This window comes from Puma concolor, chromosome E3 (assembly GCF_028749965.1).
Source record: "Puma concolor isolate L17-30 chromosome E3, mPumCon1.1.hap2, whole genome shotgun sequence".
Taxonomy (NCBI): domain Eukaryota; kingdom Metazoa; phylum Chordata; class Mammalia; order Carnivora; family Felidae; genus Puma; species Puma concolor.
In genome coordinates, this window is record NC_141682.1 from 10496811 (window position 1) to 10564000 (window position 67190).

The following is a 67190-nucleotide window of genomic DNA, read 5'->3' on the forward strand; positions in this document are numbered from 1 at the left end:
TTGTTCGTTTGCAACCAAAAGGAGAAAAGGAGCTAAGATTGGGCATGCCTGAATCCTCCTCCAATATTGTGAATTGGGGAGAAGCCTCTAGAAGGCACAGGCTAATGTCCGCAGCCTAGTAGCTCAGCCTCCCCTCCCCAGGGCTGGTAAGTAGAAACAGGAATGACCCAAGGGAGGATCTGAGAGGGGAAGAGTGTTAACAAGGGAACTAGATGATGTCTTTCAAAAGTCTTACACACCCCTTACCTCCCTCAGAGGGTTCAAACTCAGTTTTAGAAGGGGTACGGAACGAGGTTCTTTGGTGTTCAGCTCCAGCATAAAAGACTTGAGGCAGGTGGGTACGGATACTGACAGAGTAAAGTGGGCTCAGTTCTGGGCCATGGTAAAGTCTTGGATGGTAGAGTTGGAGGGTTAATTAAACTTCATTAAGCCCCCTGCTTGAAAGTACATGGAATGTTCTGGAAGGCTCTGGAAGGTTCCAGGTGGTCTGTGCACTCTCTGCTGCCAGACAACTTTTGGAACTTCCTGTTGTGGGGTTCCCGGCACCCAGGGAATGTTCCTGGCTGCTGCACTCCTCTTTGAGAGAGTACGAACTTGAGAATCTAAATCAAGGGGCCCATGAGAAAGGTCTCAGCTATTACAGACCACCAGTGCTTTCACAAACCAAAAAGAAAAAATTGTCTAAAGAACAAAACTTTTATCTCTTTTTGATAAAAACAGTTTCCAGGGGTACCTGGGTGGCTCAGTCGGTTAAGTGTCTGATACTTGACTTTGGCTCAGGTCATGATCTGATGGTTCATGAATTCAAGCCCTGTGCGGAACTTGCTTGGAGTTTTCTCTCTTCTCTCAAAATAAACTTAAACACACACACACACACACACACACACACACACACACACACACACACACAACACAAGAGTTCCCACCATTTAAGAAAGCCTGTTATGTGCATACCCTTGTTTGGGAATCACTAGCTTTTGAGTATTTTCCTAAGCTTCCCTCCTTCTCAAATATAAAACATAATACCATTTTTTGAGCCAATCAAGGCTTACTGAACTGAGCAGGCCTGAACCAGAGTGGGCTCAAATCTTTACCACTGAATTGTGGTGTGGTCACTGCAAAGCCACAGCTGAGAACTTGCCCCTGACCTCTAAGTCTAGAGAGAATCAAATGGTTTTTAAGAGACCAAGTTGGACTCGCTGCTGGTTTATCCCAACTTACATACAAGGATTTTATACAAAAGATTGAGTGCGAGTGCAGGAATTGATGTTACTGTACCAAAGGACCTCTGGCTTTGTCTAGGACCTTGGCCATTGCTGTAGACTTCTCAAAAGATCCTTCTTGTCCCACAGTGAAAATATGGTTTACACTCTGCCTCCCCACTTAAATGTGAGCTCTCAAAACAACATATGATGTAGCCCAGGGATCTGCAAACTCAAATGTCTGCCAGGGCTAGGAAGGTCACAGAGGTGCAAAGCAGTCCATTTCCACAAAGAAATACAGCCTCCCTCATTTTTTTTTGGAAATGCATGGTTCTTTTTTTTTTTCTCCATCTCGACAGACATGGAATATAGACACTTCTCTATTATGAGCAAAATGTCCAAGTGTGTAGATCAAGGCCTTTTACAATTTCCTGTCTGCTGGTGGGAACACAGTGAAATGGGGGGCTCTGTCCTGTCTCAAAGGCAAATGTTACAGTTTCTCCCACGTGGTGGTACACTCGGGTATGTGTGTGAGGGCAATGGCAGCACGTTTTCTCATTTTTTTGAGACAAGTCAGAATTCTAGATTTTTATACAGTCTCCCAAGATTTGAAAGTTGGCTAAAGTTTTTTTAAGACACTGTGCCAACCACAGCCAAACACTGTGTGCAGGTTGGCTATGTGGCCTGTGACCCACAAATCTCAGCCTCTCCTTGGTCCTCCTGAAACAGGCTTTCTTTTGTTTAGTAGCAGCCCCCTCCCAGGACTGAGGGTGTGAACGCTGAAGGGGCCAAAGCAGGATGGAAAGGCAAACACACCTCAAGTCTGGTTAGAGGACCCCAGGTTTGGACAGGCTTAAGAGATGGTGGTGAGATGGCTAGATCGTGAGTGACGCTATGACCTCATAGCAAATGGTGAAGATGAGTTCTCTGCACCTGCTTCTTGGGCACAACAGCACCGAGTATTCTCAGTATTTGCAAGTTCAGAGGACCAGACTCAGGTCACTCTAATCCTCAGAGGGACCCTCAACTGCTTTGCACAAACCCTATGGCCACCGAGGCCACAAGCTGGGCCTGAGAACCAAGGCACTGAGCACAGGTAAGGCGGGCCTTCTCCTATGATCCTGATCATAGGCAGGTGACAGTGTGTGACCTTGTCACCAGCTGAGGAACTGAGAGGAGGCAAAGACCAGGATAGAGCGCACTTATCTAGTGCACTGAATTCGAGACAGTGGACTGAAGTAACACCACCACTTACCAGCTGTCCTGTTTCAGCCTTTCTTCCTGGGATCTGGTGACCTTCCAGGAAGGTCCGAGATACACACCCCTTCCCCCATCCCCACCGTCATTTGCCCAAAAGGGAGTATGATGGCCGCTCACTTGGGTTCCATCCTTGGCACCTCAGCTGTTGGCTGTGAGGACTATATACTCGTGTATAAAAATGACCAGAGAGGCCACACACCGGCCTAAGGTAGGCTCTTCTTCCTCATCTTGGCTCACGCTGGGATCACTATGGAAGGCAAGGTGTGCCGAGTGAACGAAATGCCAGAACTTCAGAGGGGAAGCAAGGAATCCTGCTCCCTCAGCACTGGGATCTGTAACAGATCATTTCACCCAGCAATAAACAAAATGCGACAAAGGGAAAAGTTTGGCTCAGGAGAAACGAAGTCCTGATCCAGTCCAAAGACGGTACAGAACATACAGTTGCCTCCACAACCTGACTCCTGGCTTGTCGGCCGGGTCTCCCCATTTAGGCCTTGTGTGTGCTGCTCACTCAGCCTGATACTGTACTCGCAACCCCATCCCCACCCCAGGGAACACAGCCCAAGGCAGGCTGGGCTGCTCTGGTCCACCTCCCGTCCTAGGTCCAAACCTTCAAGGGAGTTTTGTTTTAGTTTGTGATCAAAAGGAGAAAAGGGACTCAAGTTGAGCGTGTCTGAGCCTTCTTCCATTATTAGGAATTGGGGAGCAGTCCCTAGAAGGCAGGGGATAATGTCCACGGCCTGGTTCAGTCTCTCCTCTCCAGAGCAGGTAAAAAACTGAGAAAAGAACGACCTATGACGATCCTCGGGCGTGGGGGATAGGTGGGAAGGGGTCTGAGGGTCCTTCAAAAATCCTCCTACACATCTCCCCTTCCATAAAGAGCCCAAACTCCATTTTAGGGAGAGTACAGAGTAGGAACTTAAGAGTTCAGCTTGGGGCTAAGAAAAACCTGAGGTAGGCAAGAAGGCACTGTTAAATATAGTGTGAGCCTGGTCCTACGCCTAAGGAGAGGCTTACAGTTGGATGATTAACAAACTTTATTGACTACCCTGCTCAGAGTTGCATGGAATGTTCCAGAAGTTCCACAGGTCTGCCCCTTCCTCCAGTCTTCTGTAACTTTCTATGCTTCTCCATGTTCTGGAGCCCCAGGGAATGTTCACCGAGAGAAAACAAACTTGAGGTCTACGTTAAGGAGCCCATGAGAAAGGGCCCAGCAATTTACAGACCACGAGTGCTTTTATAAACCAACCCAAAAGAACCCCAATCCTTTTTGATAGAAACTTTGATAGAACCTTGCCCCAAATAATGCCAACAGCTTGGCTGAGAATCACTAGTTTCTGTGCATTTTGCTAAGCTTAACACTACTTGTTGTTTGGATTTCGAAAAGAACTTGTTTTCCAAATATGAAACATAATAACATTAAATGTTCTTTTCAAAAGTACATACACCCCTCCCCCCAAACCAAGGCTAGCTGAGCTCACCAAGCCTGAATCCAAGCAGGCTCAAATCCTTACCACTGAATCGTACAGTCACTGCAGCCCCTGACCTCCAAGGCTGGAGGGAATCAAATGGTTTCCAAGACACCAGTTTGAACTAGCTGTGGGCTTATCCTAATTACAAGGATTTCACATGAAAGACTGAATGCACGATTTCTTACTCATATACCCAAGCACCTCTGGCTTTGTTTAGAACTTACGCTCACTTCTGTCCTCACCCCTGTGGTAGATCTCTCTTGTAAAGGCTTCCCCAGCTCGCAGCTTTACACTTAGGCCCCATGCATTAATGCTTAAGCACCTAAAATCTTACAGCCAATACATGTACCACGCGCAGGGACTCAGAGTTGACAGCCTGACTTCTACAGCTCTTGCCAAGCGATGACCAACTGCTTAGAAAGAGAGAGAGGAGCGCCTGGGTGGCTCAGTGGGTTAACCGTCCGACTCCTGACTTTGGCTAAGATCATGATTTCACAGTCCTGGGATGGAGCCCCACATTGGGCTCCGGGCTGAACATGGAGCCTGCTTAAGATTTTCTCTCCCTCTCTCTCTGCCCCTCTCCCCGGCTCACACATGTGCTCTTAAAATAAATATTAAAAAAAAAAAAAAAAAAAAAAAACAGAGAGAGAGAGAAAGCCTCAGCCAGCTCTGAATAAAGAAATTTGTTTCCACCACAAGCCTCTTGTCCCTTGTACTACCGTATACCCTAAACTCAAGCAGCCAGGTTTCAAGGACTTGGCTTGTGGGGCTAAACAAGAGGACAGGCCACATTCAAGCGACTCAGCGTCCCAGCTGGCCGCTCTATCTCTGGGAGGGGATGGGCTGCACAGTTAGCAATGGGGCTGGCTGGCAAAGGAATGACCAAGAGACAGGCATACTGACTGTCCCAAGGATAAACCTAACTCTATCACATCATGTTTTAATCAATGAGCCCATTAGAACTGTAGATAATAAAGTGTGACAGGCCTCAAGAGAGCAAATGATTTGTTCCTCTGCTGTCATGCCCACAGAGTAATTTCTCCAAGGTCATACACATTAGATAAGTGTGGGCACAGGAACACTCAATTCCTTATGCTCCATGACCTTGCTCTCCCACTCCCACATGCCATCAACAGAAAAGGGAGTGAGGTCTGGGGCTGATCATACAAGAATGGCAAGGTTTCCAAAGATCACAGTCTTACGTCAGGTCTCACCTGTGGCTGGGGAACTCACAGAAAGACAAGGTTCGTACAACCCCACAATTTTTCTTTTGGCAGCCAACAATTGGTCACATTGCACGGTTCAAGGTTACACAGGAGCCCCACGGTACAAGCGCGGGACAGGAGCAGACAATTGTTGCTCAGAGCTTTACAATAAAGCCCGAGCAAGTGTTCTAGAAGCTGACATCAGGAAGGCAACCTCTGGAAGCAGGCACCCAAGGGACTCCAGAAAACCCTTCACTCTCGGGCTTTTGGGACTCTTCTTCTTGGGGCCTCTTTCTTGGGCATCGAGAAGCCTTCTTTTCTGGACCGTAGGGGAGGGAAGCGTACGTGGACGGCTAAGCTGGGCGGGCGGGGAACAGGAGGGGGAGAGCAGTTTCTCCGGACCCCCGCAGAGGTAGACTATGGAAGGCAAAGGGTTCAAGAACACCGGAAAGGCCATTTTCTCGGGGCTGGCGGGGGGGCTGCTCCCTTTCTTCCTCTCTCCTTTTAAAAACGAAAGCCCATGATGATGAAGACCGTGAGGAGAAGGAAGACAAAGGTCGCGTCTCGGGTATCGTCCCAGTGGAAGCCCTTCTTGGCCCGGTCCTCCTGCTGTTTGCGTAGGGCCTCTCGCCGGGCCCTGAGGCGCCGTTCACGCTCCAGCTGTTCTCCGTAGTGAGCTTGGTAGAAGGCGTCAAAGTCGAACATGGTGCGGTTGCCGCCCGCGGTGGCCTGACCGCGGCCGTGGGCCTGAGACGCAGGGGGCGGGGGGCGGGGCGAGCCGGTGTCGCGGACCGGCGCCTTGGGGGGCCGCACGCCAGGTCCGCGCAGGTCCTCGTCGCTGAGCAGGCCGCGGTCATACTTGCGACGCAGGGTGGCACTGCCCAGCACCACGTAGGCCTGGGAGATGCGCGTGAAGCGCTCGGCAGCCTCGGCGCTCCCCGAGTTGCGGTCCGGGTGGTAGAGGAAGCTCTGCCGGTAGTAGGCCGCCTTGATTTGCGCCTGCGTGGCTGTGGTGGGCACGCCGAGCAGTTCATAGAGCGCCGTGCGCGAGTATGGGCCGTCGCCCTGGGAATAAGTCCTCCCTTCTAGGCTCAGGCCGGAACCCGGGCTCTGTGGAGCGCCCCGGGCCAGCCACAACCCCCACAGCAACGGCCGTGGCCACCTCAGATCGCGCTTGGTTGCCATCTTGAACGGGCCATGCGGGCGGTGCGAGACTAACTGGCCAATGGGAAGCGCGCGTTGTTCGCAGCGCGTCGGCCCTCTAGCCAATCGAGTAAAAAGGGAGGCGGGGAGAAAGGTGGAGCATGCGTATTTTTGGGCGGGAGCGGGGCCGAAGACATAAAAGGCGGGTTCCCGGAACACTAGAGTGAGTCTCGCGGCTGAGGCGTGAGGATGGCGTTCCGTGGGAAGAGACCGGAGCACGGCGGGCCCCCGGAGCTGGTGAGGCTTGCGGCTCGCGCGCGTCCTTCTCTCCTCCATTTAAGGCCCTCGCGTCTTGATTCCTTCTATACTACTCTTCTCTTTTTCTTTCCCGCAGTTTTATGACAAGAATGAAGCCCGGAAATACGTGCGCAAGTAAGGGGAGCCTAGATGTTGCGCGGCGTCGGGGTTCGGGGGCCGGCAAGTTACCCTGATAGCTAGCGCTACTTGGAAAGCACGCAAGAGTTTGGGGTGTTGGGGAAGGAAGGGACCCGGATTGATCCTATTTTTTACGGTGGGAAAGTCAACTTCTGAGTGAATCTCGGAACCCTCTGGGCCTCGGTGAACTTAGCATTAAAATGGAGGTGAATCATGCGTACTTTCTCTAGGGGGTTCTCAAGGTTTCATGTGACAGCTTGTTTGAAGCATGCGGTAAAATCGGCAGGGGCGGTGGATACGTGTAGGGGGGTCAGTGCTGTTGAGGGGGAGGAATTAGTATTCCCAGAATGCTGTGTGCCCCTGTTTGCATTATCATTAAGGTCTTATGACAAGTGGTGTAGAATCTGAATTTCGGGGGGGGGGGGGGAGTTAACTTGTGTTAACCATAGTCATTTAACAGGTGAAGGCTAGAACAGGGACTTCCAAGCCTGCTCTCTCTGATACCACTACTCTAGAGATAACTGTTCTCCACTTTTCCATTCAAATTAGAGTCCAAGACCAAGGCCAGCAGAAATCTCTGATCCCGTTGCCGTTATGTAGCAACATAAGCTTTTTTCCCAGCTGCAGAATTCAGTGTGATTCTTCCTCTTGATCTTGGGAAAGGCAGAGAACACCAAAGATCCGTTTTGTTAAGAGGCAGTATTCTCTTGAAGTAATGTTTGGTCGGAATGACTTACTGTGAAGAAAATGTTAACATTTTACCTATTGAATGTTGATGACGTGTTGAAATGCTCTTTGGAGCATATCGGGTTAAGATATATTACCAGGATTATTGGGTTGGGTAAACTATTACAGTTAATTTTAGTATTTCATTTTAATCATGGCACTAAGAGAGTCCCACGTGGCTTGCATTATATTTCTCACGGGTAGCAACTGCTATGGATTTTTGTTGTACCTTGTTGAGCTTTATACAGGAGAGTAACTATGGTGGGTAATTTTTCCAGAAAACGTGTTTTTAAGTAATAAACATATCAGAACCACATGGAGTTGAAAATAGGCAATAGTTAGTCATTAGCTAAGCGATTTATTCCCTTCACATCAGTTTTGCAGCTGGCAAAGTTGTAATTTGTGTCGCAAAATAACTTGTTGCTGTATTACATGGACTTTGGGGGTCGCTCTTAAATAGGTGTAGTTGGGTATGGTGACTGGGACGGTACCTCAGGGTGATTGTGCCTTGTTCTCTTTCTCTTCTTTTGCTCTGAGCAATGTTTTAGCCCAGAACTCCTTTATCACTTGTGTTTTCTGCCTTCCCAGCTCACGGATGATTGATGTCCAGACCAAGATGGCTGGGCGCGCATTGGAGCTCCTTTGTCTGCCTGAGGGTCAGCCCTGTTACCTGTTGGATATTGGGTGAGATCCTGGGGCCTAGTTCAGCTTGTCCAGGTGGAGGAGTGTCTTTCCTGCTCACACTATTGAGTTCCTGTTTTTATTGTGTCTTCCAGATGTGGTTCTGGGCTGAGTGGAGATTATCTCTCGGATGAGGGGCACTATTGGGTGGGCATCGACATCAGCCCTGCCATGCTGGGTAAGTATGTGCTACTTAGCATTGGAGCAGACTACACTTCATGAGTACGGAGCAGCTACGCGTCGTCTGTTTTCCTGACGTATTATCGTCCAATGTAGATGCGGCCTTGGACCGAGACACTGAGGGAGACTTGCTTCTGGGGGACATGGGCCAGGGCATTCCCTTCAAACCAGGCACCTTTGATGGTTGTATCAGGTAAGAGTCTTCAGTTCCTGCTTTTAGTCCTGCAGGTCAGTGCTTCCTAAACTGGTTGTGCAGAGTTACACAGGAGACTTAGAAATACACATCCCTGGTTAGAGCGGTGTCCCCAATTACGCATTTTTTGTATTTTGAAACTGTCTACTCCTTTGATCATCTTGCGCTGCCAGGTTCAGGTACCACTGGTATAGATTATAGATTCTCTGTGCTTTGTTGGAGGGTGGTGGAGAGGTGGCTTCTTACACCTCTAGGAGCCATCTTGTGGGCCCCAGCAGCCATCTTGTTTCCTTCTTTTTGACTAACTGTAATGGAGAGTGGTCCGGGATTTGCCAGTTTCTTCAGTGGTTTAGTCCTTTTTGGACTTTGTCTGGGTTAAGTTTTGAGCCTTTACGTAGTACTTCGATAACAGATCTTAGAACGTTGAAGTGACTGTTAGAAACATGAAGTTGTTCTTTGTGTCCTGTGGTAAATTGTTGATTATTTGGTGTATTCTCTGTTCTCTTTGTTGATGGGGTGGAGGGTAGGGGATAGGGGAAGAAGTCAGCTTTAATCCTGTGATTGTGGGTTGAGCATTACGGATCTGGGTCAGCAGTAAAAATGTAGATTTGAAGATTTTCTTCTAGGGTAAGGGATTAGTTTACATCTGGGAACAAGAGTGGGGGAAATCATTTCAAGGAAAGCAATTGCTTTTTAGTAACGGTTGAGTGAGATTGTTCTAAGCTGCAGCAAACCAAAGGCCGGTGATATGGTCTGTATGTTTTAGGAGTAAGTAGTCACTTTTTATTTGTTTTTGAGAGGAGAGAGAGTATGGCAAACTTATTTTTTATTTTTTATTTTTTTTTAGCATTTGTTATATGTAAGACATGGTACAAGGTGCTGCGAGGTTTGTGGAAATACAATACAGTCCTTTCTTTTAATTTAAAAAAATTTTTTTTTAATGTTTATTTATTTTTGAGACAGAGTACAAGTGGGGGAGGGGCAGAAAGAGAGGGAGACACAGAATCCGAAACAGGCTCCAGGCTCTGAGCTGTCAGCACAGAGCCCGATGCGGGGCTTGAACCCACGAACCGTGAGATCATGACCTGAGCCGAAGTCGGATGCTCAACCGACTGAGCCACCCAGGCGCCCCCCTTTCTTTTAATTTTTAACTCTTCGTGGTGTGTCAGGTGCTATAAGACATGGGCCATACAGCTAAACATGAAGTTGAGTGTGGGCTGTGACCAGAGTTGTGGGACCCACCAGAGCGGTGAAGAAAAGCTAGAGAGCACGGGGAAGCCTTGAGGAGGAGGAGGGGCTGGGTTGTGCCTTGAAGGCTCAGAGGAACTTGGATAGTCCTGGGACTGGGGATGGGGCTCTGAGGGAAGGAACAGTGTGAACAAAGGCACAGAAGTGCCCAGGGAAAGGAACCTGATAGATTGTGGGAAAGACCAGAGGTGTTTTTTTAAGTTTGTTTATTGAGAGAGAGAGCATGCATGCAGGTGCATGCAAGGAAAGGAGGGACAGAGGGAGAGAGAGAATCCCACGTAGGCTCCTCCAAGCTGTCAGCACAGAGCCCGACTCAGGGGCCGATCTCAAGAGTTGGACACTTAACCTATTGAGCCACCCAGGCACCTCAAGAATGAGAGCTTTTTAAATTCCATGCTGAGAAGTTTGAGCTTTATTCAGTAATTGATGGGAAGCTAGGGAGTAACCAGATCAGAGCTGTATTTTGGGAAGATTATTGAGAGGAGAGGAGAGGGGCATCTGGGTGGCTTGGTTGGTTGAGGGGCCGACTCTTGGTTTCGGCTTAGGTCGTGATACCATGGTTGTGGGGCTAACCCCCGTGTCGGGCTCTGTGCTGAGCATTGAGCCTACTTAAGATTCATTCTCTCTCTCTCTCTCTGTCTGTCGCTCTCTCTGCCCCTATTCCCCTGCTAGCTTGCATGTGCTCCCCCACTCCTTCAAATTAAAAAAAAAAAGGAAAAGAAAGGAGAGATTAGTTAGGTTGTTGAAGCAACCTGGAGGTGGTGATGAGTGCTGACCAGGAGAGTGGTAGAGGAAGGTAGAACCTGGGAGAGGCAGTTGGACAGACAAGTGGGGTTTGGGCTTCCATTCATGTGTGTACACAGCAGTGAAGGGGGAAGCACCTGAGTGGAGTACATAGTAGTTGCTTGAGGGTTTTAAATCTGGGGATGGTGAAGACACAGGTACAGTTGAAGGAACCGATTGAAGAGGAGAATAAGTGAATGAGTGCCTTTGTGTACATACTATAAAGGGGTTTTTCCTTGATTAGAGGAAGGGAATGAAGGGGTAGGTGGCAGAGAGCCTTGACACACTGAGTAATTTTAAATTTGAGATGCATGGAGAAACAAGGTTGAGAAAATACTGGTTTAGATTGGCTACAAGGAGGCTGATGCCAACCTTCTCTCTACTCTCCTCCATCCGGTATTCTAGAATGGTGACCTGGAGTGGATCTGCACAGGCCCAGAAAGAGAGTTCTAGGCAGGAGGGTTTCACCTGGGGCTCAAGGATTGTGTGTGGTGTTAGAGTCTTGAAGAGGCTGGAGAGAGCAGTGCATGTTGGTACTTGTCCTGACTGGGGTCCTTTCCTTTCTCAGCATTTCTGCTGTCCAGTGGCTCTGTAATGCAAATAAGAAGTCTGACATCCCTGCCAAGCGCCTATACTGCTTTTTTTCTTCTCTTTACTCTGTGCTGGTGAGTATGAGATCGTCTCCCAATCTGGGCTGGCCGCTTCTCCCTTCTACAGGCAGTAACGGAGTAGGAAGTTTCCCAGGGGAAAGGCATTCAAATGGTACTGCATGGGGTGGCAGGACCTTATCATGGTTCTCCTGTCTTGGCCTAAAGAGAGAGCTTGGTGGTCTGACACTCCCTAATGAAATGGCAGAAGATGGTGGTGTCTGAGACTGATCACAGTTCCTGTGTCTGGCTGCACTAAATTTTAATCGGAAGTTGGTGTGGGGGCACGGACTCCACGGAGTGAGGACAGAGACCTCATGTCCAGGGCATGCAGAGTGCTTACATCCTGTGACTCCCACCCTCCCTCTCTCCTACTGCTGATGCTCAGATGGGGTGCAGGAGGGTTATTTATCACAGACAGAGCCTTCAATAGCTTTTTATTTTTGTAACTGATGGTGTTGATTTCAGTTGTTTAATAGGATCAATTGATAGTTTGAGATTTTAAGTCCTAAAAATGAGTTATTTTCCTTTTTGGAACAGGCCAGGTATATCTGGGTTCTTCTTAATCACCTCGCTTCATCCCTGGTTTTCCTAGAATGGGTTGTTTCTTGTGGATGGCTGGCTGTCCTTGTGTGTTATGTGGTTTCTGTTGCACACACACACACTGGGGTTAATCTGAGGTTCTAACGGCCTTTGTGTTTGCCTTTCTGTGGAAATGGTTTTCCCTTCTATGTTCAGCCAGCTCCCCGTTACAGTCAGGATTCTGCCCAAGTGTTCCTCAGAGAGAGGCCTTCCTTGAGCCAAAAGTAAACCCAATAGTCTCCTGTCACTTACCATTCCTTTGTCCTGATTTGGTTTTCTTCTTGGCACTAAGTCACCACCATGTATTAGCTGCCTTTCTCACTGCAACGGCCCTTCAAGAGTTCAGGCGCTCTCTTTGTTCACGGCTACATCCCCAGCCCTGAGAACAGGGTCACGTGCACGGTGGGATTTCAGATATTTAGTGAACGAGGAAGACAGAAGTGTTGGGCCCTGAGCCCATGGTATGTTTGTAGGAGAGTGATGTTTCTGTTGCTTATAGGTCCGTGGAGCCCGGGCTGTCCTGCAGCTGTATCCTGAGAACTCTGAGCAGGTGAGCGCCTTGGCTACTGGAGGTGCAGGGGAGGGGGAGAGACCCAGAACAGGTAAGCTGTCCTGTGCCTCCCTCACCTGCCCTCTTGCTGTTGGGAGGTGACGAAACAAGGAAATTGTTGCTGACTGGTGGGAAAAGTAGGGAGTGAGTACCTGAGGGAGAGGTTTCTGCGGGGTAGGATAGGACCTGTGTGTTCTCTCGGCTGATCTGTGGTATTACAATTATGAGGATGTGTCTGATTTCTGTAACCAAATGAATGGCAGTGGGGGGAGGATTTGATAGGATGGCAACAGCTGTCTGTTCTATGGCGGGTTCACGCCATAGATGAGGAGATATAGGTGCAGACCCTGATAGACCAGTGGTGAGCAGTCCCCGGCCCCTAACTTGAAGGAGTTTGTTTCCTGAATGGTGGCCTTTCATTCCTGAGATGGGAGCAGGGAGACGGGTCCCTGGGCTAGAAAAGTGAGAACCAGGGGAGTTGCTGTTCCAGCCTGCACTTTCCTGTGTATACGGCTTTTGGGGACTCAGAATTGGGAAGTCTGATGAAGACCTTTAGCTCTCCTGGGTAGGGTCCACCCTGGGGGGCAGACTGACTTCTCGAAAGGAGTGGAGCGGAAGCTGTCTGCTCCCCCAGTCTCCCTGCCTGACTCGCTGCCGTTTTCTTCTCAGTTGGAGCTGATCACGATCCAGGCCACCAAGGCTGGCTTCACTGGTGGCGTGGTGGTGGATTTCCCCAACAGCGCCAAGGCAAAGAAGTGAGTGCTGGGGGCTAGTGTATTGTCCGCGTTGAGCGGAGAGGGTGTTGGGGTGATGAGTGGGCCAGAGGAGTGCTCGGCTGGGTCACCGGGGCTTACACATTCTGCACCTGTTCCTGGGAAGGAGTGTGTAACTCCTGGGAAGGAGACTTGTAACTGTGCGTGGCTTTATGAGCCCAGCCCTCACTCTGTACTTTTCTGGTTTCAGGTTCTACCTCTGTTTGTTTTCTGGGCCTTCGACCTTTCTGCCAAAGGTGAGGGATCCAGAGTTTGCAGGCTTGTGTCCTTTAGATTCCCTTCTTGTGGGGCTGGGCCTGGTACCTGTTGGAAGGACTCAGGCCTGGGTGGCCTGACCTTCTGGGTTGGGGCAGGTGGGTTGAGAGATCTCCAGGTTGATCTAAGAGCACGCTGGTCCCCGCAGGCCCTGACCGAAACTACTGATGAAGAGGAGGCCACGGAGTCTGCGTTCACGAGTGAGAGGTAAGCAGTTGTCACCCCTGCCTGGAGTGCGGGGGCTTGCTTCTGCCGGGGTCGTCCTACGTGGCTCTCTGCTTGCACCAGGTCTCTTAGGTTCAAGTGTGGCAGTGACACCAGGGTGGTAACAGTGGGGAACCCTGTAGGCCTGTGCCCGCTCCTCCCTCAGGCTGGGCAGCAGGGGCCCTTCTGGATGTCTGTGGACAGCCACGCAACCATCTTTCATTCCTCTCTCTGCCTTCCCTATTGCCAGGACTGCCGGGTTGTCTCCTCCCTCCCTGAGGCTGCCTCCGCCACCTGCATCCTGGCCTCTGTCCCCTCTTGGCTCTCCCTCCTGCTCCTGTGTCCTCATGTTTACTCTCCTGGGTCATTCCCTCAGTTTGCAGAGACCCTGTTTCTTCTGTTTCTTCTGTCTTCTCCCTAAGTGCCCTAACTCCCCCCGCTGCGCCCCCTCGTGCACGGGCTTCCCTCTGGGTCACATCTCACATGTGCCGCTTGCTCCACCACACCATTCTCTCACTCCTCTCTGCTCCCACCTCCGTCTCCTCATGGATTGCTTTTCTCCAGGCCACGCCAGCCTCTGTCTTGCCAAATCTGTGGCTGCTTCTCAGTCCGCTTTCTCTCTTCTCCTCCTCTTAACCTGCCTGTTCCTCGGGCACTGACGACAGCCAGCCACTCCCTCGATGCTTTTCCCAGTTCGGCCTCCTGCCTGCCATCCTGGTTTTGTCCTCAGCTTGCTGGCTGTTCTTTCTCCGAGCACTCTGGGGCCCAGCCCGGACCCTTTCTCTCTCTGCTGCCTTAATCACCAACTCCAGGTTTGTTGCTTTGGGTTTATGCCTATGGTCTCAACCTCACCTCCATTTTCCTAACTGCCTCCTAAGTATCCATACCTAGGCTTCCCACAAGTATTGGGAACAAAACCCAGCTCTTGTTTTTCACACCAAGACTGCCTTCCTCTGTCCTTCCCCACACAGTCATTCTTGTCTTTCTTACCTCACATCTGGCCAGTCCTCTGTGTCTGTCCGGGTGACAGCCAGTCCCCTCCCCTGGTCTGAACCCCCACCGACCTTGCCTGGAGTGTGGAAGTTGCGGCACTGGCCTCCTTCCACTTTGCCTCTTTGAATTGATTTTCTGCACAGCAGCAAGGTGAATTCTTTCTTTTTCCTTTAATTTTTGAGAAAGGGAAATCACACGTTGCCATTTATCTGTTCCAGTATCCTTGGTGAGTTCTCCTTACCCTTTATTTTCCTTACCACCTTTCACTGTTCTGAATCCTGTGTGTTTGTTTGCTTGCTGGCTCCCCAGCCAGAAGGAGGACTTGGGCTCTGCTGGTGTGTCCCTGATCCCAGAGTAGGGTCTTACTGTTAGTGAAAGGTTTCCGGTGTTTGCTGACTGGATAATTGATGGTAAGGCAGTGAAGGAGGTTATTTCTTAGTTGTGGTTGATGTGAGTGAGGAGCCTGAAGACTTTTAAGACGTTTAAGGGGAAAAATGCGCAGAGAATAGGTCAGGAAGGCCACGGGTGGTGAAGATCACAAGTGTGTTCCTTGTGTCCACTACAGAGTGGAGCCCCCTGACCTCCCCACGGTCATCTCTATTAGCTTCCTCAGCCCGTGTTCCCCGTGGGGATTTGCGGGCCGGTGGGGGGGCAGGGGGGGGGGCTCTCCTAGATGTTTTCTGCTCTAAGGCGCCTACCACTTGCTCCCAGCGAGTGGCGCCCTCTCCCACCTCACAGAGGATGTGCATGTGGTTCAGCCCCCTCCACCCACCATAGAATCCCTCTTGTCCTCACACTGGGGTCTACAGACGACATGTGCTAACTGTAAACTTAGGTAAGTGTCTGTTTCTCGGCTGTTCAGCGAGGGGATAATGCCAGCACCCGGGCAGCGTGTGGAGGAGCAGAACGCGTGTGTGTGGGCAGACCCGGCACAGTGCCCGGCACGGGCCTGTCTCCCTGGCTCTGTGGGCACTCGCTCTGTGGGTCCTCGGCTTGGAGGGTGGGGGGGCAGGGGGCTGTGGTCCTTTGGGAGGATGATCTGGCCTTCTCGTGTTCTTGTCCTTTTGTCTAATCATTCTTGTCAGTCTCTCTGACTCTCTCTGATGACTCAGTCCACCTGTGGCATTTGCCACTACTGCCCAACTTCCTTCTTGGCACCTTTGGTCTGGGGTCCTCGCTCACTGCCCCCCCCCTGCTGCTCTTATCTGCCCCCATGACTCTTTCCCATCATTACTTCTATGGCTCCCAGCTTGCCACCCAGCTTGTCCTTCCTTACAGACCCTTGATCATTAGTCCTGTATTTCCAGCCCCCTGTTGGCAGCTGCCTCCTGCTTTGCACTTGGTGCCTCAGACTCCTGCCCCCTGGTTGTGGGCATTCTTAATGTTTCTTTCATGCACCACTGCCTGTACGTGCTGAAGTGTCTAGATCACATTGTCTCACTTCTTTGTTGTGAAACCTCATTGGCCGCCCACTGCTTACTGAAGGGAGAGCACACTCCTTGCCTGTATTCACACCTCCGTGAACTGGCCCAGCCAAGTGAGATTCTGAGATTTTTTTCTTTTTAAAATTTTTTCATGTGTTTTTGCTCAGTTTTGATGGAAAGCATGAACAGTGGAGGGGCACAGAGAGAGGGGGACAAAGGATCCAAAGTAGGCTCTGCACTGACAGCAGCCAGCCTAATGTGGGGCTCAAACTCACAAACCGCAAGATGATGACCTGAGCTGAAGTCAGACACTGAAGCGACTGAGCCACCCAGGCGCCCTTACCTTTCTATTTTAGAGGAAGGGAGAGAGCGTGTGAGCAGGGGAGAGGGGCAGAGGGGAGAGAGAGATTCTTAAGCAGGATTCATGCTGAGTTCAGAGCCTGACACGGAGCTTGATCCCACGAACCACGAGATCATGACTTGAACCAAAATCAAGTCAGATGCTCAACTGACCGAGCCCCTGAGTTTTTTTCGTTTTTAATGATTCTGACTTTTATTCTTAGGTCAGAACAGATGAGAAGTAGCTGCAAACATGGTCTGTGCTGGAATCCGGCCTGCACTGGCCCTCATGCAAGGAGGGAACTTGTGCTTTGGACCCTCAGGATCTCACTTGGACCCCTCCCCTTCTCTCGCCTGGCACACGGGACTCTTGTTCCCTAACTCTCCCTCGGTCCTTTCAGTGCCGCACCCTTGCGTGGTTCTTCTGGTCTTGCTGCCACCCCACCTTCGGCCTGCAGAAATGCCCGCTTATCTCAGCAGCCTTCTTGTTTTTCGCAGACTCTGCTTTTCCTTTCCGTGTCATTCCCTCAGTAGCTGCTGGGTCTCTGCACTCGCTTTGCCTGGTGTGGCTGGTCCCTGCCCTGGCCCAGTCGTGGGCTCTTCAAGGGCAAGCCTGGTTCGTATCTGCCGTAGGACATCCATGGGTCCGGTGCTCAGGTGCTCAGGAAATGGTTGTTACTCAAATGGCGAGCGGCCCTCCGTGGCAGGAATTATGGTGGAAATCGTTTGAGCCCAGCTGCCAGGTGGGGATGTGGTTTAGGGACAAAAGGTTTCTCCTTGTTCCCAGGGCCTCTCTCCCATGGGGCTGTGAGGGGTCCCTTTTCTCCTCAGCCAGGGCTGGAGGCCAACATCAGCGCTTGAGGATCCTTGTCGCGGCTGCCGTGAGCTGACAGCCTTGTTTTCCTGCCTCAGACATCTGTCGTTGCTGGGAACCCCCACTTGGTCTATGCCAGGCACGCCGACCCCGCAGCCGGACTAGGGTCCGAAGTCGGCAGCACTGGGCATCGGGCCTCTGGCTGTCCTTGGCAGTGCCAGGCTCTCAAGGGCTGACCCCGGCCCATGTTGCCCTAAAAGTAGCTCGGCCCCCTGCCTGCCCGACAGGCAGCACCTAACAAGGGAACACACCTAAACAGGTGGTCACTGCCACAAAGATGCCCGTGAGGGAGTGGGGCCTCTCACCTCCCGCTCTTCTACCAGACAACTGCTTTGGCCCCAGGGGATATCACTGGGGGAGGAGAGGTGTCCAGAAGCAGGGACTTCTGTGGCAGGGGCATCGGAGGCCGCCTGCCTCGGGGAGGACCACTATTTTTCCCTGCGTGGACTAGCTTGAGTGCCACGTGGGTTCCACCCGTGCCCTCAGAGCTGTGTTTCCCGCATAGGATCCAGCGCAGGATGGCGAGGCGCGGGGTGGTGAGGAAGAGCCGTGAGTGGGTGCTGGAGAAGAAGGAGCGCCGTAGGCGGCAGGGCAAGTGAGTACCTGGGCTGGGGACAGGCTGGGGATGGGGGGAGGGCGTGGTCTGTGGCCACCAAGGGATCGCCTGCACTTGAAAGCGTCCCTGAGGTAGGTCCTTTGTTCTTTTTTCTGAGACCGCCCCCTTGTCTCCTTGCCACAGGGAGGTCAGACCCGACACCCAGTACACCGGCCGCAAGCGCAAGCCCCGCTTCTAAGCCGTTCGCTCCACGTAACCGGGCAGCTCGGGTCTGCACAGTTGCAAGCGGGCAGTTTTCTCTGTCGAAGTGCCTACTTGCATCCGCTGACAAAACATTGTTTTAGAAATGTTTTCAAGTTCTAACCGTTTTTCTTTACTAACAAAAGTTCTAAAAGCATCTTATTTTGTTCTAAAAGCAATAAACCACTTTCTGTGGAACTGTGGCTCTGGCATTTTCTAGCTCTGGGATCCTGAACAAATCTCGAGTTTCTCCGAGTACTTGATTCCCCTGATCCAAAAGAGGCTCGAAGAACTTGTTGAGTGTATGAAAAGCACCCTATTTTAACCTACAAGGAACACAGGTAGATTGAATTTTGGTCTGTTTATTCCAGCACTAGGCAAATTTGGGAAAAATGGGTGGGGTCAAAGTATCCGTGGGACCCACTGTTCTGAGGCCACCGCCCAGCCTCTGGTTGTCCCCCAGTCTGAAGGCGGCATCCAGCCAGGGCCTGGGCTGACCTTTGGCCCTGAGCTACACCAACTGCTGATTGGCCCGCACTTGGTTGCCTTTGGGTGTGTCTCCTGTCCGATTACTAGTGGTCAGGAGAGCAGGCAAGCCTGCCCTGGGGTGCGGGGGAGAGGGGGACTGTAGCAGCAGGCTAAGCAAGTGGGGATCCAGGTCTCATTTGTGGCTACTGGGAAAGTGGAAGGAGGGGGTAGATCTGAGCCCTCGGCACGGAAGGGGCGGGGCATCAGGCTTTAAGCAGGAGTAGAAACGTTCAGACTGGGGTGGCGGGGCCAGAGGATCTAGAGGTTGAAGGCCGAGGTGGGAGGCGGGATCCTCTGCCTCTGAACCCCTTCTTCCGGTTAGTGCTGGGCACATTTACCCCCAAGTTCTAAGGCTGTGACCTCATGACAGTAAGAAACCTAGGGCAGAGACACGGTACAGATACAAATGTTTATTCTACATAAAAATTTCACAAAAGGGGCAGCTGGTTGTACCAAGACCTTTGGTGAAGGGGTGGAGGAAGGGAAGTTGCTGTTAAAGAAGGCAGCACGGACAGTGGTCACAGTCACTGGGCAGGAGCAGAGCTGAGGGAAGGCGGGGCACGGATGCGGCCCCATCCCCTACTGCATGCACTCGCATGCACACTCCCTGCCTGTCAACGAGGAAGAGGGGGGCTTGGGTGGGGGCACGTTTCTGACTTGAGAAGCCCCGAGATGGGGAGGAGGGAGGTACTCCTCCCTGGCTGGCTGCTGAATACTGCATCCTAGACAGCAGACACCCACGTGGCACATCACTGGGGAACAGCAAGGGCAGGACACGATTGCAGGCCTGAAGGGACACCTGACTTCCCAGAGCACGAGAGAGCAGGAACCACTGTCCCAAACATGCAACACAATGGCTTGAGGACCTGGCTGAGGCCTGCCGGGGAGAGTGGCTGGCCCAGGGTGCAGGCTTCGGCTTATGGCAGAGAACTGACGGGCCCGATCTGCCTCCCTGGCCGGAAGGGTGGCTGGAAACCAGGCACCGGACAGTCTCTTGTGGAGTGTTACCTGGGGTCAGGCACAGCCCAAAGGGGTCGCTCCTGGGGTTGCAGGATTGCGGGAAGGGAGGATGAGGCAGCCAAGACCCTCTGGACTCTGCCCCTAGGCAGGGGAGGGAGTCTGGTCTCGACACAGCCAGAAGCCACCTGGCCACAGCACCCTGAGCCTCCCTGGCAGTGATCAGCTGTTAGAGGCTCAGAGCTGGGCTGTCTCTCAGGGCCACCCCTCCCCTAACCTGAAAAGCAGCACCATGTGGCCAGCTGGTCCCCACCCCTCAGGGGGCTCGGCTTAGGGGGACAGCTGGAGAGGACAGAGGTCAGGGCAGATGGGCCAGTCAGGAGGAGGCAAGGTTGGGGTCCAGAGCGAGCCTCGGTCCCAGGAGAGGGCAGACCCCAGGCTGGAGTGGAATTCGTGAAGGCAGGGGAAGGGGGAGGGGGGAATATGGCTACCCTGGGTGGCACTACCTGGGAAGGGTGAGGCGGCCTGGGCCAGGGCCTGAGTCTGTGCCTTGCTGACCTGCGCCACCCCACTGGCTGTTTCCCAGCCCGGCTCCCCGCTGGCTCCCCGTACAGACACACACACGGTCACAGAGATCATGCACACGACGGCTCGGGGTGGGGACGGAGGGCCCTGCGGCAGAGAAAGGAGCAGTACGGGGCGGGGAGGAAGGGGCTCCGAGCCAGAAGGCAGCAGCAGCCAAGGGGCCTCCTGAGGGCAGACCATCCCGAGCGGGGTGGTGGGTGGGGTGGTTTCTATCCGAAGATGCCTCCGAAGGTGGAGGCGATGACGATGCCCAGGACCACGCAGCAGATGATGATCATGATCTTCTTCTGCACCGGAGAGGCACAAAGGAGCAGCCTCAGACGGGGGAGGGAGGCCAAGGGCTTGGGTCAGAGCTCTGAGGGGGGTGGCGATGAGGGCTGGGGAAGGTGCAGCCCAGAGGCGGTGACACCAAGAGCTGAAGGCCTCAGGATGGGGGCTCTGCTCAGCTCCGAGGTGGGGGCAAGCGGTCAAGGCAGAGTGGGGAAGGATCTACGGTGGTCCCGGGGCCCTCATGGGAGGGGGCGGGGAGGCTACTGACCCGGCGTGCTTTGCTCTGGTACTTGACGGCCTTCTTGGTGTCAGACACCGCTCTCTCCACGTAGTCCACCGAATGTTCCACGTTGTACTCAATCCTGTCAATCATCTCCCCCTGCAGGGCCAGGGCACTCAAGCTCCAGCAGGGCCCCCCTCAGGGCAGGACTTTGGGGCGGCACCCTGAAGTCAGAGAAAGGAAAGTGGGGGTGTGAGGATGGGGTACAGCCTCTCACCTGTGCCCCTCAGGCCAGGCACCCCGGGGCAGCTCCCTCCTCTCCCTGCAGAGCAGTCATCCTGGGGGAGGGAACTGGCCATGCGGTCTCAGCCAAGGGCATGGGGGCCATGCAGAGGGTGCCGAGCTGGGGCCTGGAGCGCGGCAGAGGGAGGCCGGGACGGGAGCAGGCGGTCTGGACGGTGTCCCACTCCGTCCTCCGCAGGCACAGTGGTTCTATCCAGCTCTGTCTTCAGTCCTCAACATTCAAGACTCCTCGCCCCCTCCTATAGCCCTTCTGGGCCCCGTAATCCGGTCCCACGCAGCCCCCTGGAGACCACAGCGCTGCCTGAGACCCCCAGCAGCAGCTTTGTGACACACGACTGCTCTCTCCGAGTCCGCTGCTCCCACTGGCGTCCATACAGCTACGGTCTCTCAGCCACCGGTGGCAGCAGCCTCCTCGTGGCCTCCCTGCTTCCTAACTCTGCCCACACCACGCCCACACTGAAGACCCTCCATCTAGAAGAGAATCCAGGCGTCCAGCACCACCTTCTGCCTCCTCCCTGCCGCCCCTGAGCTCCAACTGCACGGCCTCCTCCTCCGAGAGCCCGGCTCTTGCCAGTCTCAGGACAGTTCTGCTGCTGGTCCCTCTGCCTGGGCCAGCTCTTCACTGTGACCCCGGGAAGTCTTCAGAGCTCAAATGCCACCTCCACAGAGAAGTCTTCCCTGACCACCCCGTCCAAAGTGGCCACCTCAGGGACTCTATTACCGTTACCCCACGCGTGGCCCTCAGACTGGCAGCATCGGCATCGCCCTTGAAACTGTTAGAAATGCAAATTCCGGGGCACCTGGGTGGCTCAATCGTTAGAGCGGCCGACCCTTGATTTCGGCTCGGGTCACGATCTCCCAGTGAGATCGAGCCCCATGTCGGGCTCTGTGCCGACAGCATGGAGCCTGCTCGAGATTCTCTCTCTCCCTCTCAAAATTAACTTGAAAAAAAAAGCAAGCCTACAGGCTCCCACCTTGACCTACCAATCTCTGGGAACGGGACCCAGGAAACTTACAAGCCCTCCAAGTGATTCTCGGGCACTTTCAAGTTGGAGAATCACCGCTCATTCACACTGCCTCCTAAGATCTGAGCACCTGGCACAACTGGAGAACATTCCATCTGTCATATACTTATGCTGCCCTTTCACCCAACAGACATTAGCTCCGGGAAGCAGGCCCTCAGCTGTCCTGGTCACTGCTATACTTCCAGTTCCTTGAAAAGTGGCCGTCCGCTGTGCCCGTGTGACAAACAGCTGATGAATACGATGGGACAAGGCTGGGTAGAGGGCCATGCAGGGCCTGGGGTCCTGGAGGGCCAAGCAGAGCCATGCAGCACTGGGTCCCGGTAGCAGAGCCATGCAGAGGACAGGGTCCTTTAGGTGGGCACGGCCCTGGAGGCAGTTTCAACAGCAGGCGGTTAGTTACCTGGAGACTCGGTCCCTCCCGGGCAGGGCAGCGTGTCAGGCAGAAAGGGTCGGGGTTAGTGCAGCCCTGGGTGCTGCTGTGGGCTGGGGGGCGGAGGGCAGTGGGGCCCTTGGTACTCACCTGGCTCTCCACAAGCATGGCCATGTCCATGAACATGTCGTGCAGCTCACGGATGCTGTTCTCCAGCTTGATGATCTCACTGTGCCGCGTCTCGATCTCGCTCAGAGCCTGCTTTGAGATGCTGGAGTCCATGATGATCTAGGGGGTGGGAGCAGTGGGCTGGGACCCAGGGGCCTGCTGAAGGGGGCAGGGATGGGGACCGGGGCCAGGACAGCAGGCCAAGGGCAAAGGCAGCTGGGATGGGCAGTGGCTCCCTCCTCAGCCACAGCATTCTCCCACTTCCTGCTTGGTTCTTACTAGCCGTCACCTGACTTCTCTGAGATGGATTTCTCCTCCTTAATACGGGGCTAATAACACTCCCTGCCTGTGCCTGCCACACGGTAACTAAGTGGTAGTTCTTGTCACCAGTCTTGTACAGCCCAAGTTGACTGTCCCAAGGACCCAGGCCTTGAACTGCTTTTCTCTCTTCCCCTCTCCTTCTGTTCTGCCTCCCAGAGAGGGTAACTGCCTCTCCCTTCTCTCCTCCTGGAACCCACGTCCCCAAGCCGCCTTCCACCCCGTGGGCCACCTCCTTCAGAAAGCCCCCCTGCTCAAGCTTCACCTGAATGGAGAGACGGCCAAGGGCACCGTGTTCCCCAGGAAAGGAAAAAGGCCCAGAGGATAGTGGAAGGCACCCCTAGCTGGCAAATGGACAGGAGAAGCAAGGAAGTGGACCTAACTGTGAGGACCCGGGAGACATGGGTCTTAATTCTACCTCCGCCACTAACATTTATGTGGCCTCAGCCTGGTCCCTTTTTCTCTCTGGGACTCCGCCTTCTCTGAGGCTCAAAAGGTGGCTGTGTCCAAATACTGCCCTGTCCCAGCACACCTGGGGGCCCGGTGGGAGGGGTGTGGTGCCCACTCACCCCGGAGGCAAAGATGGCCGGGTTTCCGCTCTCCAGCATGTCCTCCAGCTCCTCACTGGTCGTGGTTCGGCCAGCTGCGAGGAGGGGTCACACCGAGTCCTGCACACCCCGCAGATGGGCGGCGGCCCTGGCCCCGCCCCCAAGCCCCGGCCCCGCCCCGCCAGCTCACTGATCTCCAGCTGCCTCTGGATGCGGCCCTTGCAGCGCTCGCGGTAGTCGGACTGCGTGGCGTTGTACTCGGACATGACCTCCACGAACTTGCGGGACAGCGTGGAGTGCTGGGGATCCGAGGTGGGGGTGCAGGTGTCAGGCCCGGCCCCACCCAACACCAGAGCCTCAAGCGCCCGCCTGCCCACCCTGAGGCCTGCCTGCGGCACCTGTGTCTTTCGGATCCTCAGGTCTGCGGATGAGCGGTTGAGGCCTTCCTCCTGCTCGATGCTCTGCTCAATGCCTGGGGGAACGAATGGCTGCTGAGCCATAGCCTGTCTCCCTCGCCACTGCCCATCCCCCTGACCCACATGCCCAGGATCTGGCTCAGGACCTCCTCCCCTAGAGAGGATCTCCTGTGGTCTGTAAGTGGGGTCACATGGGAAGCAGAGGAGGAGGGAGCGCGGGACTGATGGGGTTGGGGGGTAAAAAGGGCCCATTCGCATGATGCACCCTTCGGTGTGTGCATACATGCGGCCCATTTGTGAGGCCTCAAGTGCACGCCACGCTATGGGTGTGAATGCCCACTATGCGCTAGGCCTGGTGGCTCAGGCCCACCCTGCCTCCTGTGCACCCAACAAGGGGCCATGCCCAGAGTGGGGAGGGCCTGGTGGCCACAACCTGCAGAGCACACGGCCCCCAGTCCTGTCCATTTGTGGGGTGGGCACATCTGTGGCGCTGGCCACTCCCTGAACCCTCTTTAGCTGCAGTGGGGGACAATGCTCAGAGGGGAGCACTCCCTCAGTGAAGCCTCAGGCCCCTGCGTCCCCAGGCCCAGCCCAGAGCCTGGCACAAACAAGCCTTGCCAGGCAGCAATTGAGGGAATGGGCGCATGATGGCACCCTCATAAAGGAAAGCAAGACCCAATGTACCCTTCAGAGTTAGTGAACCCCCACGGCTACACACAGGAAGCGGGTCCAGAGGGCCCCTCCACCTCCCAGGCAAGGCCTGGAGCCCAGACTCACTCTTTAACTTGGAGCGAACTTTGTTTGCTGTCTTCTTGATGTCAGACATGAGCTCCTCCAGTTCCTCCTTCGTCTCTGGGGAGGCAGAAGGGGTACAGGGTAGACACTTGGGGTTCCCCTGCTGCCTGCCGTTCAGGCGCAGCCTCTGGCCCAGGGGGCCCGGGGGGGGGGGCCGCTCTGGGCAGAGCCTGGGTCCTGGGTCTTCCCCCTTCCCCCGGCTAAGGCTCTGCCTGCCCCTCCGATCCTGGGCGGGGGCCACACCAGCTATCGCCTAGCTCCCTCTGTGCTGCCTTCCGAGGAGCCTCCCTTCCTCCTTTGCTGGCTCTCCCACCCCCTGCAGATAACAGATGGGTCTAAATTTAAGGCAGAAATAATTGTGGAGCAGCTGGCAATGCTGGAGTTGGCGCTGGGGGACATTTACTTGATGCCTGCCTGAGTCGAAGGTGGGGGGAACGGGCTCACCTAGCGCTACCTGGTAGCTCTGGCGCAGGGGGGAAGCATCCAGCCAAGGGGGTGACAGAGCCAGGGGCCAGAGAGGCCGAAGCAAGCAGCTTGGGTGGGGTAGACCTTGTTCTGCTAGAGTCCCCCCTTCCCAGGTGCTGAGCCCGGCGGGTAGACGGGGGCGTGAGGCACCTGGCCTGGATGGGAGCTGGCGGAGAAGCGCCTCAAAGAGGTGGGCCTCGGCCCACAGTTGGCCGTGAAGCAGCAGGTGGCTGGGCCTAAGAGGGGGAAGCTGGGGGAAGGCCGTGACCTAGTGTTTCTCGGGCCCTTGTTCCAACTGGAACCATCTCTCTAAAGCTGGTAGAGGCCATAGGGGTACTCAGCTTGCTCAACCCCTAGCGAAGGGCTGGCTGGCCAAGGGGGGCCAGGGGGCTGCTCTCCCGTGGGGTGATGCAGCAACGGCTCCGGACAGCGCCCCAGCCTCAGGGCGACCCCCGGGCTCTACTTCCTGGAGAAACCAGGACTGAGCTCCTGGCCGAGCCTTCTTATGAGCCTTCTTATCCACCGTCTGTTTTCCTCTGGGGCTGGGGCCTCTCCTGTAAGGGGTTGGGAGGGGCTTATAGCGGTTGATGGGGGGGTGCCTACCAAGTGGATCATGAGGTGGGGGGCTTCGAGGAGCGGAGGAGGGCGCCTCGTTCGTTCAAACAAAGGAAACTTAGTTACCAGCTGCTCTGACGTCTCAGCCGCTTTTGCTCAGACCCAAAATAGCCCGGCCCGGATGGCCGCGCCCAGGGGAGACCGAGCAAGCCCCGGCCTGGGCAAGCCCCCCGCTCACTGCCATCTTTCCCAGTCACTCCTTGTTAACGGCGCCCTCTGCCCTAGAAGGAGTCCCCTCCCCACGAGGAATGGCCTGTGAGCCCACAGCAGTGACCGCTGGCTGGTCCTGACTGCTCAGCTCACGGTGGCAATTCCTAGCGGGTTGCTACCGACTGTAGGACTCGGGGAGACCTTGTGTGGAAGGTGGCACAGGGGAGCCAAGAGAAACGGACTGGCATCTCCGTTGCCCCACACTCTCCCCGTCTTCCAGCGGGTGACAGGCCAATGCCCCAGCTCTTTCAAGTACTCTGTTCTCACAGGCAGCCCCCTCTCTCATCAGGAGGGGCCCACACGGGGGCACACACGGACTCAGACACACATGCGCACTAAAACCCACCATGTCACAGCTGCCTTCCCAGACAAACTGCTGGGGAGAGGGCCAATGCATGACGGCCACACCGAATGTGTGCCCTGCCCCGGGTGACCCCTCTCTCCTTCCCACCCATTCCCAGCACAGCCTCCTGGCTCCCCGCGGACTCATTTTGCTTCCCAAGGGCCTGGCACTGGTCTCACGTTCAAGCACTCTTTGGGGCTGTGGAGAGATGTCTTCTGGGCGCTTGAGGACACCAGTGGAACCAGGGCTGAGGGCCTACGGATGGAGACGCACTGCTGTCGAGGACACAGAAACCCAGCCCTGAGCACTTCGCCTGGCCCACCCAGGGATGGGAGCCTCCCCTTTGCATTCTTGGGGCCCCGTGGGCTGGTGCCTCCCAAAAGGGCTGGAGAGGTGAGGGAGGAGATGAGCAGACAGAAGCTGTGTGCATATATGCACAGTCAACTGTCCAGGTCGCGGGCCGGGACCCCAGCCCTGTCGCGGACTCCCTGGGGCCGAGGGGAAGGAATCTGGGGCCCGCATGCCGCCAGCCCCACACAGGGCAGTGCAGCGATCAGCACCTCCCCAGCAACTGTGACGGCAGGGTCAGGAGGACCTGTCTGGGGACAGAGCGGAATGCAGACACACAGAGGCTCCTTGTGCAGAGGGAGAAAGGTGACTTCCTGGAATCCTGATAATGCCCAGCCCCGGGGTACCAGTGGCTGCCAGCTCTTTCCGGAAGCTCCTCCCGCTCGGCCGGCTTGCCCTCCCACGGCGCTGAGCCTCGGCACTGCCATCTGCTCCCCCGGGAGGCTCGGGAAGGGGAGGGGCTGGGCGGGGAGGCTTCCTTTGGAGCTGGGCAGCACCCACCTACCCAGCTTACCTGGAGAGGGTGGGGCTGGCGCCCGATGCCACCCAGGCCCCAGGATGGCCGCCCCACTCCGCACAAGTCCGCGTGGGACCCGGGCGCTGAACCCCGCCCCACGCCTGGGCCAACTGTGTTTCCCGAAGCTTTCCACAGGGGCCCTCCCCGTCCCGGCCACGCCAAGGTACCCCTCTGCCGACCAACGGTGAGGGTGCTGGGGTTCCAGGAGCCCCTCCCGGGCAGCAGCGCCTTCCTGGAGGCCCCAAACCCGCCCCTCAGTCCTCCACACTCACTCTCGTCAGGGTTGGGGGAGGCCAGGATGGCACTGTGCTTCCGCTTCACCTCCTCCACGTTCTCCGAGATCTTGTCAATGAAGCCACGGATCTCCTCCACCTGCGCACCAGGGCCAGGAAGGCAGGGGGAGATCCAGGGAGGGGGCTCGTGGGCCCGAGGCTGGCCCAGACTGGGGTTGGCGGTCAGGTTCAGGGAGAGGCTGGACCAGGCTTCGGGAGGCGGGGCAGAGGGGAGGGGGGCAGTGGGGGCAGGGACTCCAACTATCCTTCTAGAACGGGATGGGGAGGAGTGGGCGAGTCCAGTCCTAAACTCTGCTCCCCTCTGAGCTTCAGTCTATTCTCCCTCAGAATGGCTCTGTTATTTGGTGTAAGGGCCCTGGGCCTGACTCAGAGGACGGATGTGGGCCCCTCCCGCCCCGAGCTCTGCCTTGGAGGTCTGCCCAAGGAGGTGGGGTGTGCTGGCTCCCACCTGTTCAAAGAACTCATCCATGAAGCCATCTCGGTCCACAGTGACAGTGACATCGTCATCATCATCGCTGTCCTTGGCCTGCACAGGGGTGTGGACACATGAGCGGACCTGTGGTGGGCCCACAGGGGCCCGCTGGACCTGGGGCCACAAACTGCCCCGCATCTATACTCAGCAGCTCAGCTCCAGGGCCCTGACCACTGCCCTCCGTCATCTTGGCAGGGACGAGGTCCGGCTGTGCCCTCGGCTCCCGGCCACAGTGAGGACCTGGAGGACCCCGGGGGACCCAGCATAAGGAGAGAGGCCTGGCCTGTCGAGTTGGTGACCGGACCGGGTCTCCACCTCTAGACCAGGGATTCCTTCCTTTACCCAGCTGCCTGCCCCTTCCCCACAGGACTGGGGTCCTCCCAGTATGCCCCTCACCCTAGGGCACAGCTGGGAAGGCTGGGTCCCCTGGCCAGTGGCCCCAACTCACAGACCTGGCCTGAGACAGGCTGCCTGGAAGCCATTCTTCTCTCCTTTCTGGGCCTAAAGGTTTTAATTAAGATGGGGCCCAAAGTTCCCAAGTTCCCTTTCTTAGGGGCACCCGGGAAGGGGAGGCCCATGTGCCAACAACACCTGCCTCTAAAAAGGTAGGATGACTCAGAAAGAGGCCGTCCCACAGCCCCTCAGGCAGGCCTGAGAGACACTGCCTGCACGGGGCTCTGTGAACGCTGTTCTCTCCTTGTCATTCTTTTTTTCCTTTTAATTAAAAAAAAAATTTTTTTTTAATGTTTATTTATTTTTGAGAGAGAGGGAGAGTGCCAGCGGAGGAGGGACAGAGGGAAAGGGAGATAGAGGGTCCAAAGTGGGCTCCACACTGATAGCAGAGAGACTGGCACGGAGCTCGAACCCATGAACTGTGAGATCGTGACCTGAGCTGAAGTTAGACGCTTAACCGACTGAGCCACCCAGGCGCCCCTCTTCTTGTCATTCTTGACATCAGACCTCGATCCTCTTTCCCTCCAGGCTCAGAGGTGGGCCTGGCAAGACCAGTCATGTCACTTGGCTCAGGGGCTGCCCTAGGCCCCAGCTACAGGTGCAGCCGCACCCCACCACCCTGAGAGCAGCTGTATAAAAGCCCCCCACCCTGGGGGGCGGGGTAATTACATCTCTGACTTCCCAGTGCACTGGCCGTGCTCATTACTGTCCGCCTTAGGCACCTGCAGTCGCCAGGGGCAGCCCACTCTGTTGGCAAGGGCAAGTCCGTCTCCACAGCCAAAGCCAGGATACCCAGGGCAGGACCGGCCTCGCCCTGGACTGGGGATCTCAGGCTTGGTCACATCTCATATCTTAGCACCCCACAGGGCAGGCATGAGCCGGCTCAGCACTGGCGTTCACCTCAATCTCTCTTACATCAGGGTCAGAGCCAAGGATAGGGGCAGGTGGAGGTCGAGGGTCGGTAAAGCTGAGGGACCCAGAGGGCTGGGCCCAGCTAGCCTGCTGGGGAGGGACCCAGGTTGTGCACCCAGCAGGGGCTGACTGAGGGACCTACCCTCTGGGTCTGTCTGCTCCTGTTTGCAGTGGGGACAGCGATGCCTGGCCGCAGGGACAGAGGGCAGAGAAAGGGTGGGAAAGCACAGCATGTTCTGTAAAGGGCTGTGCCCCTGGGGCTCTCGGGGTCCTACTGCCCCACCGGAGTGGGACCAACCAGGAGACGGGGTTGGTTGGGAGCTTCCTGGAGGCGGCTCTGACAGGCCCCTCTCATCAAGAGATCACACCTCCTCCCCCAGCAGCTAAAATAAATCCTCGCTCCCACAAGTGTCTGTGGCTGCTACCAGGTGGCCCCCTCCCCCCAACCGAGCCCACCTATAGACAAAGAAAATCTAGGAGCCATTTCTACACTTTTGGGCCTTGCCAGGCCCGGGAGCTAAGCTGGAAGAGCACTCCCTAGGGAAACTGAGGCAGAGTGCAGTCTGGAGGAGCCCAGGTCCCCCTTCAGGGCAGGCTGCCAGCTTGGGAGGTGGCCCTAGGAGTGCCTGCCATTCAGCACCCTGCCCTGCATTTTGGTGTCTAGAGAGGGACAAGGGTGGACAGGAAAGGACTGAGGAGAATTTTCCAGCTCCCCTCCCAGAAAGAGTAATGACTGGCGGGGGCCAAAGACAAGGGCATCAGAGTTTCCAAGGATGAGAGTCGCTGCCAGAGACCCCTGGGATCTGGGCTGATGGCTCTCCCCGGGCCTCAGCTTGCCCATCTGTAAAATGAGGATGTATCTTCTCCATGCATCCAGGAGCTTGGACCTGCTCCCTCCACAGCCTCCCCAGAAGACTGAAGAAGCCTGGTCTCAGGTAGTTTCTCCAGCACAGGGTTGGCAGGAAAGATGCCCGCGCTCTCCTCCAGGCCCTGTGTCAATGAGGGCAGAGCTGAGGAAGGGGATACCTGGGGCCAGGGCCTGGTGGGGGCCCCCAGGTTGGGGTCTGTCCTGAAGGTGGCGTTCAGATTAGCCCCAAAGCTGGTTGGAGGGTTTAGGGCCTGACTTCACAGCCTTGGTCACACCAGTGGTGGCTCCGAGCAAAACCCTGAGGGGATTCTCCATGGGGACCCCTTCCTTACCAAGTCTCAGCACTTCTTCCTCTCGGGACTTTTCGCCCACCACCCTTCATCACCTCACTGCTGCAGCCTAAAACTGGACCCAGCACGCCCCACCTATAACCATTTCCCTGCTTCGATGACCCACCCAACTGTCTTCCCTTTCCCCATGCAATTCCCTCTGCCTGGAATGCCGATTCCATGAAGCTGGCATTCATTCCCCTCATCCTTGGATGCTGCCTCCTTCCAGAAGCCTTCCCCAGCTCCCCAGGGTCACTATCTTGTTCCTCTGCTTCCCCCTGCACTATTCCCTTCTCTACTGGAACCACAACCACAGACTCTCAGGCCCTGAGGGACCTGAAAAATCACCTTGGCCTCAGCTTCCAGACTCAGCTTGCACACCTCCTGTGATGGTGAGCTTACTACCTTTCCTGGGCAGCTCTGCCCATCTTGGGCTGCCCCAATTGTCCCTTTCCTGTACAGTTTGGCCCTAGGCCATAAAGAACCTGTCAGTGCCCTCTCCTTGGGCTGGACTTGCTAGAGATCTAAAGACAGCATCAGCATCTTCTCTGGGTTTTTCTACTCATGTTGGCTATTCCCTTCCCCTCAGATCCTTCCTAGGGCCCGAAGTTGCAGTCCTTGCCCCAGACTTACTTGGTTTAGCCTCTATCTTCTCCTGCAGTACATGATACAGACTGAATTTGCTGCTGATTGTGGTCTGAATGGTACCAAAGAGCTGACCCATCCCCTCCCTCTTTTTATGTGGTCTACCTCTGTTAATGCAACCAGAAATCAGTACGATATATGATACATGATCGTATCAGTGATCATATAGCACTTCCTGCCCAGGAAAACCCCAAGCCCTTCCCCACCACTGTCTACTTGGTTGGATTTTAGGCTCAAGTGAAGGACTTTTTTTTCTGTTTCATTTATTCATTTGTTCAGATCCTTATTCTACTTTTTGAGAATCCGATGGCTCATGATTTTGCTGCCCCCCCGCAACCTCATCCACATCTAGGCCGGTGCCCTGTGGCACCTTTCTAGAGACATCCTCCAGGTTAACTAAGACTGAGGTCAGGTCTCATGGGACACTGAGTAAATGACAAGCCCCAAACCCAGACACGCTCCTGACCCAAAAGGAAGTAGGAAGTAGGCTGGTGTGCTATCTCCCAGTGTCTGGGGATGGTCAGGGCAGACATCACCTACATGCACACAGGGGCCACCCAGATAGTTTTAAATCATGAGGGCCCCAGCTCCCTTAGAAATCTGCCAGCCTTCTGCAAGTGACAGTCACAGCTCCAGAAAGAGGGCTGGACTAGACTGGAGACTTGAGGGTCCCCAGTGGCAGCTGGAGGTGGCAGCTGGAGCCTGGAGTGGTCACAAGCTGGAAGCTGCAAACATCTTTAGAAAAAACCCACCCAGGCATCCTGTGATGTACCCTACCTGCCATCTGGCCCAAATGAGGTTCCACCTCTTTCTCCTGAGCCCCCATTCCCGAGGACCCTCAAATCAGAAACCGGGGTACATTCACATTCTTCCTTTTCTTCTCACATCCAACCAATATTTTACTTGTCATGATGTTTTTTTGTTCATCCCTCCATGGTTCTCAACCCTGTTCCAGGACCATAATTCCTTGGGGGCTTAAAAAACCCCCACCAGCTTCCAGGACTCTATCCTAGAGAGACTGAATTGGACTTTCAGGGGGTGGGGCTGGGGAGGCTGTTTTTAAAAAGCTCCGCGCCCCCCCCCCCCTCCCCCAGAGGTTGAGAACCACTGGTCTGGTCTTACTCCTCTCCATAGGCTCTGGCCCAAGCAATCAGGAATGAAAGCCGCACTTGGGAGAAGCCCCAGCCTTCTAGTGGAGGCCAGACAGCCCTGGTGGTCTCTCCTGGCAGAGGCTCCAGGATTCCAGGATACCTTCCTGGAAACAAAAGTGATTCTTCCAAGAGCCTCGGAGGCCAGGCAGCCTCCAGGCCTGTCCCCAGGGATGGAGAGTGGGAGGCCAGCCAGCAGGGCTGATTCATTCCTCCTGAGCAGGAGTTGCTGTTGTCTGCCTCGAGGACTATATTCCCCCCCCCCCCCCTTTTTAATGACGAATCAAAGTCAATACCACCAGAGCGGACAGACCCAGAGCTGAGTCAGGGGTATGCGAGGCCAAGCTGCATCCCCAGTAAAGAAGGGCTCCCCGCATCTGATCCCTTTCCCCTCTCTGCATCCTGTGTGTGCCCTTCACCAGATCCCTGCCCCTTAGCAGGCCCCCAGGGCGGCTCCAGGAGGCAGCCTCAGCCCCAGGAGATGAGCTGGCCTCTGCCCGGCACCCTCCAACACATGGTGTGACCTTAGATAACACCCTGGCCCCTTCCAGACCTCAGCTTTCCAATCTGTGAAAGGGGAGGTTGGACTAGACAGTCCCTGGAGGTCATTCCGGCTGCACCCCAGATGAAAATGTGCCCAAATTCGCTGCACCCCAAGGAGGTCAGAGGAGGGAAGGAGGCCTACTCTTACATCCCCATTTCTTCCACTCTGCAAGGCGGATCCCACTCGCTCCACTGTATGGGTGAGATGGGCACAGAGGGGTTAAGGCAAGAACCTGCCTGGTGTAGCCTAGCGCACCCTGTCTCTTCCCGGCAATGAGAGAGAAAAGGGGAACTGGGGGACAGAGGGGCCCACGGGGTTTTCCCTCCCGGGCCCGCCCCTGCTGCTCCAGTGAGCAGGCGTCAGACCACCTACCACTCTCGGTTGGGCATTCCAACCTCTCTGCCTTTACTCATGCGGGTCTCTCCTTCTGGAGCACCTTTCCTCCCCCCATCTAAATCCAACTCCTCTTTCTGGGCCACCCCAAGTTCTCTTCTCCCAGGGTCTGGCTGCCCCAACACTCCCTCCTCTCCATCCTCTGGCTTCCGCAGCAGGCCTCCTGTGTCGCACACGACTCGGGACAAAGATAAACACCGTCCTGGGCTCGGGGAGGGGTAGGTCTGAGAACTTCTGGTTCTCAGAAAGAAAACCAGAGAGGCCTCTGAATTGGGGGAAGGAGGCAGCTGCGTGCCAGATGCGGCTGCCCAGGGACACTTTGCCCCAAGTCTCTCTGGCTGTGTGCCCCTGGGCTAGTCTTTGCCCCTCTTAGGCCCTTGGGTGGCCCTTTTGATCTCTGAGGGCCCCCAATGATCCCTTCGGTCTGTCTGCACAACTAGAGAATCAGCCTCATGAGTGATGGGAGAGGCTGGAGGGCCGGGCCTGGCCTGCAGAGCGCTGAGGAAATGCGCCAGCTCCTTCCCCAAGTGTGACTTTTATAAATAAGCTCCCTTTGCCTTCCTTCCAAATGTGGTGGCGTTGGGTGGGGAAGGAGGAGGGGGGAGAAGGGAGGGAGGGTTGGTGGTGGTGCAAGTCACTGTCCCGAGCACCACCTCTGTCCAGCCCAGCCAGTACCGGCCTCTTGGGTCCTGGGGATTCTAATCTGAAAATTCTGGCTCCTGGGGTTCAAGGTCTCCCCGAAATACGGAGGCGACTCAGGAGACCTGTGACTACCCCTTGCCCTGAGAAACTGGGTTCTAGGTGCCTCATCTCCGCTATATAGCTGGGAACTCAAGGCCCGGAGGGGGACTTGTGGGAAACGATAGCCCCCCACAGACTACTTGTTCCACCCCACACAGTGTGGGCTCCTGGAGGTTGCAAGAAACGCCCAATGGGCAGGGCCACCCAGCAGTGGATACAGCAAACCTCCATGGGTTCTGACTGCCTGAGGGGTGGGGTTTAGAGAGGAAGCCCCCCTCAATTCACAGAGAAGCCAGGCCTCACCCTCTAGGGGACCACGCTGGCTAGTGTTTATGTGTATGTGGGGGGGGAGGGGGGATGAGGGGTCACAGAGACGCATACCGGAGCCAAACACCTGGGTTCAACCTCCCTACAACCCTAGCTCTCCTGGTGGTTCCCTGCCCAGCCAGGCCTAAGTCTATCTTCGGGACTAGGCTCTCTTGTGTCTCAGTTTCCCCTTTATCAGAGGGGATGAAGGCTGATGAGCCACAGATCCTGTCACACGGAAAGGACTGCGTTTCCCTGACCACTTGGTTCCCACATATACTGTCGTCTGACCCACCAGGCACCCAAACATCAGCAAATGCACCACGTGGACATACATCGCCAAGATAACATTCTTTCTGACTCAACGTAGCACAGGAAGCTTGAGGGCAACCGCAAGGGCTGGCGGGGGAAGTGTTTAGACATCATATATGACATGAGGGACCATCTTCTTCCTTTGAAACCTCGTGGGGTTTACCCTAGGGGCCGGGCACTTGGCCAGGAATAAAAGGTCTGATGGGAGGGTGGGGCCGGTAGCCAGAGCCAGGGGGAGATAGAGGCAGGATGGTACAGGTCGCAGCTCCGCGCTGCCCAGGACACAAGACTGGTATAATGGGGGAGATGGGGCACAAACGCGGGGAGCCTCTGGACAGAGAGGTCAGGCCATGAGATCAAAAGCCCAAAGCACACTTGAAACTTTCCCTATGAGAGGACCTATGTCTCTGGCTCCAGGTGGGGCAGCAGGGGGAGGGCTCTGAGGGGCCACCGAGCTAGCGGGCCCCCCCACCCTAGATCAGTGGTACGGGAAGGGCACCTGCCAGCCAGCAGGGTGGTCAACTAGGGGATCAGACAAGGGTCAGCCTGGTCTAGAGTCCTCATGTCCCCCTCCCCACAGGCAGGCTTCACTTCCTTCACTGCTCCCGCGGGGCCCCCAGGCTTGCCATCTCTAAGGGCAAAGGTGAGAATGCCCTGGTAAACGTCAGCGGCCACGGGAGGCTGGGGAGGGGGCTGCATGAGAAACAGGCGGCAGGGCTCTGGGTCAGGGCTGGGAAAGGGTGGGCTCTGGTCAGAACCTTTGCGCATCCTCTTACTCCCCACGAACCCCGCCCCGGGAGCCACACCCCGGGGGCCCCGAGACACAGGTGGAAAAATAGATAGGTTCAGGTTGGAACCAGACCAGGAACCCGGGAAGGGTCTGAAAACACCACCAGGGTCGGGGTTGCTCGGGGGCTAGGAAGGTGGACCGGAGGATGGGGGGCGAATCTGACCCTTCTGGGACCTGGGCGGGCAGCAGACCCCGAGCGTGACCGGGATGGGGAGCCACAGGTGATGGGAGCTACAGGTGACGGGGGCGGCCCGCGGGACAGCGCCCGCCCGAAGAGCCCAGCCCCACCCGGCGGCCCGGTTTCCGCAGCGCCCCGCAGCTGGGCTCTGAGCAGGGGACCGCCCCCGGCCCCTTCCCGCTGCGGTCCCGCCGTCTGTCTCTACCAGTGCGGGGGACAGGAGGGTCGGTGATGAGGCACAGTGTGGGGACAGAGACGGGACCTGCTCCGCGCGGGCTACAGGAGAGGTCAGCCCTCTGTCCCGCCACCGGCATCCGATAATAGCCCTCCGACCCCTCAAAACAAGGGGGCGCCGAAAAGTTTATCCAGGATCCCGGGCTCCGGCCGCCAGCCCGCGGGCCCATGGCGCCGAGCTCACGCGAGCCCGTGACCCCGAGTGGGTCCGAGGGGCGGGACCCGGAGGGGGGTCGCGGTCCTCGGCTCCGCACCGCTCCTTCCCGCCGGGTCGGGGACACAGGGGCTGTCGCCGGGTGGCCGCCGAGGCCGGGCGGGGAGCGGGCGGCGCGCCGGGCGCGGGCGGCGAGCGGCGAGCGGCGACGCGCTGGGGCCGGACTCACCGTGCGGAGCTCCTGGGTTCGGTCCTTCATGCTCCCGGGAGTGGCAGCGGCGCCGGCTGCAGCCGTGTGAGCCCCGCATGCGCGGCGGCCGCCCCGCGGCTGCGCAGCGCCAGCCCGGCCCCGCCCCGGCCCCCGGGACCCCGGCCCAGCCCCCAGCCCGGCCCCGCCCAGCCGCCGGTCCACGCCCAGCGCAGTGGGGTCGAAACCCTGGGACTTCTTGCGCCTGTGTTCCCCACCCCGCGTGATCCCTGCCTGGGATGGGGCTCCAGAGCCCCTGCTCCCTCCCCTACCCCAACCCTCTCGGCGCTCAGCCGCTCAGCAGCCCAGCCGTCGTTCTGGACCCTGGATCTTCACCCCCAGAGCTCCTCACCTCCCTGGGGATTTGCTGGAGGTTGGAACCCCCTCGATTTTATGGCCTTGGAACTTCTAGCACTCCCCTCCGAAAACCTCCTCCACCAAAAGCCTCCTCCAGAGTTCCAGCCTCTGAGCCCCTGCCCTTCCCACTTTCCCCCAACACTTCATCCAGACTCAGGCTCTGGCCCCTCTTTCCCTGGGATTTCTCAGTTCACTGGTCTGATGCAGGGTGACCACTTCTTTTCCTTTAGTTTCCGCCCCCAGCAGGACGCAGGAACCCTTCTGTCTTTGGGGAAAGGGAATCTAAGTTAAAGCCTGCTCCCCCCCCCCCCCGAGATTCTATTTCCTATATACCAGTGGGGGGGGGGCATTTAAGCCTGGGGCCCGGCTCACTCTGACACTAATGGAAAGATCTTAGCTGTATGTAGAGGGGTAGTGGATGGGGGCTAGTCAGTAGCAGATGCTGCTTTTCTGGTCCTTGCCAGCATCTTGTTGAGACAGCAGCCATATAACACCCTCCCTCCAGCTGTCCCCTCTGTGCCCTGGCCCAGACCTTCTTGACCTCAAGCCAAACACTCCCTCTTCCTTTCCCCAGGGCTGCCAAGGTGTTGCTCTGGAGTTGGGCCAGCCCCCTGCTGCCCTGTGTGTCTGGTCCTGGCGCTTCTCCCAGACTGTGGGCACAGGTTAGCTGGCTGGCAGACAGGCTACAGACACTGTTCCAGCCATCTTTCCTTCCCTGGAAATCTGGCCCGAGACTAGCTTAGACGCAGCCTGGCATGAGAGGCGGCCACACCCTTCCCAGTTGTCCAGACCTCAGCCTTGGGCGCCCCACAGAGCAAGCATTGGTGGTGCCCCCCCATTCAATGGGACTCACCTGCTACAGGCACTTGCCCAGGGTTACAGGGAACCAGTGGCAGGGAAGGCGCTACCTGGCTCCTGGTCCAGAGTGCTTTCCTGTGTGCTGGGTGAACTGGTGGACTGGGTCGTGGGTGCACCCCCAGAGCCCAGTGTCTGGCCCCGTGGAGAGAGGGCAGGAGGGGGAGACACAGCTTATGTCCTCAGAGAGCCCCAGTGTCACGCTAAGCATCACTTACTGAGGTGCATTTTAAATGGCAGCATGAAAGGGGCACCTGGGTGGCTCAGTTGGTTAAGCATCGGACTTCGGCTCAGGTCATGATCTCACGGTTTGTGAGTTCGAGCTCCACGTCAAGCTCTGTGCTGACAGTTCAGAGCCTGGAGCCTACTTCAAATTCTGTGTCTCCCTCTCTCTCTCTCTTCCCCTCCCCTGCTTGCGCTCTGTCTCTCTCTCTCTTAAAAAGAAATAAACATTAAAAAAAAATTAAATGGCAGCATGAAAAATGAATAAAGAATGGATGTGTGCCCTTCACCTTAAACTCTGCCTTTCGGATATCGGTCTTACGCTCATTTAATCGTTGATTCATTTATCAAACATTACCTAGGATGCCATGCTCCAGCCACTGCTTTGCGCTTAAGATGTAATGTAGTGGGAGAGACAGACAATGGTTTCAGTATGTGAGGGACCCAGGGTGGCTTCCCAGAGGCAGTGACATTGGAGCTGGGTGTTGGAGGAGTAGGACTGTTGCAGGGAGAGGTGCAGGCATTCGGGACAGAAGGAGTGTGTCCAGAGACACTGGGGTGAGGCTGGGGAGTGTTCGGAGAACGCAAGGAGCCTGCTTTGGCTCTCAGGTGAGAGGGTGTGCATGAGTAAGAGGTGAGGCCAGTGAGGGAGGCCTTGAATGTTGAACTTTATTGTGCAGACAAGAGAGAGGCGATCAAGGGTCTGACTTTCACTCCGTTAATCAAAATTAACTGAACATCTACTATGGACTGACTGTGCTAGATCTTGGAGACGTGGCAGAAAACAAAACAGACAAAATCCTTGCCCTCAGGCAGTCCTTGTCTAGGAGAGGAAAGAGATGAGAAACAAACCAGTAACATCCATGGTGGCGATAATGTACCATGGAGAAGACAAAGTAGGGAAGTAGGGGGAGGGGGTGCTGGGTTTGAGGTGAGTTTCCAATTTTATCGATCTATCCATGTATTTCTTTATTTTTAATGTTTATTTATTTTGAGAGGGAGAGAGAGAGAGAGCAGGGCAGGGGCAGAGAGAGAGGAAGAGAGAATCCCAAGCAGGCTCCCTGCTGTCAGTGCAGAGGCCGACACGGGGCTCAATTCCACAAACTGTGAGACCATGACCTGAGCCGAAACCAAGGGTCAAATGCTTAATGGACTGAGCCACCCAGGGACCCCTACTTTATTTATTTTATTTTTATGTAACCTCCATACCCAACGTGGGGCTCAAACTCACAACCCTGAGAATCAAGAGTTGCACACTCCGCCAACTGAGCCGGCCAGGCACTCTCGGTTTCCAATTTTCAATTTGATGGTCAAGGACGGCCTTGCTGAGAAGGTGGCATTTGGGAAAATATCTGAAGGAGGGGCGGGAGTGAGCCATATAGGTCTCTGGGGGAAAAGCATTCTGGGAAGAGGGTCCAGTGTAATGACCATGAGCACGGAGCATGCCCAGCATGTCATAGAAATAGTAAGGAGGTGTGGATGCCTGGAGGAAGATCTCAGAGGAGGAGAAGTCAGAGAAGTCAAGAGGAGGAGGCTTGTAAGTGACCACTTCCTGTGGCTTTTACTCTGACCCGGACGGGAACCACAGGAGCAGATAAGGGACATGAGGAGAGCCATGATCCGTCTCTGGCTTTAAAGAATTGCTCCATTTGCTGGGTGGAAAATACCCAGCTTCTTCGACTTAGTGTAGTAACGTCACAATAAACCCACTGTAAATCAAAAATACCTTAAGTGGAAAAATGCATGTAATATACCTAACCTACCGAACATCATAGCTTAGCCTGGCCGACCTTAAACGTGCTCAGAACACTTGCACGAGCCGGCAGTCAGGCAAATCTAACACGAAGCCTATTTTATAATAAAGTGTTGACTGTGTCAAGGGATCTACTGAATGCTGTACAGACAGTGAGAAGCAGAATGGCTGTCTGGGCACAGGAAGGTTGTCTGTGCATAGGTTGTTCACCCTCCTGATTGCGTGGCTGGCGGGGTGCCGTGGCTGCCAGGACCCAGCATCACGAGAGAGGATCGCGCCTCAAATCGCCAGCCTGGGAAAAGATCCAAATTCGAAATCTGAAGTATGGTTTCCACTGAACGCATATCACTTTCACACCATCGGAGAGTCAAAAAATCATAAACTGAACCATCCTAAGTCTGTGCCTGTAGACTGTGAAGGGGTTTGGAGAGGAAGCAGGGACGTCATTTAGGAAGTGATCGCAGTCATGTAGGTGGCTGGGCCAAAGGTATCCGGGTGACGGGGGTGACAAGTGGTCTTATTCTGCATATATTTTAAGGGTAGAGCCTATGGAGAGAGAGAGAGAGGGATCCAGGATGACTGGAGTCAAGGTTTTTGACCCGAACACCTGGAAAGGTGGTGTGACCTCTTGTAAAGGTGGGGAAAGAAGTGGAGGAGGGGTAGGTTGGGGGCGGGGCTAAATCAGGATTTGGGGTTTGGATCTGTTAATTTTGAGGTGCCCATTGGACACCCCCACGAGGAGGACAAGTGCGCCATTGCCCACATGATCTGGATTTCCTGGGAGAAGTCCGAGCTGAGAGCGTTCTTGACGCATGGGCAGAGCTTGTAGGAGCATGGAAGACGGCTGGAAGTGGTGTCTAGGAGAGACCTTGACCGTCTGAACAACAGCAGGGCCTGTTGGCCTGGAGAGAAGAGTCAAAGGCATTCAAGAGACTTACTTTTTTTTTTAATGTTTATTCATTTTTGAGAGAGAGGAGGAGAGCGCAAGTGGGGGAGGGGCAGAGAGAGAGGGAGACAGAGGATCCGAAGTGCGCTCCGCACTGACAGCAGAGAGCCCAATGTGGGGCTCGAACCCGCAAATTGTGAGATCATAACCTGAGTTGAAGTCAGAAACTTAACCGACTGAGGCACCCAGGGGCCCCAAGAGAGTTATTTATTTTAAGTTTTTAAAGTTTTGTTTGTTTGTTTGTTTGTTTGTTTAGAGAGAGAGGGTGCTTGCACGCGAGCGCAGGAAGGGGCAGAGAGAGAAGGAGAGAGAGAATCCCAAGCAGGCTTTGCGATGACAGCACAGAGTCAGACTCGGGGCTCGATCCCATGACCTGAGCTGAAATTAACAGTCGGACGCTCAACCAACTGAGCCACCCAGGCGCCCCTTCAAGAGACTTACTTAATGTAACTATACTTTATTTCAATTATGAAAAGAATGTGTTTTTTGTAAAACACTAAAACAATCAGGGGCACCTGGCTGGCTCAGTCGGTAGAGCACGTGACTCTTGATCTTGGGGTTGTGAGTTCGAGCCCCACGCTGGATGTAGAGATTAATTTAAAAAATAAAATATTTTTTAAAAACCATTAAAACGATGAGAGATATTATGAACGAGAAGCAACAGGTGCTGATGACTGAGCTCGTGCCGATGAGAGCAGAACTGGCTCCTGGAGGAGGAGCGGATCCAGGGGGCGGGGTAGGGTGGGGATTCAGACCAGACATGTGTAAGCATTTAAGGTGCCCACTCCAACATCCGGGGACACATGCAGATAGTCGATGAAGAGTCCATGTGGAACACCAGCTGGAGACTAAGGAGGCAGGAGTCGGCTGGCTTGGGGTAGAGATGTGGGACACAGTGCCTCCGTGTGTCTGTGCATGTCTATGGAATAAGAAACAGGAGCTGAATTTGGAACTGGAATGTTCCCTGACAGGTGAGGGATGGGCAGAGACAGGGGAGCCAGAAACATGGCAGGGACTGAAATAGAAACTGCTGCACAAGATGCCATGGGTCCCCAGAGCAGCCAACTCCCTGGGGTCAGGGACAACTTCCCAGACGTGGGGCATTTGAACTGGGGCTTAACAGGATGAGTAGGAGGTGGCCAGGTGGAGAATGGGGGTGAGGCATTCTGGGCCAAGGACAGGGATAGTGAGAGCAGGGCTTATTCCCTGTGGGAACCAGGCAGTCCCCATAACACATCACTCCCACCCCATTCCTTAATGTGGATGGATAATCGGTGGGCATTCCACCAGACCAACGCGTGTAAAGCCCTTTTCCACTTTAGTCAAAGAAGCATCTCTGTGGCATTCTGCACCCTACTTGTTCAGGGCAGTGAGTTTCTCTATTGCCCTTGGGGAAGAATCCTGATACCCCGATATAGATTTCTATTTTCTTTGTAGTCCACCCCTGTGTCACCTGTTGGAGGCCACCTTCCCTTGATGAAGTCACGGTGCCCACTGGGCACGCTCCTCTCAGAACTTTGCACTTGGCTTAGTTCCCCAGGCCTGGGACACCCTCCTCCTTTTTTCCTTCCTCCTCCCCGTGCACCTGGCCCTTGACTTTCACTCTTTCCCTCCTAGATATCACCTTCTCTAAGAATTTGTCCTGACTGCCCAAGAATGAGGGCTGGGCTCCTGTGTGGTCCCCCAAAGACCTGTATTTATCCTGATTGTAGCAGTTATTGCCCTGTGTGTGGCTATGGTCTGTGTCAGGTGTCTGTTCCTTCATTAGATGGGGACATAGAAGGGGAAGGAACCAGTTCACATTCTCGTGGACTCCTGGAGGCTGGCACCAAAAGTGTGTTCGTGGAATGAGTGATACATGTTTGCACGCTTGAATGAGCGGTGTTCCTATAAAGGAGCACCGAGGGAAAGGCTGGGCATTTGGCGGTTCCCCAAACCCCTGGGGGCAGTTTGGAGTTTCCATCCCACAGGCTGGGCAGGGTGGGGTTGGGCCCCTTGCCCGCCAGATCCTTGTGATTGGGAACTGCTGCCACCTGCTGGGCAAGGCTGGTGCCGCTTTACTGCCACCATCGCGGCTTGAGCACCTGTGTGCCCAGGTTGGGGTGATGACAGTCACCACCTGTCCTCCAGAAGCTCTCGGGCTGGTGGGAGAGACACTTTGAAAGTGACAAGACAATAATGTGGAAGTGCAGGGGCTGGAGGGGGATGAGGAGGCCGCTGGTGTAGAATTCAGAAGCAGAACCGTCCCTGGGGCAGAGCCCATGACAGGTGCAGAGCAGGAAGGGGCAGCTGACCTGGAGGGAGCATAGGGAGCGTGTTGTTGTTGTTGCTGTTGTTGTTGTTGTTGTTTTGTTGTTGACGTTCTCCCTTTGTTGCTTTTCTTTCGCTTAATGGCAGACTTTCTCTCCTTTCCTGGGAAATCTGGCCCTGGTCCATTACGGTGCAAGCATTGGCCATTGTTCAAGGTACCTTATTTAACCTTTTCTGTGACCCTAGCAGAGAGGTCCTCCATTTATTCCATTTCGCAGATGAGGACGATGAGGCGCAGGGAGGTAAGCCCAAACAAGATCACAAAGGTTGGGTGACACGGCTTGTCAGCCCTTTAGATACCAGCTGTTTTGACCATACAGCCCAGCCCCCTGGCCAGCTGGCAGTCTCTTTCCCATTTCCATCCTCCAGCACCCCAGCCCACCGTCGGCCATTTTCCAGCTCAGCCCCAAGCCCTGAGCTCAGCCCTCCTGGGGAAGCAGGGGAGGAGGGAGATTGGGTGATGGGCAGCTGGGGAATGGGTCCCACTGCTCAGCGTGTGATTTGAGGTAGGGCTTTGCGATGGGATTCATTATACGCCTGAATATAAGGTTGTTCCCTCCTTTTCCCAATGAGAATATTTAAAAGAACTTTGGCCCAATATTCTAGTTTAAACATTTAGGGGATGCATATGAAATAAATGACTTCCTGGTTATACTTAGCGAAAATATTTAAAGTGTAACTATCTTAAAATCACATATTTAAAAAAAATTTTTTTAAAGTTTACTTATTTATTTTGAGACAGAGAGAGCATGAGCGAAGGAGGGGCAGAGGGAGAGGGAGAGAGAGAATCCCAAGCAACCTCCACACTGTCATCACAGAGCCCAATGGGGGCTCCATCCCATAAACGGTGAGATCACGACCTGAGTTGTAATCAAGAATCGGACGCTCAACTGACTGAGCCACCCAAGCACCCCCAAATCACACATATATTTTTTAAGGATTATGCTTTTTTTTTTTTCATTTTTATTTATTTGAGAGAGAGAGAGAGAGTATGTGTGAGTGGGGAGAGGGGCTCGCTATGTATGAGCCTGACCTGGGGCTCCATCTCATGACCCTGGAATCCTGACCTGAGCTGAAATCAAGAGTCAGACACTCAACGACTGAGCCACACAGGTGCCCCTTAAATCACGTATTTTAAAGAATAACTTAAATGGGGCTGGGGCAGGGAGGTACTTTGAGATTATGACACATCCTTTCCTTTACCCCACTTTCAGCCATTGGGTTCGGCACCCACCGATGTTTCTTGCCCGAGTTAGTTATTACTACAATGATCTGTAAATGGTGATTTTCTTTTCTTTTCCTTTTCCCTTTCCTTTCCTTTCCTTTCTTTTTCTTTTCTTTCTTCCTTCCTTCCTTTCTCTCTCTCTCTCTCTCTTTCTTTCTAAGATTTCTTGGGGCGCTTGGGGGGCTCAGTCGGTTAAGCGTCATACTTCGGCTCAGGTCATGATCTTGTGGTTCATGGCGTCGGGCTCCTTGCTGACAGCTGCTTCAGATTCTGATCTCCCTCTCTCTGCCCCTCCCTCACCCATGCTGTCTCTGTCTCTCTCAAAATAAATAAACTTTAAAAAGAAAAAGTTTACCCTTAGACCTAAATTCCAGGCCACAGGCATAGGCTCATCCTAGTTTCCCCCCCGTTCCATATTTTACCTCCTTTCTCCAATTGTCTTCAATACACTTCAAAATCTGGCCAGTGTCCCTGTGTGCAGCTAATCCCCTTAAACAACTGGGCTTCCCTGGACTTGGATGCTCTTCTCCTGTGCGCTTGGCTCCTGTGGGGCTACCTCCCCAACCCTCAACTCCAATGCCATCCTCGTGCATGGCTCCTGGCTGCCCCTGGGCTACCAAAAGTGTCTAAGAGCTTTATAGTTATTCCTTTATTCATTCATTCCACAAATACTTACTGAGCACCTACTATGTTCTAGGCATGTTTCCAGGGGGTGGACATAAAATAGGAAGACAGACAAAACTCCCTGACCTCACGGAGCTCACATTCTAGTGAAGGCAGATGGACAATAAACAGGTGAATGGGTACACCGCATGGTAAGGAGCGCTGTGGAGAAAAAGAAAAGCAGGGCAAGAGAACAAGAAGGCCCCGGAAACTGCTATTTTAATTTTTTTATTCACTTATTTTTTTAATGTTTATTTATTTTTGAGAGAGACGGCGTGTACACGCGAGCAGGGGAGGGGCAGAGAGAGAGGGAGAGACATAATCCCGAACAGGCTCCATCCACACTGACAGCACAGAGCCTGACACGGGGCTTCGCTGCACGAACTGTGAGATGATGGCCTGAGCCGAAACTGAGAGTGAGACACTTAACCCACTGAGCCACCCAGGCGCCCTGCAAATTGCTGTTTTATATTATCCTGTGCTACCATAAGGAGATCTCAAATATTAACCTATCACTCGGATGAAAAAACCACCCTCACAATTTGGAATAATGTTTGCAGCAAGTGTCATTCGTGCATTCAAAAAGCTCTGTGTTTCCAAGCACAAGTGAGGATGATATGTTCGAGAAAACCGTGTTAGGGAACTCAGAGGAGATGCTCAGGATCACGTGATGTGACAGAGAGAAGCAGAGAGGCAAGTGAAGAGTTTGAATCAATGTTCACAAACCACAAGAGTGGGAAAATGATCGTTGTGGACTAAAGTTATTCTTGATTTTTTTTTAATGTTTATTTTTGAGAGAGAGACAGAGCACAAGCAGGGAAGGGGCAGAGAGAGAGAGAGGGAGACACAGAATCTGAAGCAGGCTCCAGGCTCTGAGCTGTCAGCACAGAGCCCGACGTGGGGCTGGAACTCCTGAACCAGGAGATCATGACCTGAGCCAAAGTGGGACACTTAACCCACTAAGCCACCCAGGCACCCCAAGAAATCTTAAAAAAAAAAAAAAAAAAAGGAAGAAAAGAAAATTACCATTTGCAGATCATTGTAGTAATAATTAATTCGGGCAAGAAACATCGGTGGGTGCCGAACCCAATGGCTGAAAGTGGGGTAAAGGAAAGGATGTGTCATAATCTCAAAGTACCTCCCTGCCCCAGTGCTTATTAATCATGGTCAAGTGATCAGCATTGATCCCACCAGTCATGGTTCCAAATGATATTGGATTCATGAAAACACAGCATCCTTTCTGTGATATCTCTGCCCCATAATGGTAACAGTGGTCTAATCATAAGGAAGGCACGGACAAACCCATATTGAGGGACAGTCTATAAAATAACTTCTCTGAAATCTTCAAAATGTCAAGGCCATGACATTCAAAGAAAGGCTGCAAATCATTTTAGACCGAGGGTGACCAGAGAGATGTGACGACTAGGTACAATGTTTGATACCCTATTAGATTTTTTTTTTTTTTACCCTAAAAGGATTTTTTTTTTTTTTTTTTTGGACACTGAAGGGCAGTTTTGAAACTGTTTCCAAATAAAAAGTTAAAAGAAATGCCTTTCTCCTGGTTGACTCCTGCTGGCCTGCAGGATTCATTTTGAAGAAGCTTCTGCAGAACTTCCTGTGACCTCCTTTGTGCTCCCACTGTTCCTGGACCCCCTGACACTCTTTTCTGATTATATCTATGCTTCATCTCTGCTGGCCTTGGAGGTTCCTGAGACCAGGTCTCTGGGTCCTGTCTGGATCATGGCACACAGACCAACCTCTCAAAACACACTGAACCAATCTCCTCAACAAAAAGGGTGTATTTGGGAGTACATCTGAACCCCACTTCTCCACCTGGGACTCAACCAAAGAAATTGTTGGTCTGGCTGTTGGAGGTGCACCTGACTCAGTGGCACCCATGAACAACCAGGAATCATGTCTGCAGGGGGGTTCCTGGAGGAAATATATTTAATTTTTTTTTAATTAATTAAAGTTTGTTTGAGAGAGAGAGAGAGAGAGAGAGCAAGTGTGCTTGAGTGGGAGGGAGAGGAAGTGATATGGGGCTTGAACCCATGAACTGAGATCCTGACCTGAGCCGAAATCAAAAGGCTGACGCTTAACCGGCTGAGCCACCCAGGTGCCCCCTGGAGGAAATATTTATTATGCAGGACAGAGTTGAGGATCTAATCCCCTAGACATGACCTCGCTGAAGAGGCTTCTCAATGGGGAACACTCTCTCTCACGTCTGATGTCACTTGTGTGCTCAATGAGGGCACGGAGGGAGGCGGGGGCTGCCTGGATAACCCCAGCACAGCGGATCCCACCGCGCTCAAGGATTAGAATGTTGGGAATATACCGGAGGAACAGCCAGCAGTATTATTGCCAGGAAGTATGGACATCCAAAGATGTTAGGACCCTGCCAGGAATGGTTAAACATTTTTCCTCCTGTTTTCTGCGGAGCTAAGATGGGTTATTGGTGGTTATAGATGCCATTCAAAGGATCAAGATGCCAACCTTTCAGGATGGGGGCCTGGTGTACCTGTGCCTGTCAGCATTGAAGCCGTCCTGGCTGTCTGTCCCTCAGACGTGGTTTGAGCGCCCCCTTGGGGTGAGGGACATGTGTGACTGCGGGAAGGGGCTGAGGAAGGTCTGGGCCTGGTGGGAGGGTTCCAGGATCCAGGAGGGGAGGCAGGGGCCTGCCAGCAGGGGGCGGGGCCTGACTGGGAGTGCCTAGCCCGGAAGGGAGGGCAAAGGGCCATGTTGTCCGCATGCCCCACCCCACTGACAAGAGTCCCAGTTACCAGGCCACCCTTTCTGTCTGGGGCCCTAGAGGGGTAAGTGTCCTTCTGAACCCACCTTGTCTCTTTCCTATGCAATGGGTGAGAACTTCTTTCTTCCTTAAGGGTCCAAACACCCTGTCCCGTTTAGCCCTGTGCCAGACAGAGGCCACACCTGCCACCCCCTCAGCGTGGCACGGTCCCCCTGCTCGACTTTCAGAGGTCCATGAGATGGGTACTGGGGGGCGGGAATGAAACTTTCCAGACCCCTCACCTCCTGACACTGGCATCAGAGCCCAGGCAAGGGCAGAAGGGTCTCGGGTGGGACACCTCATCCAGACAAGCTCCAGATCCCTGCTCCCTTCTCTGTCACTCTACAACAGAGCCCAGAATCGTGAGTCGCTGTAGCACTGGGGGACACCCAGACAGAGCCTTCGCTGGACCAAGTCCTCCAGGAGCGGGATGAAGCCATTGCCAAGTGAGAGGCAGATGCTTGGGGGGGGGGGGGGGGGGGGAGGGCAGTGGGTGGCTCGCCCTCAGGGCTCTGTCCTGCTACAGGAGAGGGTGTGAGAAGTCAGGCATTCCTGGAAGGAAAGCCACATGCATACTCGCCTCGTCACAAGGCAGGGGCTGTGGCCACACTTGTCCACCCTCAGGGCCCAGAAGCAGATCTGTAGGGTTCAAGCTCAAGCTGTTCTCCCTGCCGCCTGCAGGAAGCAGGCAGTGGAGGCTGAGCTGGACACATGCAAAGCCAAGTTGCGAGCTGTGGAGGCCCAGCTGCTGGAGGTCCTGGAGGAGAAACTGAGGCTGAGGCAGGAGGTGGAGGCCTGGGAGGTAGGGTGGGAATGCCAGCCGGGCCTGGGAGGCATGGGAAGAGGCACAGGGTCGGCCCTGAACCTGCTCTCCTGCCCCCCAGGAGGACATGCGGCTACTGGTGAGACAGCAGGTCGAGAGTCAGCTGCAGAGAGAGTCCAGGGGCCCTCAGGGAGCCCCGGTGACCCCCAGAACTGCCAGGGCTCCCTGGGTCCGATTCCTCCTGGGTCAGTGGGGACGCTGGCGGTGACAGAGCTCAGCCCAGGGGCTTGGGAGCAGTGTCTTTATTCATTAAAACTTGAGGTCTGACCCTTTGCACCCTCGTGACCTCTCAGTGCCTGAGTCCTTTTGTGCGGAAACGTGGAACAGGCTGCAGGGCCTTGAAGCCTGGGGCTTCCTGCCTCGTCTTGCCAGCAACTCTTAGGCTAGGAAGCCTCGGATGGCAGCCATGAAGTCCTGTGGGCAGTCAGCATGGATCCAGTGGCCAGCATTGGGCACAGTCTGCATCTGGGCTTGAGGGAAGAGCCGCCTGATCTCAGAATGGTGGCTGGGACTGTCCGTCGAAGAGGAGGCCGCCCAGATGGGGGGGAGAGAGAAGTGGAGGCAAAGCAGGGAGGAGAGAGCCACATGAACACACATGCCAGTGGTATTTGAGAACTCTCAGGCACCCCCTGCCCGCACCGAAGCCCTCCCCAAGGCAGGATCCCCAGGCTGGGGCCTGGGTAAGTGGGGCATGCCCCTCCCACCACCCAGTCTGGCTTACTGCACATATTGAGAGTTTCCACCCAGGAGGAAGAGGGTTGGCCCAGGGTAAGATTCTTGTCGTGGTGGGAAAGCCAAGATCTTGTCCACGTGCTGGGCCAATGCTTCCAAGTTCACCCTCCAGACGAAGCGCCCATCCACCTCCACCAGGTTGGTGAGCAGGAACTGACGCACGGCCGTGTCCTGTAGGGGTCCAGTAGTTGGGTGTGGGGGGCGGGGGAACCTCCGTGTGAGGCCTGGGGTGCTGCCACTCTTCCCTGGACAGGTCCCAGCCCACAACACCAGCCGGGACATGGATACATTACTTGGATAACAGTGCTGAGCTGCTGATCGGCCAGTTTTCGGGCAGAGGAGCGAGACATGTCATCTGGGACGTCTACAGCCCTCATGGCTGCCATGTAGGATGGGAAGTCTGAGTTGGATGTGGTCTCCACTGGGCTGATGTCCACAGCAATCAGGCGTTCCACCAGCTCTGGCTGGGTGAAAGAACCAAACTTGGGACCAGCCTTAGGGCAGACACAGTGGGTCTCAGGCATAGTTGCCAGATCCTGAATTTGGCCGTCCAAGGCTCAGTTGAGTCCCAGGTCGCCTGCTGGGCACTCATGGTCTACACTGGATGGGAAGAAGCCCTGTATAGGGACAGCTCACCCTCTGGAGTGCCAGCAGCATGGCTGTCCTGCCTCCCATGCTGTGGCCAACGAGGACACAGGGCACTAGGCCCAGCTGGGTCAGGAGATCCTGCACGTCTTGGCTCATGGCCTCGTAGCTCATGTCTGGGCTGTGGGGGCTGTCACCATGGTTCCGAGCATCCACTGTTAGCACCTGCGGACCGGAGTGAGGGTGGGAAGAGCTGGCATCCACATTCAGGGCATAGAGAAGGCACGGCATTCCTGAAGGCTGAGGGGGTGGGGGGCGGGTAGGGAGCCTGGGGAAAGATATTGAAGGGGAAAACAGTTGGAGCACAGAAGGATGGGCTGCTGTAAAAGGTGGTAAGCCCCATCAACCCTGGTGAACAAACAGGGCTGGTCCCCTTACCAGGGAGGTGTTAGCACTTAGGCACTGGACAGCGAGCCTAGCTTGAAGATCTATTAACACGAATGAAGGACTGGATGGATGCAGGCACGACGGAATGAATGGATCCACATAGGGCCACGGTGTGCCATGTGGCCTGCATCCTTAGAAGGTCAACCTCTTCATTTCTGCTTAGAGAGACCGGCCACTCCTCGCCGGGTGTCCAGTAGTGAGGGCGGAAAAGCGGGGCGCGCCTTGGCCATCTCCCTAGCCCCGCCCAGCCAGGTCCCACCTCCCGGGGACCCCGCCTCTCCCGGAAGCTCACCCTCCGGCCAGTCTGCTGGGCCAGGGCCTTAGCAATGGAGTTGAAGTTGGTTTTGGAGCCGAAGAGCCCGTGCAGAAACACGAGGGCCGGGCGGGCCGCCTCTCCGTCCAGAAGTTTGTAGGAAAGCAGCACCGACCTGGAGGGAGGAGCAAGGATGGAGGAGGGGTCTAAGCTGGCTCGGGAAGGGGTTTAGGGGAGCGGCCTGGGGGGCGGGCGTAAGCGGAGGAGGCGGAGCCGAACTGAACGAGGAGGAGCGATGGACGGCCTCCCACATGGCGCCCTTGACTGACCTCCTCTCGGTGCCGCTTCGACCACCGCTGCTGGGTGCGAAGGGCACCCTGGAGGCGCTGAGACTGGAGGGGCCGAGCCCCCTAAGGGGGAGCCTCCAGGCACGGGCCCAGCGGAGCATGCCCGGGAACAGCTACCAGGCGCGCAGCTCTTCCTATCCCCTGGCTCCGCCTCCCGCCTTCGCTCAGAGCCCTGTCCAGTTCCGACTGCAGCTCCGCCTTCCATCCCGCCCACTACCGCGGAGTTCCCCGCCCCCTTTTTCGTTTCCTTACGTAATCCCAGAGTACCGTCTGTTCCCGCAGCTCCTCCTCTTGCGTCATTACGTAATCCCCTCAGCCACCGCGCCGGCGGGCCAGAGAGCCGCCCTCTCCACGCCCCAGGCGGAGCCACCGTATGCCTTGGTCACGCCCCTCAAGAAGCACCGCCCAACGCCCTCCCGCCCCAGGCGCCGAGTCCTCGCGGAGAGTCAGGGTCCTGTGGCGTGGGAGTCCAAAGCCCGCCGTTTGGAATGTCCTGGATTTGGGGCGGGAGCCCTGGGCGGCCGCGGGACGGGTCCTCGGCAAGCCGAGGAGCCCCTGCCTTTGGCCAGCGCGCGCCCCACACCTGGCCTGCTCCTCTGCCCTCACGCCCCGCCTTGGGTGGGTGCCATGCTTTCTGTGCCGCAGGCGGGCGCGGAGAGACGCCAAAAGTGGCTCCAGTCGTCGAGGCGCCAGCTTGGAGGCGTCATGCTCCACAGCTGGGGGCCCAGGCAGGCCGGGTGGTGCACCTCTTTCCCATCCCGAAGTCCTGGACTCTAGAAAGAGCTAGGGGAAACTCTAGAGAGCTCATCTCCATCCACCCTCCATGCCCACCCTTTAGAGATGGGGAAACTGGGGCAAATGGCTTGTACAAGAGGCAGAACCAGAACCGCTGTCTGGTCTGCCATTCTTTCTATCTATCTATCTATCTATCTATCTATCTATCTATCTGCCATTCTTGATGCGAATCAAGGTGGGAAGCCAGGTGTTTGTACTGGAGGGTGTTTGCTTCGTTGAGCTGAAATGGGTCAGACCTCACGCCTCTTTACCAGCAGAGAAATAAACGATTCTCCCACCCTTGAACTCAGCACATCCCGCACATTAAAGCCTCCCTTTGGAAGCCTGACTGGCTGCCATCTTCTCTCCCCAGTCTGGGGCAGTGGTGGCAGTGGTGCTATGGTCTCAGGTCTCAGCCCGCTGCTCCTTTTACAGCATTCTTCTGCTCAGAAACCTTTAGGGACTCCCCACCCTTAAACTTGAGAGTTGAAACAGCATCCCTAGCGTCCCCCAGTCTGATCCTACCTGCTTTTCCACCCATGCTTCCTCTTCTCTTACTCCCCAATCAGAGATCTACATTGCACACCTTCCTTTTGGTCTTTATCCCGAAGACTCCCTCTGCTGAGATGGGTGGCTGCCTTCTAGATAGCTAGTGGCCCAAGTCCTGTACAACTGTAAATGTCCAGGATAACTGCCACCTCCTCAAAAGCCTTCCCAGATTTCCCCGGTTGACACTAATCTCTTCTATCCTATGTTCTCAAAGCATTTGTCAGTCTACCATATGGTATTCTAGAACTGGCTTTCTCTGTGTCCCCATAGGCTGGGAGTTCTGGAGGACCAGAGTCCTGTGTTGTTTATCTGGTGCAAAGTGCAATTGTAATCATTTTACCGAATGATCGTGAAGAGATTCAGGGCACTAGCTGAGGCTTAGGTGAAGGTTCACCTGGTGGCTGGGTCAGTGCCCCTTCCAGAGATGACATCTGGTCCAGCCAGGACTCTCACTCTTTAGGGCAGGCCTGATGGGAGTCAGGACCAGTAGGAGCATCTTTTTTTTTTTTTTTTTTTTAATTTTTAAAAAATCTTTACTTGTTTTTGAGAGAGACACAGAGTGTGAGTGGGGCAGAGAGAGAGGGAGACACAGAATCTGAAGCAGGTCCCAGGCTCTGAGCTGTCCCCACAGAGCCTGATGCAGAGCTCGAACCCATGAATGGTGAGATAATGACCCGAGCTGAAATCTGATGCTTAACTGACTGAGCCATCCAGGCTCCCCTGGTAGGATGCATCTTAACTCTAAGATGTAATAAATCCCTTGCCCCATAAAATGGCCTTCACCTTGAGTCAGCTTGGGGACTGGCAGTTGTTTTGTTCTAATGAAAGAAGGGCTTTAAGGTCACTGGGGACGCTAAACACACCAGGTGGTGTGGTGATTTGTTACCAGCATAGTCATTAGGGGAGTGATGAGGACATCTGAGCCCAGAATGGGAGCCGATCCAAGGCATGGGAGGGGTCCTCAGAGGAGACATCAAGCAGGGTGTTTTTCTAGAATTGGCAGATGAAGAGGCTGGGGGTTGACATCGTGATGGTGATTCAGAAGGGTAGTATTTCAAAAGTGGTTTCAAACCACCCCCCACAGCTGCTCCAGCCTACAGTCTAGCCAGGTAACCTGAGCCTGGCCCACAACCCTTGACCATCTGCCCAGAGCCCTGGGTCTATGGCAGAAGCAGTCCGGAGACATTCCTGAGACCTGGGCCCAGGCCCCATCACATGGCTGGTTAGGGCCTGGAGGCAAGCGGAAAAACCAGTTGGCTTGAGGTTTCCACTGAACACTCTAGAGAAAGTGGTGGGGCCGCGAGAGAGGGGTTGTCACAACCTGGGAAGGACTCTGGTGATGGAATGTTGGGAAGGGGTCAACCTGGGGGCCGCCCACCCTTCCGCAGCTTGATAGGAACCGGCCAGCTCCTAACTGGTTTGTTGGTGAGGGTGTCCCTCTTGGGGGAGTGTCAGCTGTTGGAGGGGAGGCCTTCCGGAGTCCCTGAGACGCTGCGGTCACGCGGGGGGAGAGGGGTGCAGAATGAGACTGCACTGGGAGTCTTTACTCCCAGCGTCCCTTCCCAGCCGTCTGCAAGTCCCGGGGTAGTGGGAGGGTGTTGTCATCCACATTTTACTGCCGGGAACATAGAGACGCGGGAGGGGAATGACCCAGCTCCAGTCACTCAGCACGTGCGTGGCCCAGCCCGAATTCCTTCCCGGGAATGTGACTCCTAGTGCAGTGCTCCGGGTATCTAGCCACCTCCCTTCTGGCTGGGAAGCCGGGGCCCGAAGGGGTGCGGCCTGCGGCTTGCAGGCACCCGGCGCCCCGGGGGCGGCGGCGCTGAAGGGGTTAAGGCGGGGAGGCGGCGGGTGTCCCAGTCACCGCACCTGGCTCAGTATCGGTCACGTGGCCAGGGTTTCACCTGCCCCGCTGAGCAGGGACAATCGGGCCGCTTGTTTCCCAGGTTGGTCGCCATGGCGACAGCAGCGCGCCTGGGGAGGTCAGCGGGGCAAATTCTTGCCTGCCGGCCGGGTGGGGCGAAGGTGTCGGTCTTGCTGGGGCGGCGCTCCCGGAGGACCCCTTGAGGTTTCCCGAGGGGCTGGCCTAGGGGTGGGGGGAGCGGGAGCCGGCCACTAGGTGACTCCCTGCCCAGCTTCCTCCTGGTCTGGCCCAGCTCTGTCTTCTCAGATTTTGATCTTGCATTCTTTAAAAACAGGATCTTGTTTAATACTCACAGCAGCCTTTCCCACAGGAGCCTGGTAATCCCGGTGCCTCCCCTAGACTTACCAAGCCCTTTGAGAACATTCACTTTTTCCTTCCTTCCTTCAATAATAACAGATACTTTGGAGCCTCTACTATGGGCTTTTCTAGACACAGACACCTTTCCAGACACAGCCATGAGCAAAACAGCAAACTCAGGGGCTGCTCACCAGTGGTTGGAGCAGAGTGTTTATTTCCTTCAGACCAGGCTGGGAAGGCCCCTCGGGCCACGGATAGAAGGTGGGGACTGCTCAGGATCATCCTGTAGCTCTAGTGTCCGAACACCCCTGGGGGCCCTCTCCGCCACCTCCGGGCCCCTCCTGCACCCTGTCCTCTCTGAGCTTCCCGCCAGGCCCACAGACCTTCATGCCTGCTTTCATCTACTCTCTTCTCCCTTCCAGAAACGCCCACGGGTCCTGCTAACTGCAATCTTATCAACTTTTCTCCTACTTCCAGACTCATTTGCACACTGTACCCCTAGTAACACTCTCATCACAAGCACAAAGTGAGGAGAGTGAAGAGTAGAGGTGGCAGAGGGGGTCTATGTATTTTTTTTACCCAGCAGCCTCCACTCCCCTGGAGAAACACCAGCCTGCAGGATACACTCCATCCTCCTCTGCCTGCGTTTCAGAGCCTTTATTTATTGAGCACCTACTATGTGCTGGGCACTGGGGTTGCAAGGATGAGCCCGGATCCGCTCACAGCCTGACAGTCTTGGGGGGGGGGGGGAGACACTAATGGATGTGTCATCGCACACCCAGTAAATATTCAAAGGAAGAAACATAAAATCCAAGAATCCAGCTGGCCCTGGGGTGAGGTAGGGTGGCTCTGTAGAAGCGAGGCTTGAATGGAGGTCTAAAGGATGAGTAGGAGGGGGGGCTGGGCAAAGTGCTTACGGTGGAGGAGGTGGGAACATTCTGTGCAATGGGAGAGCCATCCCCCTCCCAAGGCAGACTCTTAGGAGTCATTCCAGATGCCTCCTTCTTCCTTACCTCCCCCACCCCCACCCCATCCCTCACCAAGTTCCTACTGATTTTAATCTTCCGAATGGCTGTGGTATCCACCCTCTCCTGTCCAACACCTCGGCCCCATCTCTCCCCCTGGGGTGCCCAACTCCCCAGTGGACTTGTTGTCCATTTTGGCCTTTCTAGTCATTTCCCCGCATGGTGGACAGCATGATTTTTTCCAAACATATAATGTATTTCTGTGTTAATCTGGTTGGTTCTTTCCTATGTTTTCCTGCTTTTCTGTGCTTATTGCCCCTGGGGATGCATATGGCTGACCCAAGAGCAGAAAAGCTGGTTTGTGTGTTTCAAAAGCTGAAGCCCTTCGGGGAAGGGAATTTCTCAGCAGAGATAAGAGCTTGGCCCAGAATGGGAGGGGGACCTGCCACCTGCTTCTTGGCAGGCCCTCCAGAGCGGAAACAGCTCATGGGTCTACTAGGCAGGCAGCTTGTAACATTTTCCCCGGTCCCAAGCCCAAAGCAGACACAGTACAGGGCGCAGGACCGAAGGGGCCATTGAATCAGTTGACGATGTCTCAGCAGTCATCTGTTGCATGAAGGCTCAATACTGTCCAAACTGTCCCTCTCCCAGCAACTCCCCCCAAGCAGATTTGGCCCTGCTGAATATCCTGGAATTGTGGCCCAGCCTCAGCAGGATTGAAGTTCAACTTGTCTCCATCGGCCTTGGGAGAGCGGGGAGCATCACAGAAACAGTGTCATCGCGTGTTGAAGTTTGTAGACTGACTTTCATAATTGCGAAAATGCCATGCACATCCTTCCACGATTGACTTTCTTTTTAAATCAATAGTCCAATAATTCATTCGACAACTATTTACTGAGCATGTGCCCATGCCAATTATGATTTTTAAAGCTAGGGGTATGGCGATTACATGTCCCTATTCCTCAAGGAACACAAAAAACCAAAACCCCAAATTCTCTGCTTTTCTACTGTTTGGTGGGGGAGACAGCTGTACATAAATAAACAAAGAAATAAATATGTAAGCATAAATTGTGTTAAGTTCAGTGAGCAGGATACTGTGCTCATTGGTAATTGGATTGAACAATATTAAAGAGAGTGGTAAGGAAAGGCCTCCAGTAAGGTGAAATCTGAAGGATAAGAAGGAGGGAGTCATATGAACACCAGGGGTAAAAGTGGTCTAGGCAGAGGTGGTAGTGTATGCAAAGGCCCTGAGGTGCACAGAGGAAGCAAGAAGAGAAAGGCATATATGATGTGGCCTGGGGTTGGTCCAAGCAGGGGCCTGGGAGGGGATTTGGCCTTTATTCTAAGAAAAATGAGAGCCAGTGAAGGGTTTAAGGAGGGAGAGACATGATTTACATTTTTCTAATGTTTATATATTTATTTTGAGAGAGAGAAAGAGAGAGCACGTACAGGGGAAAAGCATAGAGAGAGGGAGAGAGAGAATCCCAAGCAGGCTCCACGCCATCAACGCAGTGCCCAACGTGGGGCTCGATCCCATGAACCCTGAGATCATGACCTGAACCGAAATCAAGAGGCGGGTGCTTAACTGACTGAGCCACCCAGGTGCCCTGACATGATTTACATTTTTATAGGACTGTTTGGCTGCACAGGGGAGGGTAGCAGGACAGACCAAAGGGCACACGGAGGAGAGGAAGGAAAATCAGCCCGGACACTACTGTGGTTGTCCAGTTAGGACATGATGCCCAACTTCCGGCTGGGGGGCAGCCCTGGAGGTAGAGAAAGGTAGAGCTGAGATATGTTTTGGAGTTAGAATCAGTGGGGTTTGATGAAGCATTGGATGGGTAGACAGGAAGACGGTGGTGAGGGAAAGGAAGGAGTCAAGGACAACTCCCAGGTTTCTGGGCGGACCGCATGGGTGGGTAGTTGTGCCATTTACTGAGATGGACAAGGCTGGAGAGGAACGTTTTTTCCAGTCTACACGGTACTAGTAGGGAGGGACAATGTAGAGCTCTACTTGAGCCATGGTAAGTTTGAGATGCCCTTGAAATATCATAACACTTAACATTTATGGAGCACTTAACATTTGCCAAACACTGTTCTAAGTGCTTTATGTCCATTAAGTCGTTTCATCCATTAATGGCTGTATTATTTATTGATCCCTCTCTAGAGCTGAGAGCATTGAGCCACAGAGAGGTTAATTAACTGCCCACCATCACAAAGCTTGCAAGCTGCAGGACCAGGATCCAGGGTTCTGAAGAGGAGGGAGCAATCATCCAGGTCAAAAGTTGCTGAGAGTGAGTAAGCTCCGGATAGAAAGAAAAGTGACCGTTGGCCATAGCAACCTGGAGGCCACCAGGGACCTTGCCAGGAGCAGCTTGGAGTGGCGAAGGGAAGGAGCAGAGAGGAGAGGCTGGTTGGCATGTGGGAGGGGAGGAGGCAGAATCAGGGGTGAGCAGGGAAATGGGGTGGTCTTTGTTTGCAGATGTGAAGTCAAGGAAACTTCTCTTTTTGCAAGAGAAAGAAGGTATTTCTGAGGGATACATTTCTTTTTCTTTTTTTAATGTTTATTTATTGTTTTGAGAGAGAGAAAGCATGAGCAGGGGAGGGGCAGAGAGAGAGGGGGATAGAGAATCCGAAGTGGGCTCTTTGCTGACAGCAGACAGCCTGATATGGGGCTTGAACCTACAAACTGTGAGACCATGATCTGAACCGAAGTCAGATGCTTAACTGACTAAGCCACCCAGGCATCCCTGTTTGTTTTTTAAACCACCGTATCATTTACACATGTTAAGAAGTGATAATCCCCTGGGGTACCTGGCTGGCTCAGTGGGAAGAGCATGTGACTCTTGATCTCGGCGTCATGCGATCAAGCCCCACGTTGGGTGGAGAAACGACTTAAATAAATAAATAAATAAATAAACTTAAAAAAAAAAAAGAAGTAATAATTCCTTAATATTATCAATTATCTTACTCAATGTTCCAATTTCAAATTGTCTCATAAATACCATCAACTTTAATAGTTTGAATCAGCAATCAATGAATGGCCACAGCTAGGATTGGTTGCTAGATCTTTTTAGGTCTCTTTTGATCTATAGATTGCCCGACATCTCAAATTTTTCCCTTGATTTCTTTTTGGGGGGAAGGTCAACGAAAAACCCAGTTGTCATTTTGCAGACTATGTTCCGTGTTACTTTGTTCCACTTACTTACCGTGTAAATTAATACTGAATCTAGGAAATTGATCAGATTCAGATTGTATTTATTTATTTTTCTGCAACACTACTTTATGAGAGACATTGTACTTGATTAAGAAAAAAAATTTTTTAATGTTTATTTTTGAGAGAGAGAACGAGAGTAAGAGGGAGAGAGCAGAAACAGAGGGAGATAACAGAATCCAAAGCAGGCTCCACGCTCTGAGCTGTCAGCACAGAGCCTGATGCAGGGCTCGAACTCATGAGCCATGAGATCATGACCTGAGCCGAAATCAGATGCTTAACCGACTGAGCCACCCAGGCGCCGTCCCCCCACCCCGCCACCCCCCCTTTTTAAGGACAGCCAAGTTGTACTGGTTAGGACATCTTTGGCTGGAAACCCCAGGTCAAACTTGCCTTAAGCAATAAGAAAAGTTGTGTCCCCCACAGCCAGAGATCTAAGGAGGGCGAGGGCCCAGAGAACAGGCAGTTATAACCGGGTAGAAAATATTTCCAGGGCTGCAAGTTCCTCCTCTTCAGAGGGATGCCCTCATCAAAATCATCCCTAGGCTCATTCTCTGCAGGCTTCAATTTGGCGATAGAATTCCAGATGCCATCACCTAACAAGACAACATCCAAGTAAAGACAGAGTGCTCTCTTTCTTAGAAATGTAGAAGCCTATCCCTTCTGCCTCCCAAAAAGGGACTTTTTCCCTCCTGTCTCACTGGCTGGAACTGTTTACATACTGTAAACCCGTCACCACAGGGGAGTGAAAGAGATCAACCACCGTGATTGGCTTAGTCTAATCGAGAATCATCCCTCCAGCTGAGGGTCTGTTCCACTTATGCGTTGCTCCTGAAATGAATAGCGCATATCCTTGCACACTGTGAGTATTTCAGAACAAAGTTACCTAGAAGTAGCATTTCTGGGTCTCAGAGTATCTTTATATTTATAAAGGATTTTATTATTACTACTATTGTTATTGCTATTATTATTTTATATAGAAATGGCCAAATTGCCTTTAACTTTTTTTTAAATGTTTATTTATTTTTGAGCGAGAGAGATACAGCGTGCGAGCAGAGGAGGGACAGAGAGAAAGGGAGACACAGAATCCAAAGCAGACTCTGGGCTCTGAGCTGTCAGCACAGAGCCCCACGTGGGGCTGGAACCCAGGAATGGTGAGATCATGACCTGAGCCAAAGTTGGATGGTTGACTGACTGAGCCACCCAGCTGCCCCTCAAATTGCCTTTTAAAACAGTGGTATCGATATATCCTCCCCCAGCAGGGGAGAGGGCAAAGGAGAGACATGGCATGCAACCTGGGCTCTAGCGTACCAGATTGCCCGGGGTTCAAAGCCCAGATCCCCTGTGTGAATTCTGGGCAAATAGTACAACGCTTCTATGCCTCAGTTTTCCTGTCTGTAAAAATGGGGGTGATGATGATGATACCACTTGATATCACTTGGTAACCCTTGTGCTTAAAAGCTGTTAGCTGTTATTTTCTCTCAGGTGGAATATCCTCGAAGTGCTGATTATTGTCTCCAATTCCTGTCTGGTCTTCTCTGTACCGCTTGGAGTCTGACTTTTCCAGACTGGGTTATTCTTGTCTTCTGAGGGTGAGAGAGAGAGATGCGGAGCTATTTGGTTTTCCCAGGTTACTGGTTTGCTACAGTTCCCTTTGCTTCTTCAGGCTTGGGGGTGGAATGGCTCCCCACCGTTGTTAGTTTCTTCATACCTCAGTGTCTTTTACTGAGTCCCCTAGCTCCATTCATGCCTCTCTGTATATAACCCCGCCAGTAGAATCTCTTCCAAATCCAGCGTGCTGTCTGCTGCCTTCCAGGCCCCCCTGATACAATTGGTTTTTATTTATTTATTTATTTTTTAATTTTTATTTTATTAAAAAAAAATTTTTTTTAATGTTTTGTTTATTTTTGAGACCGAGAGAGACAGAGCATGAACCGGGGAGGGGCAGAGAGAGAGGGAGACACAGAATCCGAAGCAGGCTCCAGGCTCCGAGCTGTCAGCACAGAGCCCCGATGTGGGGCTCGAACTCACAAACCGCGAGATCATGACCTGAGCCAAAGTCGGACACTTAACCAACTGAGCCATCCAGGCGCCCCTACAATTGGTTTTTAAAGTTTGCCAATCTCGGGGCACCTGGGTGGCTCAGTTGGCCAGGTGGCTGACTCGTGATTTCAGCTCAGGTCATGATCTCATGGTTTGTGAGTTCGAGCCCTGCTCCACACTGATGGTGCAGAGCCTGCTTGGGATTCTCTCTCTCTGTCTCTTCTACCCCTCCCACACACTCTCTCTCTCAAAATAAATAAATTAAAAAAAAAAAAAGTTTGCCAATCTGAAAAGGCAGGGAAAAAACCTTGTTTAATTTAGAGAATTTAGAGAAATATTGTTTAATAGGGAAGTTATGCATCGTTTCATACATTTATTAGCATAAGAGTTCTTTTTGTAATTGCTTTTTCCCTTTGCCAATGATTCTATTGGCTTATCGTACTCTCTTTTATTGATTTGCAGGAACTCTTTTTATATTAGGTATATTAACCATTTTTCTGTTGTATATGATACAAATATTTTTTTGTTTCTTCAGGTTGAAACTTATTTTTCCTCTCTATACAAAATCTTTATTTTTTTAATTTTTTTAATTTTAATTTTTATTTTTTTAGCGTTTATTTTTGAGACAGAAAGACACAAAGCATGAACGGGGGAGGGTCAGAGAGAGGGAGACACAGAATCTGAAACAGGCTCCAGGCTCTGAGCTGTCAGCACAGAGCCCGACACGGGGCTCAAACTCACGGACCGCGAGATCATGACCTGGGCCGAAGTCGACTGAGCCACCCAGGCGCCCCATCTATACAAAATCTTAAACTTGTGGTAAAAAATACATAATATAAACGTTACCGTCTTAACCCATTTTTAAGAGTACAGTTCCATAGTGGTAAACGTATTTACCCTGTTGTGAAATATATAGCCAGAACTATTTCATGTTACAAATCTGAAACTCTATACTCCTTAAACAATAACTCCTATCTCCCCCTGCTCCCCTTGTCCTAGCTTTTGGTAATCACCACTCTGCTATCTGTTTTTATGAATTTGACTGTTCTAGATGCCTCATATAAGTAGAATGACACAGCGTTTGTCTTTTTGTGACTGGGTTATTTCACTTAGCAGAATGTCCTCAAGATCCACCCATGTTGTAGCAGGTGTCAGAATTTCTCTCCTTTTTAAGGCTAAATCACGTTGCATTGTATGGAGGAGGCCACATCTTGCTACCCATAGATGGACATGTGCTTTGCTGCCACGCCTTGGCTCTTGTGACTAGTGATAGGAACAGGAGTATGCAAATACGACTTTGAGACCCTGCTTTCAATCCTTTTAGGTATATACCCAGAAGTGGAATTGTTTGATCACATGGCAGTTCTATTTTTAATTTTTTTGAGGAGCCGCTATATTGTTTTCCACAGCAGCTCTACCAGTAGACGTTCCCACCAACAGTGCACAAGGCCTCCAACTTCTTCACATCTTCAACAACAGTTGTTTTTTTGTTCCTTCCTTCCCTCCCTCCTTCCCTCCCTCCCTCCTTCCTTCCTTCCTTCCTTCCTTCCTTCCTTCCTTCCTTCCTTCCTCCCTCCCTCCCTCCCTCCCTCCCTCCCTCCCTCTTTCTTTCTTTCTTTCTTTCTTTCTTTCTTTCTTTCTTTCTTTCTTTCTTTCTTTCTTTCTTTCTTTCTCCATAGTAGCCATCTTAATGGGGGTGAGGTGGTATCTAATTGTGGCTTTGATTTGCATTTCCCTAATGATTAGTGATGTTGAGCATCTTTTCATATGTGCTTATCGGCCATTCATATATCTTCTTTGCTTTGGAGAGACATCTAGCCAAATCCTTTGCCTGTTTTTGAATTGGTGTTAAATTTTAGAAGTTCTCTGTATATTTTTGATATTAATTCCCTACCAGATATATGATTTGCAAGTATTTTCTCCCATTCTGTGGGTTGCCTTTTCACTCTGTCCGTAAGTGTCCTTTGATGCACAAAGTTTTAAATTTTCTTTTTTTTTAATGTTTGTTTATTCAGTTTTGAGAGAGGGAGCATGTGCACGCAGGGAGGGGCAGAGAGAGAGGGAGAGAGAGCAGAGCCCATCAATGCAGAGCCTGATGCGGAGCTTTAACTCACAAATCGTGAGATCATGACTTAAGCCGAACCCAAGTGTCGGACACTCAACTGACTAAGTCACCTAGGTGCCCCTTAAATTGTCATCAGGTCCAATTTGTCTATTTTTTTCCCTTTTGTTGTCTGTGCCTTTGGTGTTATAACCAAGATACTGGTGACAAGTCCAGTGATGTGGAGCTTTTGCGGTATGTTTTCTTCTTAGAGTTTTATAGGCTCAGCTTGTATGTGTAGGTCTTTGATCTATTTTGAGTTCATTCTTGTCTGTGTAAAGGTTTAGCTTCATCTTCTGCATGTGAATATCCAGTTTTCCCAGCACCATTTGTGGAAGAGACTATTCTGTCTCCAGTAAGTTCTCTTGGCACCCTTATTGAAATCAGGAGCCTGGACGGCTCAGTCGGAAGAGCCTGCAACTCTTGATCTCGGGGAGTCCTGAGTTCGAGCCCCACATTGCATGTAAGAATTACTTAAAATAAATAAAGAAAATCAAGAAAATCTGGGGCGCCTGGGTGGCTCAGTCGATTAAGCCATGATAAGTTGAATCATGCTAAAAGGAGACCGTATTACTCTGCTCCAAAGTGTCTTCAGCTAGAAATGGTCAGTGAGGTGAGAAATGGTTGAGAAGACAATACAGTTTGGTTTTTTTTAGGTGTCCTTTGCTGGGAGTATAGTTCTGAAACATTTGTTCGTGTTGTTTTGATTAGGCTTATGTTCTTACCAGATGACAATAGATGCCGTGGGATTGTTTAAAAGGGGGAAGTGATTTGGGTACAGAGTGACAAATGCCATGGTGTCCTGGATGGACAGGACTCTGTGGGAACAGGCTGGCTGTCAGGGAAGCTTCCTTCAGCTAAGACGTGAAATGACCTGTCAACTTGCCAACAGGGGTGAGGTGAGAGTGGGGAAGCTGGACAGAACAGAGAACAACATGTGGTGAGAGGCTTGGGGCCTGGAGAGGGCAGGGTTTATGAAGAAATGAAGGAAATCCAGACGGGATGGGCCTTGGTGGTTGGGGTGGGGAGGACGTGAGCCAATATGGAGGCAATCATGGCGCATGGGTCTGGGTGGGATCCTGAGAGCCATAGGGAGTAGGGGACTGGAAGGATTTTAAGTAAGCGAGTGATATGGTCAGATTGAACTGTCACCTGGCTATTCTGAGGGGAATGGCTTGGACAGGGGCATACCCGGGTTGGGGAGGGAGCCTGGAGGCAGGTGACCCTCTTGGGGCTGTTACTGAAAGATGGTGGTGGCCTGGTTGGAGTCATGGCAGCAAGTGGGGAAGAAGACAGGTGGACACATCTAGAAATAGTGACGAGGTTGACAGGCCAGGGGCTGGTCATTGGCAGGAGGGCCATCAGCTGGTGAGCCTTGGTGGCCTCATTTTGTAATGCCTACCCTGCGGGGTTCTTTGGGGGTCAAGTAGATCAGGGACGGTATCACCTCTTTTACAGATGAGTGAGAGGTGGCGAGCGACATGACCAAGGTCCGTCAGCGAGCACAAGAGCCCGCACTCTTGCTCCCTTAACCTGCTTTGCAGAACATACTTGTCTTGGCACAGATGACCTTGAATGGAGCCCTGGTAGGGGAGGGAGAAGGAAGGTACTGTCTGTTCTTCCAGGCCTGCCGCAGACCTTGAGGGAGCCACAATAAATGCTGTGTTTGTTTGATAAAGCACTTGGCTTTTGGTCCGGGCAGGAGGAAGAGCTGGAACAGGTGTGGCAAGCCCTGGGCAGCCTGAGGCACAACGGTGGGAGGTGGAATGGGACAGAGCCTGGCAGGGGGTGTCCGGGGCTGTGGATTTTGAAGAAACCGAGGACTTTCTCATGGCCCAGCCGTTGCCCTCATGTTCCCAGGCTCCTGCCTGGCTGAATAACCCAAAACATTGGTACCAGTTCACGTTGATTGAGGTCCTTTTGCGTGCCAAGCGTTGTGCTAGGCGGAAAAGCACGCAGTCATGCCTTCCTTCCACAAATGGGCGCTGGCCTGCGCTGGGTGCTGCAGATGGACAGAAGCTGGGGACAGTGCCCCTGAGCTTGGGGGATGACCTTGTGGTGGGAAGTCTGATGAGAAAAACCAACATGGGGCGACTTGGTGGCTCAGTGGGTTAAGTGTCTGACTTCAGCTCAGGTCACGATCTCAGAGTTCTTGGGTTCGAGCCCCGCATCGGACTCTGTGCTGACAGCTCAGAGCCTGGAGCCTGCTTCAGATTCTGTGTCTCCCTCTCTCTCTGCCCCATGCCCACTCATGTTCTGTCTCTCTCTGTCTTAAAAATAAATAAAACATTAAAAAAATTTATATATATAAAAAAAGCGTACGACTTTGGCTCAGGTCATGAACTCGTGGTTCGTGAGTTCAAGCCCCACATTGAACTCTCTGCTGTCAGCACAGAGCCTGCTTGGGATCCTCTGTCTCCCTCTCTCTGCCCCTCCCCCACTTATGCTCGCTCTCTCAAACATAAAGATTTAAAAAAAAGAGAGAGAGAGAAACAAAACAACATAGTACTGTGATGGGGTGAGAATAGGCTGAACGGGAACTCAGAAGATGACTCAGCTAATCCTGGACATCGCCTGGTGCCATTATCATACCCATTTTGCGGATGAGGAAGCCGAGGCTCAGAGGAGTGAACTTCCCGGCTTACCCTGTCAGTTTGGTTCTAATTTTCTTCTGCAAGGGGTGATAAGGATAAAAACGGGGAAAGGGGCACCTGGGTGCCTCAGTTAAGCGTCCAACTTCGCTCAGGTCATGATATCACGGTTCACGAGTTCGAGCCCCGTGTTGGTCTCTGTGCTGACAGCTCAGAAGCCTGGAGCCTGCTTTAGATTCTGTGTTCCCTCTTTCTCTGCCCCTCCCCTGCTTGCACTCTCTCTCTCTCTCAAAAATAAATAAAAACATTAAAAAAAGGATAAAAACAGGGATGGAAAATACAAGTTAGAGGGGTCCTCATGGACCACCTGGTTCAACCCCCTGGTTGAAATGGTGGAGAAACTGAGACCCAGAAGGGGAAGGGAAGTGCTCAGAGGCACATGGAGAAAAGACCTAGAAACTATTCTCTCTCAGTCCAGGGTGTTCTTCACATCAAATGCCTGTCTCTCCTCCAGCCTGCTGAAGTTTTCCCGGATCCTTCCCGTGAGACTCCCCTCAGCCTGTGGTCTGCATGCCCGTGTATAGACCCTAAACTCTAAAAGCATAAGATCAGGTAGAGTTAGGACAGGCCCTGGAGCTTGGCAAGTGTGTGTGTGCGCGCGCGTGCGGGTCAGGGAGGAGCGTTGGATGGGATAGGAGACCTCACTGCCCCCAGGGGGCCCCGGGGAGCCCAGGCTTGGGAAGAGACCAGGGAGCCAGGGGAGGAGCTGAGGGCCTCCCACCCAAGGGGCTGTCTCCTTCTCTGTCACATCCTTCTGGCTCAGGGGCACTGGGGGTGGGCTGCAGGGCAGGATGGCTCCAGCCCTGGGCTGCAGCTCTGCCCTAGGGTGGCCCGGGAGGCGCTGTGCTCAGGCTGCCTTCTGGAAGCTGGTGGTAAATGAATAACCTTGTTCCTACCTTCAGGGCCCTCTGGGACAAAGGAGCCACTCAGGTGCCCCTCGGTTCTGACTTGGCCCAACCTGGCATCCATGGCCAGAGACTGTGGAGGTTCAAGGGCAAATGCAACCCCCTTGGCCCATCTGCCCCGTTACTCCCTCAATTCCATCCCAGCCAGGCCCAGAGAAATTTCTCCTCTTAGTTCTCTCCCTCTCACCTCCTGTTGCTAAGCTTCCTCCCTCCTGACCCTTCCCCGTTGAGCCCCTCCCCTTCACTGAGCTCCCTCCTTCTCTTTGGGCCCCCTCCCCTCACGGAGGCCCCCCTACTCTGCTCTCCCCCTTTCCTGAGCTCACTTCCGGTCCAGCTCTCCCTCCAGCCTCTCCCCTTCATTCCTCCCTCACCTTTACTCCCCCTCAGGCTAGAAGAGTGGTTTCCCCAAAGCACCCCCAACCCCAACCCCTTGAACCTTCCTGGAATCTTATAGAGAATGACCTAAAGCCAGGGTGTCCCTACTATTCATGGTAACCTCCTTCCTCTTCCTTGGATCATAAAGGGTGGCTACATGTCGGTATTCCCTAACTGGATAATTTGGGGGGAGCTGGAGGGGGGAGTAGCCTGCTAAAAAACCCGGTGGCCACTAGGACCTTCTGCTGAAGCTTTGCTGCAGGTGAAGTTTGAGATACAATAACTGGGAAATCATTCTCTTCCATCCCATATCCTGTCCCTTGATCCTTGCTCCCTGTCAACTTGCTAACTTGGCCTAGACTCCCTTTATAAGCAAAGGTCTTGGGCCCATGGTCCAGATGTTCTGATTTTACTTCTCAACTCCCACTGGCTTTTCCGCCTGCTGGGTCTGCCCGCCCGCCTCCTGCCGAGGCCACCAGGAACCACCTTGCTGCCTTGAACCCCACGGCTACTCCTTGGGCCTCATCTTGCCTGACCACTTTTGCAACCTCAGTCACCCTGGTTTCAGGTGCCATCTGTATGCTAACAACAGCCGGCGTTGGCCACTCCCGAGTCTCAGTTCTTTATATATGCCCTGCCGCTTCCTGGACGTCTCTGCCTGGAGGCCCAACAGGCTTGCCAAACTCTGTGCATTCAAAACTGAAACCATCATCTTTCCCCAGAAACCTAGTTTCCCATTTTGGTAAATGGCATCCGCCATCCCAGCAATGACCTAGGGCAGAAGATTGGGGTTATCCTAATGTTTCCATCTCCCTCACCCTACCTATCGAGATGCTTCTCAAGCCCTCATCTTGCTTCCTTCCAGCCCCTGTCAGGCCCTGCTCCTGACCCCACTGTCCCTGCCTTCTTTCTGGCCACACCATCTCCAAGAGGATGGCTGTGGAGCCTCTTCGATGGTGTCCCCACCTTCTTCTCCCTCCTGGAATCCCACTTCCCCAGGGGCTCCTGGAGATGGTATTTTGGAGCATAAATCTGACCAGTCATCTGACTTCCATGACTCCCAAAACACCAGAGTTAAGGTCCAGAGTCTGTAATTCTGCA

At 53.7% G+C, this 67190-nt stretch overlaps 4 protein-coding genes, 1 long non-coding RNA gene and 1 other non-coding gene across 11 annotated transcripts; 3 read left to right on the forward strand and 3 right to left on the reverse strand.

Annotated features, from left to right (window-relative positions):
• Nucleotides 1-3481: 3481 nt before the first annotated feature.
• On the reverse strand, nt 3482-6355 carry DNAJC30 (DnaJ heat shock protein family (Hsp40) member C30). Its single transcript, XM_086692113.1, has one exon. It carries the CDS (start codon nt 6322-6324, stop codon nt 5644-5646), a length of 681 nt encoding a protein of 226 aa, XP_086548239.1. The 5' UTR covers nt 6325-6355; the 3' UTR covers nt 3482-5643.
• Nucleotides 6356-6452: 97 nt separating this feature from the next.
• On the forward strand, nt 6453-18163 carry BUD23 (BUD23 rRNA methyltransferase and ribosome maturation factor). Of its 4 annotated transcripts, none has more exons than XM_086692111.1 (12): nt 6453-6579; nt 6677-6714; nt 8032-8127; nt 8220-8302; nt 8401-8497; nt 11097-11193; nt 12257-12307; nt 12977-13062; nt 13271-13316; nt 13484-13542; nt 16929-17038; nt 17127-17764. In XM_086692111.1, exons 1-11 carry the CDS (start codon nt 6532-6534, stop codon nt 17023-17025), a joined length of 798 nt encoding a protein of 265 aa, XP_086548237.1. In that variant the 5' UTR covers nt 6453-6531; the 3' UTR covers nt 17026-17038; nt 17127-17764. The 4 variants fall into 4 exon arrangements, with proteins under 4 accessions (XP_086548237.1, XP_086548236.1, XP_086548238.1 ...); XM_086692110.1 differs by having other exon boundaries at nt 17675-17764; XM_025923208.2 differs by lacking the exon at nt 16929-17038 and adding an exon at nt 17909-18163 and having other exon boundaries at nt 6457-6579; nt 17675-17764.
• Nucleotides 17083-17213, forward strand: LOC112860180 (small Cajal body-specific RNA 20). The gene has a single exon (XR_003223595.1).
• Nucleotides 18164-18888: 725 nt separating the features above from the next.
• Nucleotides 18889-36075, reverse strand: STX1A (syntaxin 1A). 3 transcript variants are annotated; one of them, XM_025923204.2, is made up of 10 exons: nt 35968-36075; nt 27708-27785; nt 27239-27338; nt 24451-24525; nt 23656-23729; nt 23448-23556; nt 23279-23352; nt 22374-22511; nt 20574-20684; nt 18889-20322 (listed from the first exon to the last, which is right to left on the reverse strand). In XM_025923204.2, the coding sequence occupies exons 1-10, from the start codon at nt 35995-35997 to the stop codon at nt 20245-20247; spliced, it is 867 nt and encodes a 288-aa protein (XP_025778989.1). In that variant the 5' UTR covers nt 35998-36075; the 3' UTR covers nt 18889-20244. The 3 variants fall into 3 exon arrangements, with proteins under 3 accessions (XP_025778989.1, XP_086548235.1, XP_086548234.1); XM_086692109.1 differs by lacking the exon at nt 18889-20322 and having other exon boundaries at nt 20615-20749; XM_086692108.1 differs by lacking the exons at nt 18889-20322; nt 20574-20684 and adding an exon at nt 21875-22219.
• Nucleotides 36076-47041: 10966 nt separating this feature from the next.
• Nucleotides 47042-48208, forward strand: LOC147572962 (uncharacterized). The gene is made up of 4 exons (XR_015245210.1): nt 47042-47129; nt 47456-47550; nt 47786-47906; nt 47989-48208. It is a non-coding gene; the product is annotated as an uncharacterized LOC147572962 (long non-coding RNA).
• Nucleotides 48155-50466, reverse strand: ABHD11 (abhydrolase domain containing 11). The gene is made up of 6 exons (XM_025923350.2): nt 50274-50466; nt 49984-50119; nt 49296-49469; nt 48953-49123; nt 48649-48830; nt 48155-48438 (listed from the first exon to the last, which is right to left on the reverse strand). The coding sequence occupies exons 1-6, from the start codon at nt 50390-50392 to the stop codon at nt 48306-48308; spliced, it is 915 nt and encodes a 304-aa protein (XP_025779135.1). The 5' UTR covers nt 50393-50466; the 3' UTR covers nt 48155-48305.
• Between the last annotated feature and the right edge of the window lie 16724 nt (nt 50467-67190).

What these genes read in the sequence shown, in the direction of transcription:
- STX1A (XM_086692108.1), bottom strand. Translation starts at nt 35,997, where the DNA reads ATGAAGGACCGAACCCAGGAGCTCCGCACG. An exon ending in TGGATGAGTTCTTTGAACAG is followed by an intron (nt 27,339 to 27,707) that starts GTGGGAGCCAGC and finishes CCTGGTGCGCAG; the next exon opens with GTGGAGGAGATCCGTGGCTT. An exon ending in CCAGAGGCAGCTGGAGATCA is followed by an intron (nt 23,353 to 23,447) that starts GTGAGCTGGCGG and finishes CCCTCCTCGCAG; the next exon opens with CTGGCCGAACCACGACCAGT.
- BUD23 (XM_025923208.2), top strand. Translation starts at nt 6,532, where the DNA reads ATGGCGTTCCGTGGGAAGAGACCGGAGCACGGCGGGCCCCCGGAGCTG. An exon ending in CTTCTCTTTACTCTGTGCTG is followed by an intron (nt 11,194 to 12,256) that starts GTGAGTATGAGA and finishes TGTTGCTTATAG; the next exon opens with GTCCGTGGAGCCCGGGCTGT. An exon ending in AACAGCGCCAAGGCAAAGAA is followed by an intron (nt 13,063 to 13,270) that starts GTGAGTGCTGGG and finishes TTCTGGTTTCAG; the next exon opens with GTTCTACCTCTGTTTGTTTT.
- DNAJC30 (XM_086692113.1), bottom strand. Translation starts at nt 6,324, where the DNA reads ATGGCAACCAAGCGCGATCTGAGGTGGCCACGGCCGTTGCTGTGGGGG.
- ABHD11 (XM_025923350.2), bottom strand. Translation starts at nt 50,392, where the DNA reads ATGCTCCGCTGGGCCCGTGCCTGGAGGCTCCCCCTTAGGGGGCTCGGC. An exon ending in TGCTGCTGGCACTCCAGAGG is followed by an intron (nt 49,124 to 49,295) that starts GTGAGCTGTCCC and finishes TCTTTCACCCAG; the next exon opens with CCAGAGCTGGTGGAACGCCT. An exon ending in GGAAACTCTCAATATGTGCA is followed by an intron (nt 48,439 to 48,648) that starts GTAAGCCAGACT and finishes TTCGACGGACAG; the next exon opens with TCCCAGCCACCATTCTGAGA.